The sequence below is a fragment of the Bubalus bubalis genome, chromosome X (genome assembly GCF_019923935.1).
Source record: "Bubalus bubalis isolate 160015118507 breed Murrah chromosome X, NDDB_SH_1, whole genome shotgun sequence".
Lineage (NCBI taxonomy): Eukaryota > Metazoa > Chordata > Mammalia > Artiodactyla > Bovidae > Bubalus > Bubalus bubalis.
In genome coordinates, this window is record NC_059181.1 from 29515803 (window position 1) to 29587891 (window position 72089).

Consider the following 72089-nt stretch of genomic DNA (forward strand, 5'->3'; position numbering starts at 1 on the left):
ACTTATCTGTTGAGTATGTGTGTGAGTGTCTTTGTTCTAAGAGCTAATAACTGTAGGCAAGGATTGTATGAGATGTTTCTGTGTCATCATCTTCATCATCATCACCAGCTAAGTATTCATCATGAAGAATTTGCATGCAAGACTTGTACTGAAATGGATAGCCTACCATTGCATAGGCAGAAGTTGAGTGATATTTAATATAAAATTAATGTTTCATTTTATTATTGTTTTATAACTTTAGTTTCAAAGATTTGTATTATTGCACACTGTCCCAGCTCTCTCTTGTCAATGGATAAACTGCCTATCAGCCTGTCATCACAGGTAAGTGTTTTCTCTTAAAGTAACAATGTTTTCAGTACTGTATTTTAAGTATTGCCAAAATAGTGTATGCTATAAAAAGTTTTAGCTATTCATTCATTACTGTATATGCTCCGCTACCATGAAGCAATCCTATCGATTACACTAGGCTACTATAAAGCAGTCATATTGCTGCTTCATTATCAAAGCTTGAGTCATTATACCTGTAAATAAATATGAATTTCTTTTCATATTATTTTTTCATGTTTGATATGTAGTGTCTCATATGTATAGTCTTTTGTGTCATATAAGACAATATAGATGACTTGGAGCCAATTTTTCTTATAAATGGATGCTGTAAACTTACAATGTTGATAAATACAGTCCTGTGAATATATTTTCTCTTATAATTTTCTTAATAACACTTTTTCTCTAGCTTACTTTATCGTAAGAATACAGTAGAAAATACTTATAGCATACAAAATATGCATTGACTGTTTATCAGTAAGGCTTCCAGTCAACAGTAGGTTATTATTAGTTATGTTTGGGCAGAGTCAAAATTATACAGGGATTTTGACTGCATGGGAGTTGGTACTTCTAAACTCCACATGGTTCAAGGGTCAATTGTACATCCAAAGGAAGTGAAGTCAGTATCTCAAAGAGACATCTTTACTCCTGTGTTCATTGCACCATTATTTACAATAGCCAAGATTTGGTAACACCCCAACATCTACCAACAGATAAATGGATAAAGAACATGTGGTAGATGCAGACGATGGGATATAATTTCACCTTAAAAAGGAAAGAAATGTTGTTATATGGGACAACATGGAGAAACCCACAGGGACATTATTCTAAATGAAATAAGCCAGTCTCAGAAGGACAAATGCTGCATGGTTTCACTTATATGAGGTATCTAAAGTTTTTAAACACATTGAAACACAGAGGGGCCACAGGAGGGAGAAATGGGCAGTTGCTTTTCACTTGATATAATGTTTCAGTTATTCACTGAATAAATTCCAGAAATCTGCTGTGCACCATTGTGCCTGTATTTAACAGTACTGTATTGTGTGCCTAAAATTTTGAGAGTAGATTTGATGTTAAATGTTTTTGCAACAACAATAATTTGACAAGTTGATTGTTTTGCTCTCTCTCTAGTAGAGAGTAAGCTGAGTAAGTGCAAGCATTTAGAAAACAGAACCCTGTTTTCTAAATAATGCTGTTAATGAGAATATAATGGGTGAAACCACTGTGGAAAACAGTATTGAGGTTTCTCAAAAAATTAAAAATCGAATTATGATATGATTCAGCAAATCCACTTCTGGGTATCTATCCAAAGGAGTTAAAATTAGACTCTCCAAGAGATATCAGCATTCCCATATTTGTTGCAACATTATTCACAATAATCAATACAGGGAAACAGCCTAAATGTCCTTTGATGAATGAATGGATAAATATATGCTATATATATATATGTAAAATGGAGTGTTGTGTGTGTGTGTCCTCAGTCACTCAGTTGTGTCTGACTCTTTTTCGACCCCATGGAAGGTAGCCTGCCAAGTTCCTCTGACCATGGGGTTTTCCAGGCAAGAATACTAGAGCGGGTTGCTATTTCCTCCTCCAGGGGATCATCCCAATCCAGGGATCGAACCTGAGTCTCCTGTGTGTCCTGCAATGGCAGGTGGATTATTTACCACTGACCTAACTGGGAAGCCCATAATGGAGTATTATTCAACCTTAAAAAGAAGGAAACTTTTTCATTTGCAATAACAGAGATGACCTAGAAGACATTGTGCTAAGTGAAATAAGCCAGACACAGAATGACAAATACATGATACCACTTAAATGAGGAATCTAAAACAGGCAAACTGATAGAAGCAGAGTAGGATGGTGATTGCCAGGGCCTGGGAGGAGGCGTAATGTGGAAGTGATTGTCAAAGGACACAGATTTTCAGTTATACACGATGAATAATTTCTAGAAATGTAATGTGTAGCATAGAGCCTATACTTAACAATTCCATATTGGATACTTAAAGTTTTGCTAAAAGGATTGTTAATTGTCCTTGCTCCTCCTCACCTCCACAAAAATAAATGAGTAAATCAATAAAGAGCATAGGAGGAAACTTTTGGAGGTAATGGACATGTTTATGGCATAGATTGTAGCGGTGGTTTGGAAGTGTATCAGATCAGATCAGATCAGATCAGTTCAGTCGCTCAGTCCTGTCTGACTCTTTGCAACCCCATGAATTGCAGCACGCCAGGCCTCCCTGTCTATCACCAACTCCCGGAGTTCACTAAGACTCACGTCCATCGAGTCAGTGATGCCATCCAGCCATTTCATCCTCAGAAGTGTATATTTATTTCCAAACATCGAGTTGTATACATTAAATGAGTGCAGTTTTTTTTATTTGATAATCATATCTCAATAAAGTGTTTTTTTTAAAAAAACAGCAGATATTTGGTCTTATTTGGGGTTGTAGTCTGAGCATAATGCAAAGTGTGCTGCTGCTGCTGCTAAGTCGCTTCAGTCGTGTCCGACTCTGTGCCACCCCATGGACGGCGGCCCAGCAGGCTCCCCGTCCCTGGGATTCTCCAGGCAAGAACACTGGAGTGGGTTGCCATTTCCTTCTCCAGTGCATGAAGGTGAAAAGTGAAAGTTAATTTGCTCAGTCCTGTCTGACTCTGTGCGACCCCATGGACTGTAGCCCACTAGGCTCCTCCATCCATGGGATTTTCCAGGCAAGAGTACTGGAGTGGGGTGCCATCTGTAAAGTGTACAGTAGGCACTTTATATTTAATCAATAAAAGCAGAAAGAAAGAGTATAAATAAGGAAAAGACTGTTAATTTTTGGTTTACCTAAATCCTTCTTGTGCTTTTTCTTCTAAAAATTAAAGTTACATGCTTGTATTTGCTTATACTATTTAGGAATATAAGATAAATTCTAATGGATTAGGCTGCATGCTTATTTTCTTGTTTATTTCCCAATTATTATTTGAGAAGGATCTCTTTATTTTTTCTGTTGGCTGTGAAGCATGCTGGACCATCCCCAACCAGGGATCAAACCCACCCATGCCCCCTGCATTGGGAGCAGGGAGTTGTAAACAGTGGACCAACAGAGAAGTTCTGAGAATGAACTTTTTGGTAGGCTTACTAGTACTGTGGATGCTTTTTAAAAAACTGGAACAACAGCAACCTCCAAAACAAGATCCTGTCCATTGAATTTTAGAGTCTAGGAGGTACTATTATATGAAAAGATGGTGAGATGCTCTCTATGACCAAAAGCAGGGTTCTCCAAACTTCAGGCCTCCAACCAGCACCTCCTGTGAGATCAGCAGCAGCATTTAGATTAGAAATAAAATTCACAATAAATGTAATGTGCTTGAATTATCCCAAAACCATGCCCCATTCCCAGTCTGTGGAAAAACTGTCTTCTACAAAACCAGTCCCTGGTGCCAAAAAGGTGGGGAATGCTGAAAGACCAAGTCAAAAGCAGGGGTAAGGAGGGCAGGCAGTTGGAGTTGAAAGCAAGTGTAAATGGCCTGCGGTGAGGCAGTTTGGAGCCTTGTTGTTGTTCAGTCATTAAGTCATGTCCCACTCTTTGTGACCCCATGGACTGCAGCTCACCAGGCCTCCCTGCCCTTCACTATCTCCCAGAGTTTTCTGAAACTCAAGTGCATTGTCAGTGATGCCATTGAACCATCGTGTCCTCTGCTGCCCCCTTCTCCTCCTACCCCAAATCTTTCTTTCCTAGCATCAGGGTCTTTTCCAATGAGTTGGCTCTTTGCATCAGGTGGCCAAAGTATTGGAGCTTCGACTTCAGCATCAGTCCTTCCAATGAATATTCAGGGTTGATTCCTTGAGGATGGACTGGCTTGATCTCCTTGCTGTCCAAGGGACTCTCAAGAGTCTTCTCCAAGACCACAGTCAGAAAGCATCAATTCTTCGATGCAGCTTTCTTTATAGGCCAACTCTCACATTTGTACATGACTACTGGAAAAACCATAGATATAGGTACCTTTGTCGGCAAAATGATGTCTCTATTAATTCAATGTCTAGGTTTGGAGCCTTAGGAAAATGCAGAGCCTTCAGTGAGAAGTCATATTAAGTGAAGTTGTCTCGTGGGCTAGAGAGACAGTGGGAGTGGTGGGCATAGCCAGATTCTCAGATGGAGGGCCTCAGAGAGTCCAGAGACTCCTGCACTGGTGACATTCACCCTGGGTTGAGGGAGCCAGAGACGTTTCCATTAAGAAGGTACTCGATTATTTTTATCTTGTGTGTAACTGGGCAAATTCTAGGCAAGTTCTAGATTTTTTGTTGGTACTTAGATACATGGAAATATTGGTAATTTAGATGAAAGGGGAGCTAGGAGGGAAGATACTGGTCAATGACAAAAATTCTAAGAACTTTGAGTTGTTTGCAACTGGGAAAGATTCGACCTCAAGCACATTCTATGTTAGATCCTCTGCTGTGATTATTACATGATTGTCCTTGCTAGGCAACATTTTAATTCACTGTGATGTTCTTTGTCTTGGAGTTTGGTTAATGTGCTGGAGTTCAGAAGGCTAGTGAATCAGCATGTGAAACAATTGACCAGCTTAAACTGCTTTTGCCTCCTCAAAGAGATGGTGGATTAATCACACCTTGGGTCATTTTACAAAGAAAGAACTGCATGTGTCCAAGAAGGAACCCATGACCTCAGGATGACCCTGGAGCCAAGATCCTCAATTTGGGGGAACTCAGAGAATACAAATGTTGCCCCAAGGGCCATTGCAAAATGAGAAGTCCTTCAATAAGGAAAGCCTGGCTTCCTGTATCCTGAGTAGCTGATGGACTAATTTAAAACTAGCCAATTAGCTTCCAAGTTAGAAATTCCCATGACCCCTTAGATTTCACCCAGGCTGCTGGATTGAAGAGAGATTTGATTCCTGCTTTGGTCGGCCTTGCAGTAAAGCTCTTTTCTCAAGAGCTCTTGCCATACATATTGGCTTCTGTGCACATCTGTCAGTGAGCCCATGTTCAGTGAGTTTGGGCAGCCTAGTTGAAATTTAGGACTTGTGACCATCTGCTTGATGCACTTAGCCCCTGGTGGTTCTCAGCACCAACCCTGAGTGGCCACCTCGACTGAGTTTGTCTAGAAAGTCAGCTCTCAGGTTCCTGTTTCCTAGCCATGGCACTCTGGGCTCCTTGGGCTTCTTTGGCTCCTTTCCTTTTAAGAAAAGGAATAGCTCCTGGATCATATATCTTTGGGGCGAGTAACCTCATTACAATGATCCCATAGCTAAATGTGCTATATGTAGTTAGAATGTGCCTGTAGTCTAATAACAGAGAAGGCAATGGCATCCCACTCCAGTACTCTTGCCTGGAAAACCCCATGGATGGAGGAACCTGATGGGCTACAGTCCATGGGGTCACTAAGAGTCAGACACGACTGAGCAACTTCACTTTCACTTTTCACTTTCATGCACTGGAGAAGGAAATGGCAACCCACTCCAGTGTTCTTGCCTGGAGAATCTCAGGGATGGCAGAGCCTGGTGGGCTGCCATCTATGGGGTCGCACAGAGTCGGACACGACTGAATCGACTTAGCAGCAGCATCAGTAGTCTAATAATCTCATCAGGACTGTGGGTTAGAGAGGACTGGACTGCTGGATGGCATCACCGACTCAATGGAAAGGAGTTTGAGCAAACCCCAGGAGATAGTGAAGGACAGGGAAGCCTGGCATGTTATAGTCCATGGGGTGGCAAAGAGTCAGACACACCTGAGCAACTGAACAATGACAACAACACTGTGGGTTAGGGTCCCGCCTAGTGGAGTTTCTTCCATCTGGATAAAATCCAGAGGCTAGGATGAGGGGTTGGTTAGGGACCCTCCTGAGGGGACAGTGCAAGAAGTTAGAGCTGCTGAGGTATTCAAGGATTGGGTTAGAGCCCCGAACACTACGTTAAGGTCCCAGGTCTTTGGATTTATTTACCTATGTTTAACTATGTCTGACTGTTATATGTGTTGCGATTGGCTAATAGGAATTTGGCTATTGGATGACTGTGACAAAATTTTATTAAACCTGTTATTAATGAGGGTCCTCTGAATCGGGAGATAAATGCCTTGCTCCTGGACTGGAAACCTTGCTTTATGGAGGTGATGGAGTTTTTTTACTCATGCTTTTGGCCACCTGATGCAAAGAGCTGACTCATTTGAAAAGACCCTGATGCTGGGAAAGATTGAGGGCAAGAGGAGAGGGGACGACAGAGGATGAGATGGTTGGATGGCATCATCGACTCAACGGACATGGGTTTGGGTGGACTCTGGCAGTTGGTGATGGACAGGGAGGCCTGGCGTGCTGTGGTTGATGGGGTCACAAAGAGTCGGACACGACTGAGTGACTGAACTGAACTGAAGGTGATTGCCTGTAGATATTGTTACAGATGGATATCCTTTTTCAAAAAAAAAATACATTTACTGGAGAATTATTGATTTACAATCTTGTGTTTCAGGTGCACAGCAAAGTGATTCAGTTACATATATATTCAATCTTTTCCAGATTCTTTCCCTACAGGTTATTATAGAATATTGAGTAGAGTTGCCTATGCTATGTTGGAGGTCCTTTTCGGCTATCTATTTTATATATTGCTGGTTTGTGTATGTTCATCCCAATTTCTAATGTATCCATCCCCCCCATGTTTCCCCTTTAGTAATCATAAGTCTGTTTTCAGAATGTGAGAGTCTGTTTCTGTATTTTAAATAAGTACATTTGTGTCATTTTTTAAAATTAGGTAGTACCTTTGAGTGATATAATATGGTATTTGTCTTTGTCTGACTTACTTCATTCATTATGAAAATCTCTTAAGTCCATCCGGTGCTGCAAATGACATTATTTCATTCTTTTTTATGGCTGAGTATGATTCCATTGTATTTACGTATCACATTTTTATTCATGGACCTGTAGGTAGTTTCCATGTCTTGGCTATTGTAAACAGTGCTGCAGTGACCATGGGTGTGCTTGTACCTACTCGAATTATGGTTTTCTTCAGATATATGCCCAGGTAGTCTATTTTTTAAATGTTATTGGAGTACAGTTGATTTACAATATTGTGTTAATTTCAGGTATATGGCAACGTGATTCAGTTATACATATATGTACATTCATTAATTTTCAGTTTCTTTTTTCATATAGGTTATCACAGAATATTGATTAGAGTTTCCTGTGCTACGTAGGAGGTCCTTGTTGATTATCTATTTCATATATAATGGTGTGTGTATGTTCATCCCAAGCTGCTGATTTCTCCCTCCCTCACTACATTTCCCCTTTAGTAACCATAAGTTTGTTTTCATCATCTGTCTTTCTGTTTTGTAAAAAAGTTCATTTTATCATTTTCTAAAATTAGATTGCACATATGAGGGATATATTTGTCTTTGTCTGACTGATTCGCTTAGTGTTACAATCCCTAGGGACACCCATGTTGCTGCAGATGGCATTCTTTCATTCTTTGTTATGGCTGAGTAATACTCCTTTGTATTTACAGACCACGTCTTTATCTACTCCTCTGTTGATGGACATTTAGGTTGCTTCCATGTCATAGGTATTGTAAATAATGCTGCAATGAACATTGGGTGCTGTACCTGTTTCGAATTATGATTTTCTCTGGATATATTCCCGGGAGTGGGATTGCTGAATATTATGGTGGTATTATTTTTTTGTCTTATTTTCCTGGAGTATAAGTGATTTACAGTGTTGTGTTAGTTTCAGGTGTATAACAAAGTGACTCAGTTATACATACACATGTATTCCTTCATTTTCAGATTCTTTTCTCATACAGTTTATTACAGAATATTGAGTAGAGCTCTCTCTGCTATACAGTAGGTCCTTTTTGGATATCTCTAGTATATATTGTTGTGTATGTGGACTTCCCGGGTGGTGCAATGGTAAAGAATCCACCTGCCAATGGAGGAGACACAAGAGAAGCATGTTCCCTGATCGGGAAGATCCCCTAGAGTAGGAAATGGAAACTCACTCCAGTATTCTGGCCTGGAAATTCCATGGACAGAGGAGCCTGTTGGACTACAGTCCATGGAATCACAAAGAGTCCAACACGACAGTTGTATATGTTTATCTCAAGCTCCTAATGTATCCCTCCCTCAACATTTCTCCAATGGTAACCATAAGCTTGTTTTAGGTATCCAAAAGTCTTTTTCTATGTTGTAAATAAGTTCATTTGTGTCATTTTTAAAAATTGGATTCTACATATGAGTGTTGTCATATGATATTTGTGTTTCTGTGTCTTACTTAGTATGACATTCCCTAGGTCCATCCATGTTGCTGCACATGGAATTATTTCTTTTTTTATGGCTGAGTAATGTTTCATTGTACCACATCTGCATTATTCATTTCTCTGTAGATGGACATTTAAGTTACTTCCATGTCTTGGCTAATGTAAATAGTGTTATAATGAAGATTGGGTACATGTGTATTTATGAATCATAGGTTTCTCTGGATATGTGCCAGGAGTGGGATTGCTGGATCATATGGTAACTCTATTTTTAGTTTTTCATGGAACTTTCATAATGTTCTCCATAGTGACTGTTCTCTACACTCCATCATTTATTGTTTTCAGATTTGGGGATGATGACCATCCTGGCTGGTGTACTTATCATTTGCATTTCTCTGATAATTAGTGATGTTGAGCATCTTTTCATATGCTTTTTGGTCATCTGTATGTCTTCTTTGAAGGAATGTTTGTTTATACACTCTGCCTACTTTTTTATGGGATTGTTTATTTGACACAGAGGTGCATGAGCTATTTATATATTTTGGAGATTATTCGGCTGTTGTTTGCCTTGTTTGCAAATATTTCCTCTCATTCTCTGAGTTGTCTTTTTGTTTATGGTTTCTTTTGCTGTATGGAAGCTTTTGACTTCAATTAAAGGTCACCTGTTTGTTTTTGTTTTTATTTTCATTACTCCAGGAGGTGGATCAAAAACCATTTTACTAAAAGAAAAAAATACTGCTGCAACTTATGTCAAACAGTGCTCTGCCTAGGTTTTCCTCTGAGAGTTTTATAGTGTCTAGCTTTACATTTCAGTCTTTGATCATTTTTTAGTTTATTTTTATGTATGGTGTTAGAGCATATTCTAAATTCATTATTTTACATGTAACTGTCCAGTTTTCAAGGCACCATTTATTGAAGAGACTGTCTTTTTTGGTTCACTAGTATTTTGTTCAGGATTTTTCCATCTGTGGTCTTCAGTGATAGTGGCCTGTTGTATTCTTTTCTTTTCTTTTTTTGTGTGTGTGCTTATCTATCTCGATTTGCTCTCAGTGTGATGGTGGCCTCATAGAATGAGCTTGGGAGTGTTCCTTCCTCTGTAATTTTTGAGGACTACAGTGGAAAAAATTGGTCAGTAAACTGCAGAGCTCAGTTTGGGCTGAGGAGTGGCCAGGAAGACCGAAGACAGCTGACCTAATAGTAATAAATTCCATCCAGGCACCAAAACTCCAAATTTAAAGCAATAGCCTGAAAAGAGACATGTGAAGGAAACAAAGCCTCTGATAATCACCTTTCTTAAATACCAATTAATCCAACCTTGTCAATGCTTATATAACACTCCAGTCCTGTTGGTACAAAAATTTGGGACCCGGGATTATCATTTTCTACAGAATTTGAGACTCATTAACCAAATCGAGGATGATTTCCCACAAGCTTGAAGAATGTACAAAGAGAAATGGGAGGATTGAAACATAAAGCATTGACCAGTTTAAAGTGGTTTTGCCTTCTTAAAACAGGTTGTTGATTAATCAAACCTTGAGTTATTTTTAGAGGCAGCACTATGCATGTGCCAAAAAGGAGCCTATGTTTCCAGGATGACTGCAGAACCAAGAGGGTTCAGTCTGTGGAACTCTCAGAGTAGGAATGTTGCCAGGGGAGAACTGTATGAAGTCCTTCAATGCAGAAAATCGGGCTTCTAGCAGCATGAATAGCTTACATGAACTAATTCAAGACTAGCCAATTAGCTTCTAAGTTTGCAGTTCCCCTAACCCCTTTCATTTTACCTCAAACTCTGGATTGAGGAGACAGATTTGAGAGCCCAACTTCCTGTCTTTTTGCTACTCCAACTTGGATTAAAGTTTTTCTCTCAAAACCCAGTCCATAGTATTAGCTTCTAGGTGCATCAGGCAGTGAGCCCTTGCTGGGGAACACTAGTGACTGATAGGCCAGGGATTAGATTCCTCTCTGAATTCCTCTAGATCTGACGCTGTTATACTCCTCTTGCTCTAAAGCAGAGCTTGTGTTCCTTAACACTCAAATGTATCCTGGGATAAAAGTAAGGACTCTGGATATATTCCAATACACTTCTTCAGGCACAAAGCCTTGAAGGCTACATCAATAAATGACATGAATAAAGAAGAGAAACAGATGATAGGGACAGTAAGTTCGTCTCTCTGTGCAGTGTCCAATAACCTCAATCAGAATAGCACAAAACCATCTTGGATCACTTTTTTCCTTTAGAATTGTACTCATATCTCAGATATGGTGACTTGGGTTCTAGATCACTGCAGTAAAGTGAAAATGGCAATAGAGTAAATCAGTAGGAATTTGGGGGATTCCCAGTGCTTATAAAAGTTGTTAATCCTATTGTACACTTACTAGAAGATGTCTAAAAAATGCACATAGCTTAATTTACAAATGTGTTACAATAGTAACAAAGACAACTGATCAGAGCACCATAAGAAATAAAATAAGGAAAGAGATTAAAATATTTGAAGAATTAACAATATGTGGAACAGGGACCCCAAGTGAATACATGATGTTGGGAAATGATGCCATAGACATGTTCAATGCATGGTTACCATAAACTTTCAGTTTGTAACGAAACACAGTATTTGTGATGCATGATTACATGCAGTACAATGTTTCAAATGTATGCCTGTCAATCAATTAAAACAAGTCATGAGTAGAGACTGACTCTGGCTTTTGAAAAGGATGGAGCAGCATTTGTCTGTGGGAGCACACCCCATTCTGCCCCCTGCCTTCTGTGTTATTTTCCCCATCTCAGGTCAAGTCTGGGACATGAAACTGTAAGGTTTGCATTAGGGACACTGCTCAAGAGTTTGCTGGCATGTGGTGTTCCCCAGGAATCTTTTAATCCAAGAGCTAGACAAAATTTGGGCCCCAATAAGTGGGACAATCCCAAAGAAAGGCAAATGCCAAAGAATGCTCAAACGACCGCACAATTGCACTCATCTCACACGCTAGTAAAGTAATGCTCAAAATTCTCCAAGCCAGGCTTCAGCAATATGTGAACCGTGAACTTCCTGATGTTCAAGCTGGTTTTAGAAAAGGCAGAGGAAGCAGAGATCAAATTGCCAACATCCGCTGGATCATGGAAAAAGCAAGAGAGTTCCAGAAAAGCATCTATTTCTGCTTTGTTGACTATGCCAAAGCCTTTGACTGTGTGGATCACAATAAACTGTGGAAAATTCTTCAAGAGATGGGAATACCAGACCACCTGATCTGCCTCTTGAGAAATTTGTATGCAGGTCAGGAAGCAACAGTTAGAACTGGACATGGAACAACAGACTGGTTCCAAATAGGAAAAGAAGTTTGTCAAGGCTGTATATTGTCACCCTATTTATTTAACTTCTATGCAGAGTACATCATGAGAAATGCTGGACTGGAAGAAACACAAGCTGGAATCAAGATTGCCAGGAGAAATATCAATAACCTCAGATATGCAGATGACACCACCCTTATGGCAGAAAGTGAAGAGGAACTAAAAAGCCTCTTGATGAAAGTGAAAGTAGAGAGTGAAAAAGTTGGCTTAAAGCTCAACATTCAGAAAACGAAGATCATGGCATCCGGTCCCATCACTTCATGGGAAGTAGATGGGGAAACAATGGAAACAGTGTCAGACTTTATTTTTCTGGGCTCCAAAATCACTGCAGATGGTGACTGCAGCCATGAAATTAAAAAACGCTTACTCCTTGGAAGGAAAGTTATGACCAACCTAGATAGCATATTCAAAAGCAGGGACATTACTTGCCAACAAAGGTCTGTCTAGTCAAGGCTATGGTTTTTCCTGTGGTCATGTATGGATGTGAGAGTTGGACTGTGAAGAAGGCTGAGAGTGGAAGAATTGATGCTTTTGAACTGTGGTGTTGGAGAAGACTCTTGAGAGTCCTTTGGACTGCAAGGAGATCCAACCAGTCCATTCTGAAGGAGATAAGCCCTGGGATTTCTTTGGAAGGAATGATGCTAAAGCTGAAACTCCAGTACTTTGGCCACCTCATGCGAAGAGTTGACTCATTGGAAAAGACTCTGATGCTGGGAGGGATTGGGGGCAAGAGGAGAAGGGGACGACAGAGGATGAGATGGCTGGATGGCATCACTGACTCAATGGACATGAGTCTGAGTGAACTCCGGGAGTTGGAGATGGACAGGGAGGCCTGGCGTGCTGCGATTCATGGGGTCACAAAGAGTCGGACACGACTGAGCGACTGATCTGATCTGAAGTGGGGACTGGAGAGACAACCATCGTAAAATACAGGTCACTGAGAGACCTGCCCAAACTTGCTCTCAGGCCTAGAATGCCCAGACAGGACATTCCCTCTTATAAGCCTTGTAGTTCTCTGTGAGGTCAAAGTCTCAGTCTAAGAAGAATGGCCTCAGTTCAGTAGAGGGAGAATCTCAGGTTGGAGGGTCAGGTCCCAGGACTGGCCAGGACCATGGTGAGGTCCCTGAGTGAAGAAAGAAGTATCACTAGACCCACAAATGAGGAGGCTTTACACACCCCTGCCCCTATTCCTAACCCCAGAGGCTCCAGGCAGAGTTATAAGGATGAGAAGCCTCTTTATTTCTGTGTGGTCTCAGTGAGGGAAGGGCTTTTTCTCTCAGGATCAAACCTCAGTTCTGCAGAGGCGGGCGTCTTGGCCATCACCACAGTGAGGGTGAGGCCCATGGGTGCTAATGAGAGGGTCTCTCCCACCAAGGAGGAAGGCTCACAGAATGGCACTGCCACTGTCAAGGAGAGATGCTCAGAGACACGCCCTGACTCCCCACTAGGGATTTGGGGAGGCTAAGGCTTTGTTTGGGGGCAGGAGGACTCAAGTCCATGGAGTAAGGGGACTCGGGCTCGGACAGACGGTGCAGGGAGGACCCTAGGGGATGACCCAGGGACCGCTGAACACTGAACGATGGAGTCCCCACAAAGCCCCACCCCTGCCATCATCCCTCAGAGATCCCGCACAGGGTAGCCATCACCAGAATTGGCTCCCTCCAACTTCCGTGCTGGTGGCAATGAGCTCTGATTGTTGTTCAGGGTGTTCGTTTAAACCAGAGTGGATTCCCAGGACTGACCTGAAGGCAAGGTGAGGACCTGATGTGGACTCATGGGACCGTTGCCCCTCCTGTAACAAAGCAAAACCCACCAAGTCTCACCTCTATGGTCTGCAGGGGATGGTTCCCTCAACACTGTTAGGCTGAATTATCAGTAAATCTTGATCTAAGAGATTGTGTAAGATGAAAGAGATTACTTGATTCTATAATAGAAACCTAGGCCCCAACTCCAGCCATGGGGAGAGGCCCGAGTGCTAACTCAGCACTGGCAATAAAGATGGTGACACAAAGCAGCACCCATGCGCTCAATTCCCTGACTTCTCCTCTGCTGAACTCTAGGAGGTGAAGCTCTGTTGGAGGCTTGTGGACAGAGTTCAGGTAAGGGAGGAGTGTCAGACTCTAATAGACATGAAGATGGAGACTCCGAATGAGGACCATAGGACACCCTCCCACGGCTTTCCCCCACCCCACCCCCCGCGTGCCCCCGCCCTCCCCGTGCCCCCGCGTCCCCGAGCTATATGACACCCTGTGCACCATGGCCAGAAATGAGTCATCCTGACTTCCGTTTTACAGTTTCCTGGGAGTAAGGACTTCTATCCGGCAATCAGGCCTCTGGCTGGCGGAAGGTGGATTCCCAGCGCTGGTCCAGAGTTGTGAAAACTGAGTTGGGACTGAGGCAGGGGCCACTCAGCCCATAACCAAGAGGGCCACACTAAGTTTCATTGCAGCTGTGAGCCTTGGGAAGCTCTGGCAGAGCCATCAAACTGAGTTCTGCCTGGGGAAGGCTCAGGGATGGGAGGGCTTTGGTCAGGAGTAGCCCCTGCTTGCAGATAGAGGATACCTCTGTCCTAACTGCAGTGAATTGAGCACCCTAAGTACTGATTGGGGGGCCTTCCCCATTTGGGGGTGGTATCACAAAGCAGAGCGCCTACGTATCTAGGGGGCTCCAGTGAAGGGTACTCATCTATGTCTTATCCTGACTTTGCCCCTCCAGGAACTCGGGGAATTCAGGACTTTGCTCTGAGGCTGAATTACCCAGGTTATCAGTGGGAGGAGTCCTGAGTTCTACCCAGACCGGAACGAGGTCTAAGGTGAACACCAACTCTAAATGTAAGTTGTCATAAATTTTGGCTCTTTTCCAAGTGGAAACCTAGCGTATCTGTGAAGCTGAATGAGTCTTCTCACTTTTGTCTGGAGAGTTCAGAGATATGAGGATGTTGGAATATGTGAATGGCCTCAATTCTGCCAAGGGAGGAGGCCCAGGGCTTCAGAGGAGTCAGCATGAGGACCCTGAAAGAACAATGTTGATTGCTCTCACCCTAGAACAGGGAAAACAATAGAGAGCACCATCCCCCACCCCCACCCACCGCACAGCACTGAGAAGCCCAGGCATGGAAGTCAGGTGTATGTGAACCCTCCTTTCTTTTTGATGGTATGGGATTGGTGAGAGCCTTTGTCTGACAGGAGGTACACCAGAGCAGCAGACACCAGTGTCCCAGGCTCTACCTAGAGCCAAGGAAAGACCCTGAAAGAGGACGGAAAACCCCAGTGAGCCCAGGACAGAGTTCCCTAGAGCTGACTGCTGTGGGTGCCCCCTGCCAGGGACACTGGGCTGAGGTACCTCTTCAGTTCTTCAGGTATCACAGGAAGATGAGGACCAGCCTCTGGGGTATAAGCTTAGAGCCGCACAGAGGAGGGGGCCCTGCGCCTGCCGAAAGTTGATACGATTGTCCTGAATATGAACCGAGAGGACCCCCACCCTCCAGAATAGAGGGGGTTATCCTCAAGGACTGGCCCACTGCTCCTCAGCCCCAGGAAGCAGGCGGCAGGGCTGGCAGGCTGCAGCCTGAGTCTCAATTATTTTGACAGAGTTCTCAAGAGGACAGGGTGATCAGATCAGGAGTCCTCTGGGTTTGTAGAGCAGTGCCCACATGGAAACCTGCAGAGTGGGCCTTCTTAAAGGCCGAGTGGTGCCTCCCTGCCGCGGGCACTCACATCCTCTCATCCTCTCTCCTCTCTGCCCAGATCACGTGCTGTTCTACCTGCACTCCTGCCTGTTGTCCTGACCACAGTCACCATGCCTCGGGGTAAGAAGGCTAAGCTCCACACCTGTGAGAAACGCCGCCAGGCTCAGCATGGCACCCAGGATCTGAGGGGTGCTCAGGTCACTGCCACCACCATGGAAGCACTCTCATCTTCCTCCAGTCCTGGTCCTGGGGTTGATGCTAAGGGAAAGTCCAGTGCTAGGTCTTGTAACCATCTCAAGAGTCCTCAGGGGCCCTTGGCCACCACCACTGTGCCTGCAGGTGTTTCTCCCACAAGATCATCCAAAAGAGCCCTTGGGAAAATTGGAAAAAAGCGAAATTCCTCTCAACCCCCTCTCTCCAATGTGCGGTCTGGAAAACACTCACTAACCAGGCAGACAAGTCTGTTGGTGCAGTTCCTGTTACGCATGTATAAGATGAAAAAGCCCATTAAGAAAGCAAATATGCTGAAGATCATTGATAAAAAGTACCAAAATTGATTCCTCAGGATCCTCAAAAGTGCTTCTGACAGGATGGAGGTGGTATTTGGTATTGACGTGAAGAAAGACAACACTGCCAAGCATTCTTATGTCCTTGTCCACAAGATGAATCTCCCTGGCAACAGGATCGTGCACCATGGCAGGGGTTTTTCCAAGACCGGTCTCCTGATGAATCTCCTGGGTGTGATCTTAATTAAGGGCAACTGCGCCACAGAGGAAGACATCTGGGATTTCGTGGGTAAGATGAATATCTATGCCGGGAAGAGGCACTCCATATTTGGGGAGCCCAAGAAGCTCATCACCCAAGATTTGGTGCAGCTGAAGCATTTGGAACATCAGCAAGCACCCGGCAGTGATCCAGCATGCTATGCGCTCCTGTGGGGTCCGAGAGCACACCCTGAAGCGAGCAAGATGAGAGTCCTGGAGTTCCTGGCCAGGATTAACCATTTGGATCCCAGTGCCTTCCACTTTGGGTATGAAGAGGCTTTGAAAGATGAGGAAGAGAGGGCCCAAGCTAGCGGATGTCCCAGTGTTCCCCCAGCAGTTCCTTCCACACCTAGTTAAGCTGAGGCAAATTCTTCACTTTGTGGCTCAAGAGAGTAGTCAGTGTTCCAAGTAGTATAGGACTGGACGTCACTGAGGATTCATAGTGTAAAATACCTTGGTGTTCCTGTTCTGTATGGGGAATTTAGAAATAAACTTGTGTTTTTAAGGTCTCTACTTTTCTAATGCTGCTCATAAATGAAAGCTTACCTAGCTTATAATCTAAGTGTATGAATGACATCAGTCACACTTTTATTGGTCTTAAGGATAAGAGTTTTTCTGTTGTGTAAAGCAAATGGGGAAGCTTCCATCTTATTTAGTAAGCCAGCTCAAGACAAAATGGCATTGCAATATGTTATTTCCTTGAAAATATGAAAAAGTTAAGCAGTAAAATATGTGGGATCAAGAAACATAGGAAAAGTAAGATGGTATTTGGATTCCTCATGCCTTGTACTCTGTGTTTTACAAAATTATAAACAACAGTATATACTTGGTTAATTCAAAATGTAGAATTAAATTCTAATAATTTCAACCTCATGCTCACAGGCTCATTTATTCCCTAAACATGAACTGAGCCTCTGCTCATAGAAGACTCCATGCTAGTACTTGGAGAGCTGAGAAAAAGATCTAGTCACTCACCATAAAATTACAGAGTCGAGAAGCAGCTGTCATGTAAAGGAAATGGTGACATGACAGCAGCCAAATGTGAATTCCCTGATGCAAGGTAGTGGTGGGCCTTGGGAAAATATAAGTCCTTAAGTGGGAAGTAATTATAAGTTGTGTGCATGGCTGGCTGGATGAGGCTGTGGTAATCGTGACCAGGGACCAGGTTCTCACATGGTGGGCCGCATAGTTTAAAGACAAAGCCTGGGATGGGAAACTGCCATTAACAGTTACAGGCACACTTCACTCTGTTGCACGTTGCTTTATTGTATTTCACAGGTACTGCTTTTCTTTTCTTTGTTCTTTTTCTTTACCAAATTGAAAGTTTGTGTCAGTCAACCTTGCTTCCAGCAAGTCTTTCGGCTCCATGTTTCCAACACCGTTTGCTCACTTCATGTCTGTGTGTCACGTTTTGATACCTCTTGCAGTGTTCACACCCTCAGCAGCAAAAAAGATGGACTCAGTGAAGGCTCACATAATGGTTAGCATCTTTTTTCTTTTAGCAAAGAGGTGTTTTTATTTAAGATATCTATATTGTTCTGAGGCATAATGTTATTGCCCACTTAATAGCCTACAATATAGTGTAAACATAAGTTTTATGAAAGCACTGGGAAACCAAAAATTTGTTGTGACTCAATTGTGATATTGACTGTCCTTCAGGGGTTGGGAACCAAACTTGCAGTATTTTCTGGGTCTCCCTGTGCTTTGGGATTGTGAGTAAATCAGACAGAAATCGCATGAACCTGGCGTGGAATGTATCCTGTAGCTCTTTTTCCGGTGCAGGCAAGCAATGTGCGGATTAGATGTTTTATTCACGTTGCCTTCTATCCACAGAGTTTCTGAGAAATCAGGGTGAGGTCTCCACGGCGGCTGCAGCCCTAGAGCGCCCAACGTGCACGCACGCAATCCGCCGCCGATCGCACCTCTACCCTGGCCTCGCGCCCCTGTCGCCCTTTGTGGACGCCGGCTTGGCCGGTGCAGTCGGATGCGCCGCGGCAGCCCTGGGCCCCGGCTCAGAGGCTCCCGGAGGAGAGGAGGCGGCCCGCCCAGCCAGGGACCCTGCGCGAGGCCGCGGCCGGCGGAGGGGTTGCGTAGGCCCCGCCCGGCCAGGCCCAGCCGGGCCCTGGACAGAGACAGGGCAGGGCATTGTTCATGCACTGACCGACCTCAGCAGCCCTGGCATGACCTCAGGGAACAGAAACTCTGCCTCCAGCATCACCGGCACTGCCCCCAAGAATGGTGGGACACTCGTCTCTGCTGGTGGGGAATCTCAAGAAGTATGCACAGGGGTTCTTGCCTGAGAAACTTCTGCAGCAGGACCATACCACCACCACTGACTCAGAGATGGAGGAGCCCTATCTGCAAGAATCCAAAGAGGAGGGTACTCCCCTCAAACTCAAGTGCGAGCTCTGTGGCCGGGTGGACTTTGCCTACAAGTTCAAGCGTTCCAAGCACATCTGTTCCATGGCTTGTGCAAAAAGGTACAACGTGGGGTGCACCAAACGAGTGGGGCTTTTCCACTCAGACCGGAGCAAGGTGCAGAAGGTGGGAGCCATGACCTACAACCACCGTCAGGCCAGCAAAGCCAGTCTGCCGACACTTACCAAGGATACCAAGAAGCAGCCAACAGGCACCATACCCCTTTCAGTTACCGCTGCCCTGCAGCTAACACACAGCCAGGAAGACTCCAGCCATTGCTCAGATAACTCAAGCTATGAGGAACCCTTGTCCCCCATCTCAGCCAGCTCGTCCACCTCCCGCCCGCGACAAGGCCCGCGGGACCTGGAGCTCCCTGACATGCACATGCAGGACCTGGCGGGCATGGGACACCACTTCCTGTCAAGTGAGCCCACCAAGTGGAATGTGGACAATGTCTACGAATTCATCCGCTCTCTGCCAGGCTGCCAGGAAATCGCAGAGGAGTTCCGTGCCCAGGAGATCGATGGGCAAGCTCTGCTGCTGCTCAAGGAGGACCACCTGATGAGTGCCATAAACATCAAGCTGGGGCCCGCCCTCAAGATCTACGTGCATCAGCATGCTCAAGGAGCAGGGCCGGTCGAGGGAAGGGCCCTCGCTGTGGGGTGTGGCTGGGGAGGAGGTCTCAGGACCTCCTTGGTGGCTCTCAGGGGCCTTTCTTTCTGTGGGAGGGGCAGAGAGGTAGGTGGCACAGAAGCTGGGGCTTTATGCTTGTAAATATTTGATAGCACTGGCTTCCTCCAAAGTCCCACGACTCTAGCCCCGCTTCTCTTCCCCTCTTTCTGTCCCCCATTTTCCAGGGGGTATGTGGTCAGGGCTCCCAACCTGAGTTGGGTCACTTCCCAGGGCAGCCGTAGGGCCTGGAGAGAGGCCTTGGAAGCCCTCGCCTGCCTTCTTCCTCTTCTTTCTTGGGGCCCAGCTTGCTCTTCCGTTGCCAGCTTCTCCCACTTCAGCCTGTTACTGAAGCCGCCAGAAGGGTTCTCCCCCCTCACCCCTGCAGGTAGAGGGAGAGAAGCTGGGCCTGCTGTGGCCACACCTGCTAGTACAGCAGCCTTAACGCTATGTGTGTGACTGTGTGGGAGCCTGGACTGACTGACGGGCCGAGAGCCCCCCTGGCATCTCCAGGTGTTTTGTAACAAACAGCCACTTAGTGCTTTGTCCTGGACTCCACTCAGCCTTGGGATGGGGAATAGGAAAAAGGGCTGCCCCGGTGCAGAGGCAGGATCAGAAAGCTATGCAGGTTAGCAGGAGATTTTCCTTTCCAGATTGTCGTGGTGTCTCTGCAGCCCTTTCCTGCACTGTGACACCCCCCACCCCGACTGCCCTGCTGTGTCACAGACGGCATTAAGGAAGCTGCCAGTGGGCTGGGCCAAGCTGAGCCTCCTGGTCTTGCCGGTCCACCCACCCTGAGAGCCCAGTGGTGGGGCCCAGAGAACGTCCAAGGGTGGAAGAGCTGGAGTGACCGCCGAGGTGAAGAAGGCAGCCTTCGGCCTCGGCTCCCACACTTCTTTGCCTCTGGAACTTGCTGGCAGCAGTGTGAGCTGCCCATGGAGGAGGCGGGGCAAGAAGGGCAAGGGCCGGCCTCTGACCTGCCCTGCACACTGCAGGCTCCCGGGGAAGAATTGGACTCTCCCCAGGGGAGGGTGGGTGCCCTTCTCAGTTCGTTCTATTCCCCACTCACACCCCCAGGCAGGGTTGGAAATGAAGGACTTTTTAAACCTTTTTTTGTTTTTAAAAAACAAATACGTAAAATCCATTCCTTCTGTGCCTTTCTCCCCTGGGGATGCCTTTCTGTGATCCTGAAGAGCTACTTTTCACCGGCAGGGAGAGGGTAGGTCCCTGGGCTGGTAGGGGGACGACCACCTTAACTGGACAGCATATCCTCCATGCTTTGCCGTGTCATTTGAGGGCACACTCAGCCCCGGTTCATATCCCACCTGTTCTTCACGGGTATTCCTTGGGAGTGCAAGGGTCCAGGGCCCCTTCAACTCTGAGCCTCCCCGACCCACCACTGCCGCTGTGGAGACAGGACGCTGTTCGTCAGGAATACCTGGCCCACCGGAGGCAGAGCCCAGAGCTCCCCACCCTCACAGGTGCGTGTGGCTCCGTGTCCAGCACTGCCCTTGGGGTAACTCTGCCTCACTCAACAGCTGAGCATTCTTTGGATGCTGGAATAGCAAACTGTTAGGAGAGGCTCTGCCTCAGGAGGCAATTTCCTGAGCCTCGAATAAAGAAGGGGCCTTCCAAACACAGGCTGCTTGTGCACTCAATTAGTCTGTAACAGAGGGGCCCAGGGAGACTGATTAGCAGGGACCTTTTAAGAACTAATACCCGCATCTTGATGACAACTGCGGAAAACCTTTAAGATGTAACTACTTCCTGGAGGAAGAGGAGAAGCAAACAACTGACTAGTTGACCACCCACAGGATGGAGCTAGGACTTGGGAAGTCTGGTCTACAGAAGGTCGGGAATGGCTAGCCAGACAGGGGCCAGCATGGGACCCTGGGCTGAGGGGGCGTGGGGAGGGTCCCCCAGGAAGACCCCCATATTGCCCACCCCACTCCAGGGCAGGGGAGTGGGCCACTGTGGCCCATGCAGCTTGGCGAGTCCATGCTGGACCTTGACTTTCGCTTTCTGGAGGACAAAGCCAGGCCCAGCCAGAGTCTGTCTTTGTATGTGAGGTGGGAGAGGGAGCTGAAACTCCTGAAAGAGGATAGGGTGGATCTGCAGGGCTGACTGACACAGGTAAATACACCCCTGCTGTCTCTTCACTCTGGGTGGAAGGCCTCAGTCTGAAGGGTGCTTCCTTCAACATATATTGGCTCCTGATGTTCATGTCTTACATAGAATTTTGCAAAACTTTTGATCGTGACTGACAGTTTGTTCCCCACCCTCATATATGTACTGAGATGTATGTAACTGAAGCAAAACAGAATAATACCTACCCTGATGTATTAAAAAAAAAAAAAGAAATCAGGGTGACAGTCCTCTGACGTGGGATGATGCCCAGAATCTGCTAGAATGGCACACTCTTTCCTCGCTGAGCATAACTGTCAGCTTTTAGGTTGTGAATATTTTTTAAATCTACAGTTCCTTCTTATTCACCCTCCCATAGCCCCTGGCAACCACCACTCTACTGTCTGTTTCTTTGACTTAGACCATTTTAGATTCCTCATGTAAAGGACATGCAGTATTTGTCCTTCTGTGTCTGGCTTATTTCACTGTACCATAATGTCCTCTAGATTTATCCACGCTGTCATGACTAGAGAGGTTAGCTTCTTTTTAAGGCTGAATGATATTCCATTGTATGTATATTTTACTTATTTATCCATTCATCTGTCACTGGACAGGTAGGCAACTTCCCTGTCATGACTATTGTGAGTAGTGCTGCAATGAACATGGGAGTGCAGAGCTCTCTTCGAGGTCCTGATTTCAGTTCCTGTGGATAGTAGTGGAATTGCGGAAAGTATTATGTGTTATTTCTGATTTTTTGAGGAACCCCTATACTGTTTTCCATACTGGCTGTACCAATTTACATTCCTACCAGCAGTGTTGAATGTGTATAGTTTACTAAGAAACTTGCAAACTGTCTTCCAAAGTGGCTCTACCATTTTGCATCACCACCACCAAGGAATGAGAGTTCTTTGATTCACATCTTTACCAGCATTTGGTGTTTTCAGTCCTTTGGATGTTTGCCATTCTGAAAGGCATGTCGTGGTATCTGCTTGTTTTTTTAATTTGCAGTTCCATGATGGTATATAATGTGGAGCATCTTTTCATATGCTTGTTTGACATCTGTGTTTCTTCCTTGGTGAGGTATCTGTTCATATCTTTTGTCCATTTTTTATTAGATGTTTTCTTCTTATGAATTTTAAGAATTCTTTGTATATTTTAGATTAGAGCTTTCATCAGATATATCTTTTGCAAATATTTTCTCCCAGACTATGGCTCATCTTGTTCTCTTGATGGTGTATTTTTACAGAGCAGAAGTTTAAAGAGAATGGAATCTAGCTTATCAGTTATTTCTTTCATGGATCCCCATCACTTTTTTCTTTGATGATCTTTTGTTGATCGATTGATTTGCTATGCGGCACATGGGATCTTAATTCCCCATCCAGGGTTTGAACTGACACCCCTTGCACTGGAAGCACAGTTTGTGTGTGTGTGTGTGTGTGTGTTGAGGAATAGCAAATTAACAATATTGTGACAGTTTCAGGTGGACAGTGAAAGGACTCAGCCATACATATACACATATCCACTCTCCCCCAAACTCCCCTCCCATCAATACTGCCACATAACACATAACCAAAATAATTAAGAGTGATAAATAAAGGAGACAAATAGATAATGCTCAGTAACCATATGATAATCTGCATGTGCAAAATCAGACACCCTCAAGTGATCAAGGGCTTACAAGATTATCTGGTGCTATCCTTCTATGTAGAAAGTAAATATTTTATTGTTTGTACTAAAAATATTTTTTTCAATTTATTTTTTGGCTGTGCTGGGTCTTAGCTGTGACACTCAGGACCTTTGCTGCCATGTCTGCAGGCTCTTTAGTTGTGGCATGTGAGATTTTTAGTTGTGGCACATGAACTCTTGGTTGTGACATGTGGGATCCAGTTACCTGACCAGGGATTGAACCCAGGCCCCCTGCATTGGGAGCACAGAGTCTTAACCACTCAACCAACAACAGGAGGGTACTGAAAGTAAAGATTTTTAAACTACCCTAAATCTGGTGGCTCAGATGGTAAAGAATCTGCCTGCAATGCGGGAGACCTGAGTTCAGTCACTGGGTTGGGGAGATCCCCTGGAGGAGGGCAACCCACTCCAGTATTCTTGCCTGGGGAATCCCCATGGACACAGGAGCCTGGCAGGCTGCAGTCCATGGTGTTGTGAAGTGTCAGATATGACTGAGCAAATAAGCAGACACCCTAATCTGGCTGAAGAGAAGGAATATATCAGCTCTTTTTCTCTGACAGCATAACATCTTTCCCGAGTTCCTTGATTTCTACTGCATGTTCCTAATCTTAGATTACTTTTGGGACCAAGACCTGTTTTCTCCAACATTTGCTAGAGGTTAACTGTTCAATGTCTGTAGGAATATGCATTTCCCAAGAAGCCTTTAATCAAGTGACAGATGCTGATATGGGAACCTCCATGAAGGAGGGCTGAGGAGACAATCACCACTGAATATAGTGGTCATCCAAAGACTAAGAAGAGGAATGTTAGATGAGTAGAAGGCAGAGACCCAGGTTGTAGTAGATGTAGTATGTTGAGCAAAAGGAATCCGAAAGGACTAGAGTTGCATCCCCACTGTCTGTTCTCAGAGGCCCTGATGGACTACGATCACATGAGGATCACCCTGACTTCCCACTTGGAATTCTCAGGAGACTAGGACCTTGACGTAGGACAAGCAGCTTCATAAAGCAGAGAGTGGAGTTACAGGATTCGTCATGAGTCAATGTGAGGACCTGAAAGTGAACTCATGGTAGCACACACTATAAAAGGAGGCCCTGGAAAATCACTGATGCTGTGGTCCCCAGGAAGCGCTGGGCACAGATGTCAGGTTGATTTCAGTCTGGAAAGTCTCAGCGAGGTGAGGCCTTTGTCTAATAGGATCAGCCTGTTTCGCAGAGGGACGGACCTGAACCCAAGGAGGACGTCACATGCGATGCTGAGTGTTAGACAGGACCCCTGGAGAGGGATCCAAACACATTTCTGTAAATTCTTAGCCCTGAGAGACCCAGAAGAGCTACTTCTGAGCGGTCCCCTCATTCAACCTGTGTGATCTTAGGGAGGACAGGGCCTCCTCTAGCAGAATCGGACCCCAGATCTGCAGAGGGGGGCATCTTGACCATAACCGGACTTAAGGTGAGGACCATCAGTGCTAGTGAGAGGGTCTCTCCCCCTACGAGGGAGGCTCACTGAGTGGCGCCCCCTCCTGACAAGCAGAGATGCTCAGAGCAGCACCCTGACTCCCGACACTAGGGACTTGGGAAGGCGAGGGCTTCGTTTGGGAGCTGGAGGACTCGGGTTCATAGAAGGAGGTGTCCTGGGCTCTGATACACTGCACAAGGAGGACCCAGGGACGGATGAATATTGAGCTACCGGGTTTCCGTAGCACCCCGCCCCTGCCCCCTGCCCCTGCCCCGCCCTAGGAGACCCCACGTACGAATGTATGCAGGACTCCTCTTTTCCGCTTCCGAGGCGAGGAGCCCGACTGCTGGCTGCAGCGTCTGTTCAGCGGAGATTGTGTACTGGACTCGTCCGGAGCCAAGGTGAGGACCTGAATGTAGCTGAAGTGAATTTCCCAACCCCTCCCTGTAAGAAAAGTGACCCAACCGCATCCCACCCCTGCAATCTGTAGTGTAACATGCCCTGTCCTATGTTGCGGGCTGAGGGGCCATCTTGTTGCCACGTGGAGGGTCAGTGGCGGCTTGGGCGGCTTTGTTGAAAGAGGATGGACTCTTTATGCGTTGGAAGTGGTATTTGCCCTCAACAGGTGAAAAGATGGGGCTTTCAGCGCTCACAGGGCTATCTCCTTCCAAACTGGTGGCTGCACAGAAGCCATTCCTGCCACCAATGCTGCAGTGCCGCGCAGTAGTGGCCCCCAATCTTTTTGGCACCGGGGGACCAGTTTCTTGGAAGACAGTTTTTGCATGGGGTGGGGTGCAGTGTGGGATGGGGTGTGATGCGGTGGACAAAGGAGGGTGGGGTGGCATGAGGGTAGAGTGGGTAGGCTAAAGGGATGGTTTCAGGATGCTTCAAGCTCATTACATTGTTTACTTTATTTCTGTTGTTATTACATCCCCTCCCGCTCAGATCATTAGGCATTAGAATGGGAAGGTTTGCACCCCTACCATAGGGGTCCAAATTACCATAGAGTAATTCAGGCTGAGAGAACCCTTCATTTTTGCATGGTGTGCGGGGGCTGGCGGGGGTTGGGGATAAGGAGCGTTCAGGTAGAGAAAGGCTTTTATATAAAAGGATATGGACCTAGAGGGTATTATGTATGTTAAGTGAAATGAGTCAGAGAAAACGAAATGCTATATGATTTCACTTCTGTGAGGAATCTGAAAAACAGCAACAATTGTAGAAGCAAGAGAGAAAAAACAGGTGGTTGATGGGGGTTAGGTTTAGGGGTGTGGGGGAGAAGAGAAAGAGGTGAGAAAGGTTAAGATGTAACTACCAGTTACATAATAAAAAGCAATGGGTTTGAAAGGTAAATAAATAAAGACATAGAATGATAGATAAGGTAACCCCATGAGGCATAGGGAGGAGTCTCAGCCTTAGAAGGAGTCAAGCTAGGACCTTCAGTGCTAGTCAGCAGGCCTGGCATCCAAGCGGATTGCTGCACTGAGGAGCAGCCCCGCTCTCAAATCTGGGCATCCCCAAACAAGGTAGCTGGATATGGAGCCCCCAGCATCTCCTCTAGCCACTCAGGGAGGTGAGAGCTTTGGTCTGGGGCATGCAGACTCGGGTCAGCAGAGGGAAGACCCCAAACCCTACCCAAACTGGAGGCCAGAATCCTGAGTGAGGACTGAGGGAGCCCCTGACTCCAGAACTGGGGCAGGGGGTGGGGGTCGAGAGTGCTGCCCTTGTGGTTAGCAGCATAGCCCCAAATAATTTTTGGCGAAATGTGGCTCACTCTGTCAGCTTGGGTCCGGGAAAGGTGAAGACTTTTCACAGGGTCTTGGGCTCAGGTCTGCAGAAGGCAGAGTCCCAGGAAGGATGCGGAGTCCAGGGGAAGATCCATACACGGTAGAGAGAGCCACATCTGATGCCGCCTCAGCTGTCAGCCCTGGGGGTCCCAGGGAAGAGCTGGCCAGTTCTGGTGCCCCTGACTCTTGCTGTGGGGTCTGAGGGAGATGAGGGCCTTGGTTTCAGGTCCGCCTGCCCAGGTTAGGAGAAAACGAGGAGTCCTAGGCCATGAGAGATGTTGAAGCACCAATTCTATGTGAGGAAGGAGACAACTGACTCCCCCAGAACAGAGGAGCCCACACAGAGTGCCACCTCTGCCGTCGCCCTGGGAAGCCAGGTTAGAGCTCTCAGGCAGAGATGCCCTCTCATTTTCTCCAAGGATGGTTTCAGGGACATTCAGGTTTGACTCTGATGGGTGAGGCCTCATTCAACATAGGGAGGAAGCCCGGTTCCTAAAAGGAGTGACAGTGGTAACACTGAATGAACATGTGAGAACCCCACCCAGAAGGGAGTGAACCACATAGTCGCATCACTCCTCTCAGACCTGGGAGACCCAGGCATGGGGACCAGATGGCCCCCACTTGCTTCTGCCCAGAGCCTCGCAGGGAGGTGAGGAACCTCGATGATGGGGGTATGGGTTCAGGTCCGCCACTGGAGCATTTGCAGCTAGTACCAGGAGCCCAGAAGAGGACCTAAGAATTGAGGGACCATCCAGCTACCCTGCGACAACAGAGGGCAGTGCAGAATCTCTTCCTGACTGTCTGCATCAGGAGTCCACACACAGCTGTAGCTAGAGATCGGGAAAATGTCACTGCTTTCTAGTGGGTCTCAGGGAGATGGGGGCCTTAGTAGGAGGGGAGAGATCTCAAGTCGAGACAGAGATTTCCTGGTCTTGCCAGGAGTCACAGAGTCATGATAAGGACCCAGAGAGATGACTTAGATGAGCACCTACCCAAAGCAGTGGGGGCCTGCAAAGTCCCAGTCCCTGTCTGCCCTGGGGCACCTCAGGCAGAGATTGCCAGATGTCACCCCTCACTTTCAGCCCCAGGAACTCAGGGAGATGTGGGCCTTGATCTGAGGCCAGAAAACTCAGGGTGGACTAAGGGAGGAACATAAATCACATCCAAGTGAGGACGAAAGGGGCCAGTGATGACAGAAGAGTGAAGTCCCACAGAGTCCAACTCCTGCTGCCATCCCAGAGATGTCAGGGACAGGGGTGACTAGAGGTGGCTCACACTTTCTTTCACCTTGGGAACCTCAGCGTGCTCAGGTCAGCAGAGGGAGAATTTCTAACATTTGCCAGGACTCACAGAGAAGATGCTGAGGACTGTGGGAAACTCCCAGAATTCCTCTCACTGTCACTCCTTGGTGCCCCCAGGCATACATGGCCGGCAGAAGTGTGCCTCACTCACAGCTAACAGGGAAGTGAGCACCTTAGTCTAATGGGTCAGCAGAGGAAGGAATCTTAGACTCTGCCCTGAGTAAAATCTGGGGACCTTGCATGAGTAGCACCCATTACAGGGCCTCAACCCCCTGCTGCAGCTCTTCAGGCCCCAGAGACCATGGGCGGTAGGGCCAGGTAAGGCCACCCTGGCTTTCCCCATTCGATCTCAGGGAGCTGTTGGCCTTGCTGTGAAGAAAGGTCCTCAAGCCAGGAGAGAAAGGAGCCCCCAGATCCTCCCAGGAGTCAAAGTGGGGACTGCGAATGAGGACTGAAGGTAGCATGCCCCCCCTTCCAGCTAATCAAACGAACACTAGAGTCTTGCCTGATCCTCCGCTGAGGCCCCTCATTTCTTTGTGTCATTTCTAAGGGAGATGAGGTTCTTCACCTGAAGGGGCAGCACCAGAGGCAGGAGGGAGGGGCCCACACCCTTTGTGTTGACAAGATGAGGACCCTGAATGGTGGAAACTGAGTTCAGGACAGAGCAGGCCCCCAGAACTGCCAGTGCCATCCACCCCTACAGTGTCCACGACTCATCTCCTTCTCATGGGTCCCAGGGAGCTTTGAGGTGTCACCTTTCAAGCAGCACATGGCAGGGGTCCCGGCCCCACTAAGAGCTGATGTGACAGTTGTGTGTGTGAACGAAGGGACCCAGAAAGGGCCCCAGTCCCAGGATCTTCTGTCACTGGAGGCAGCCACAGGCAGGCTGTGGCCTGAGGCTGGCACGCGCTCACTTCTTACACAGGGTTCTCAGGGGATGGGCTGACCAAGAACAAGAGGCCAGCAGTTCCTGGAGTAGGGCTCTCAAGGAAACGGGCAGAGCAGCCTTATTCCCTCCATGCTGAAGGAGCTCATTCACTCATCTTCCCTTCTCCAGGTTCCAGCATCACCTACTTCCTGCCTGCTCCCCTGCCCGCTGTGCCTGCTGATAGTCATGCCTCGGGGGCAGAAGAGCAAGCGCCATGGGCGTGAGAAACGCCGCCAGGCACGCATGGAGGCCAAGGATCTCGGGAATGCTCAGGCTGCTGCCACCCCCACCCCTACTTCTGGGAGTACGCCCCTGGGCTCCCCACCTGCTGGTGCAGGCCAGAAGCCTCAGGGAGCTGCAGCCACTAGCTCTCCTGTTGCAGGGACTTCACGCCCAAGATCTAAAGCACGTGGCAGGCGCCAAGTTGAGGAACGTAAAAATTCTTCCCAGGCCTCAACCTCTGCTACGACCGCTCCTCTAGGTCTTCTGACCAAGAAGGCAGGAGTGTTGATGTACTTCATGCTACAGAAGTTTAAGATGAAACAGCCCATTAGGAAGATAGATATGCTGAAGATTGTCCACAAAGTGTTCAAGGCACAGTTCCCTGAAATCCTCAAGAAAGCCACTGATCGCATAGAGCTGGTGTTTGGCCTTGAATTGAAGGAAATCAAGCCGAATGGTTACTCCTATACCCTGGTCAGGAAGGAGCACCTCGCCAAAGATGGGGTGCTGGGCAGTACCTTGGAGGTGCCGAAGAATGGGCTTCTGATGCCTCTGCTGGGTGTGATCTTCCTGAATGGCAGTTGCGCCTCTGAGGCAGAGATCTGGGACTTCCTGAATGCTCTGGGCATCTATGATGGAAAGATGCACATACTCTTTGGGGAGCCCAGGAAGTTCATCACTGAAGAGTTGGTGCAGGAGAAGTACCTGGTGTATCGTCAGATTCCTGGCAGCGATCCCCTGAGCTATGAGTTCCTGTGGGGCTCAAGAGCCTACGCTGAAATCAGCAAGATGAAGGTGCTGGAGTTCTTGGCCAAGATCAAGAGTACCGTCCCCAGTGCTTTCCCGTTGCATTATGCTGTAGCTTTGGGAGAAGAGAAGAGATCCCGAGGCAGATCTCTAGTTAGGTCTCGTGGTGCTGCCAGGGCCACTGCCTGCTCCAGGGTCCCACCCAGAGATCCGTCCAGTGCCCAGTGAGTTCTCAGGTGGCAGCTTCACTTTCTTGGACGAATACTGCCAACCTTTTAAGAAGTGAGAGGCTAATGTAGGGCTGGAAATGTCAATACGTATCTTCTTTGTGTTCCTGTTTTACACTATTACCTTTCAAATGTTGTTTCATTTCCTAGAATGTTTGTTTAGATTCAGAATCCAAGTTTACGAATGACATGGATCACAGATTTGTTGTTGTCTGTCAGATCTAAGAGTAAGAGTTTTGGTACTGTGTAGTGTAATTCAGAAAATCCTTCATCTTTTGGGGATCCAGAACAAGATAACACAGCTTTGGAATAGTAATTTTCTTGGAAATGTGAAAGAATGTTGTAGTTTTAAAACAGATGAAAATCAAGTAAGCTGTAGTCAAGTTTTGATTTATGTTATTCACCTTTGTCTCTCTATAACATTCAGTAGTACCCTTAGCGATATATTTAGATGTTGTTAGCTTATTCAAGAATGCCGATAAAAACAATGAGAAACTACATTCCTTGCTTGGTGGCTCCTTTATTCCCATCTTTACTTGAGCATCTGCTCTTCAGAAGGTTCTGTGCTGTAGGGGGTGATGCAAAGACAAAGGAGACCCTGTACCTGCCTGTAGATGTCTTGAGTATATGAGCAGTGATTCCTTAAGGAAGGTGGTGTGATGATCTAAGACAAGTGACAAAAAGCAGGGAGGATGCTGGGGAGGGAGTTGGGATGGGAGCAGTGAGGTATAAATTCTCAGCCTTTATTCTCTTAAACCAAAACTTTGAGGTTTGGTATTTTGGCCAAGGTCAATGGTAACATCCCCAGTGCCTTCCCACCCGATTATGAAAAGGCTCTGAGAGAGGATGACGAGAGAGCCCGAGCTGCAGTCAGGGTATATAGTCCTGCCAAGGCCAGTGTGTGCTCCAAAGTCACGTCTAGCAGTCCCTCCAGCCCCTAGTCAGGTCTGAGGCAACTATTTCACTGCGTTCGACCAACACTCCCAACCTTTTAAGTTGTGAGAGGCTAAGGTGGGGCTGGAAAGCTAATCATAATATACATCTTCTCTGTCTTCCTGTTCCTTCGTGGGAGGTCATTTTAAGTTGGCTGCGTGGTGGGCTGGATGAACCTGTGATAATGGTGAGCCGGGCCCAGATCCCCAGATGGTGGCCCTCAAAGTTGGGAGGCTGAGACTGAAATGCGAAGCTTCCCTGAACAGTTACCCTGAGATTGTGAGTCAACCAGAGGGAATCTCCACCTGGGGGAAAGAACAGAAGGTATCCAGTGCTCCTGCCCCAGTGCAGGTGAACACAGTCCACAAACCAGGTGTTTGATGCATATTACTGTCTCCTTTGTGATGGGATGTTGAGACGTCACTGTGCTGGCACTCTGGGCCCTGAACAGAAGGAGCCCCAGCACACTCCAAACATGAGGGTATCTCGAGTGTAATCTAGTAGACCTCCTGAGCGGGGCTAGATTTTAGTGGTGGTGAAATACATGAAAATCGGGGTGTTATGTCGGGAGGGCTTTGGGAGGCAGGGGAATTACTGGTCCTTGACACAAATTCTATAAGGTTTTGCGTTGCATCCTGGTAAAACACTTGCCTCTAAATTCAACAACATATTCTCAGATAGAGAAAATTTACTTAGGGTTACTTGTTTAGTTGCTAAGTTGTGTCTGACTCTCTGTCGCCCCATGGTCTGTAGTCCACCAGGCTCCTCTGTCCATGGAACTTTCCAGGCAAGAATACTAGAGTGGATTGCCAATTCCTTCTCCAGGGGATCTTCACAACCCAGGGATTGAACCCGCATCTCCTGCTTGGCAGCTGGATTCTTCACCACTGAGCCACCTGGGGAAGCCCAATGATTACTTGCTAAGCAGCAGTTTGATTGACTCAGCTTTCTTTGTTTAGAAGACTGCATAGTCTCTAGCTTCTGCTGGATAAAGAAAAATTTCCATAGATGAGGGTAGTTTCTTATGCAATGAAAATAATCATCATCATAACTACCAGGCATGAAATACCTAAACATTGCCAGCCGCAGTGCCACATGCTTTATATGTTCCATATGTTCTGATACTTCTGTAAGACAAGGCTTATCAAACTCCCTTAGGACACAACTTGCAGTTTTCTCAAGGCTGATAAAGTGACAGAACTGAGTGTAGAGTCTGGTCTGAATTGCTCTAGAGTCCATACTGTTTCAGTCCTCCCAGTCTGAGGCTGACTTTGTGTCTATTCATTTCTCTTCACACTGCTCCATGGTGTCTCTCAGGCAATAGGAAAGAGGAACTTATAGCCAGAGTACTAAAAGCAGCCTGAAGGTGAAAATGAGAATGAAACCCCATTTAGGGGTTGTCTGGGGGCTTGTTTCCCTGGGATCCTTCCGCCCCTCACCCCAGGGATCTTGGAGAACTGACCACCTGGGTCACAGCACGGGTGTCCGGTCCCAGTCTGTTCCCAGTGACAGCGCCCTTCCCTGGGTCTTCCCTGGTGAGCCCTGTGCCCTTGTCTCCAGACTGGAACCTCACTTCTGGCCAGCTGTTCTCTGCATCCTCCTCTGGACGGTGGGCTCTGCTTGCAGAGGAACAGACCAGTCAGATGCCCCACCCTGCCTGACTCAGAGCGTCCCGACTCTCCGCAGGTTCCTCACCCAAAACACCAGGACCACAGCTGCCCTTTCCCCATGAGGGGTCACTTCCGGCAGAGAGGTTCGGACACCTCCTCATCCCCACTGGCTGCCCCCACCTGAAAACCAGCAGTTTTCCAATCTGCTGGTGACTAGGGTCTGATTTAGCACAGAAACTACTGGTCGTTGGGCTTCCCCAGTGGCTCAGCTGAAAGTGCATCTATTATTACATCACTATTTTTTTTTTACACCCAGGTGGCTCAGATAGTAAAGAATCCACCTGCAATGCAGGAGACCCTGGTTCGATCCCTGGGTTGGGAAGATTCCCTGGAGAAGGAAATGGCAACCCACTGCAGTATTCTTGCCTGGAGAATTCCATGGACAGAGGAGCCTGGCATGATCCAGTCCATAGGGTCACAAAGAGTCAGACACAAGTGAGCAACTAACTCTAACATTTACTAGTGGTGTGATCCTGGGTAACCTCCTTAACCCCTTTGTGCCTCTTACCTGTAAAATTTCCATTAATAATACCTAACTATAAGATATTTTGAGAATTGCATGTAAGGTAGTCAGTGTAGTGCCCGTGAATTCATAAACATTTTATGTATGTGTTAACTATTATTTTATTATCAAAGCATTCCATTGAGATTTCATTTTGCATGTTGAAGAATTAATTGACATTTAATACAGCAAGAATGTGGGCCCTATAGATAACCTTAACACTTAAAATGTAGAAATAATAACCTTCTGAGAGGGAATTTGTCACATTGGTAGTCCCTAAAGCACTATAGGATGATTAATATTAATTAAGTCAATAAAAAGTGTTAATGTTTAAATATTAGCCATGGTTATCAGAAAACTTTATTAGCCTTAACACTTCATTCCCCATTTGTATAGGATGTGCTTAAATGCTCAGTCGTGTCCAACTCTTTGCAACCCCATGAGTTGTAGCCCTCCAGGCTCCTCTGTCTATGGGATTCCCCAGGCAAGAATACTGGAGTGGAGTGCCGTTTCCTCCTCCAGGAGATCTTCCTGACCCAGGGATCAAACAAACCCATGTCTCTAATGTCTCCTGCACCGACAGGTGGATTCTTTACCACTGGTGCCAGCTGAGAAGCACCTCGTATGGGATAAATGAGGTAATTAAACAGATTTTATTTTGTGTCATTAGTAAATAACTAAGCTGTGATGGACTGAGGAACTCAGCTTTGACTACATCTTGGACTAAGTGAAATTTAAGGATTGTTTGATATCAAAAAGTGAAAGTCACTCAGTTGTGCCCCACTCTTTGTGACCCCATGGACTATACAGTCCATGGAATTCTCCAGGCCAGAACACTGGAATAGGTAGCTTTTCCCTTCTCCAGTGGATCTTCCCAACCCAGGAATCGAACCCAGGTCTCCCACACTGCAGGTGAATTCTTTACCAGCTGAGCTACAAGGGAAGCCCAAGAACACTGGAGTGGGTAGCCTATCCCTTCTCCAGCAGATCTTCCCAACCCAGGAATCGAACTGGGGTCTCCTGCATCGTGGGAAGATTATTTACCAACTGAGCTATCAGGGAAGCCCTTGGTATCAAAAGATACCTCTTAATATAATTTTTATAAATTTGAGAAGAAAAGAGATTGTGATGACCTCTTTCAAGAGTAATGTGGAAGAAGGACTGGAATACATTGGAAATGCTGCATAATCATAGCATTGTTTTCATGTATACTTTATAGTTTTTAAGTGATTTTTAGAAATAATTATTTATTTACTTTATTTATTTATTTGACTGCACTTCTTAGTTGTAGCATGCGGGATCTAGTTCCCTGATCAGGAATCGAACCCAGGCCCTCTACATTGGGAGCACTGAGTCTTAGACACTGGATCACCAGAGAAATTCCTTTAAGTGGTTTTTAAACTCAATTTTTTCTAGCTGAAACATTTTATGTGATAATAACTAGCTTCATAACAAATTAAATTTTTATTTATACAGATATTTAGAATTTATGATTAGATGTGTGCACTTGAACCAGATGGACTTACTCTATTTTACATCAATAAATAGTTTTGGAATTTGGTACTTTTGGATATGCATTATCTTTTTTCAAGTATTGGGTTGGCCAAAAATTTCATTCAGGTTTTTCCGTAATTGTATAATTATATTGTAACTGTGTGGAAAAACCCGAATGAATATTTTTGGCCAACCCAGTATGCTGTATATCTGACACAGCTTCCTGTTTGACTCTATTGTTGTATATTATGTAAAATGACATTTAGTTTGCTTCCCATTGATTAGAATCAATGACATAAGTCATAATTATGTCCTGGAATCATATGTATTTCTAGTCTGCCCATATTTTAAGTTAAATAGGCAATGAGAACTAGCCTAGAAAGGTAAATATCCTCTATCATTTATTTCCACTTAAGAAAGGGCACCCAGAACTCTAAAATCAACTTCATAACCATATACATATAAACAAAATAAAAGTTGTTTGTAAGTTGGGGTCTCTTGTACTAAGGGGAGATATTAAGATAACCTTGGGGAACACATGTATACCTGTGGCGGATTCATTTTGATATTTGGCAAAACTAATACAATTATGTAAAGTTTAAAAATAAAATAAAATTAAAAATAAAAAAAAGAAAAATATAGAGAACTAAGGCAAGGATAATTCAATCAGGATTTATAACATCACCTCAAGCTATCAAGCCAAACTACAAGAATAGTACACTGTAATGTATATATGTGTTGTGATGCCAATTCCAATTTAAATTAATTGTACATTTTATTGATCTGATGAGTGCATTTGTTAGCTAAAGCTAAAGAAAATGCAGATTTTCTGTTTGACAGTTATGATTGAGATACCCCCTAAATTGTTTGGATTTACTGGTTTAATAATTCCACATTTGGGAAACTGTGGGAAGGTCTCTTTTTTGAACACTGATGCATACGAAACTGTTGTGACTATTCTCTCCTTAGTAAAATATTCCACAGCCTTGGCTTCTGCATTAGTCAGGATAATCTAGATTATGCTGTTGTTCAGTCATTAAGTCATGTCTGACTCTTTGTAACCCCATGGACTGCAGGATGCCAGGCTTCCCTGTCCTTCACTATCTCCTGGAGTTTGCTCAAACTCGTGTCCATTGAGTCAGTGATTCTGTCTAATCATTTTGTCATCTGTTACCCGCTTCTCCTCCTCCTCTCAGTCTTTCCCAGAATCAGGATCTTTTCCAATGAGTTGGCTCTTTGCATTAGGTGTCCAAAGTATTGGAGCTTCAGCTTTTATTGGAGAAGCAAAAGGCAAACCACTTCAGTATTCTTTCCTCAAGAACCTGATGGACAGTATTAAAAGGTTATGTTGGAGTGTCAAATTAGTCCTGAAATCTCAGTGTTTTACCTCAACAAAGCTTTATTTCCCAACAACACTACATGTTCACTGGACATGGGGTAGGGAGGGGCATTTGGAGATTTTCTCTGAGACTTCCCTATTCATTGAAGCAGAGGAGAGTGGCCAGGGAGTCTTTAAAGGGCTTTTCTCTGACTCAGCAAAACCCATCACTTTTCTCCCATTTCATTGGCTAGTCATATATCCTTGGTTAGCAAGGGGTCTGAAAATTGTGGCTTTCCATGTGCCTAAGAAGAAAGAGTATAGGATTGGGTTTGGTGAGCATAGCACTGTCTCTGCTACAGTTTTTAAGACACTGAACTATCCTGGTTCTTCTACCTCTCAATCTATTGTTTTCTACAACTCCTCAATGGACTTATCCTTTTCCATGTCATCTCTTGGGAAACTAGTGTTCCCCAAGTTACCATATCTAGCCCACTATTTTTTTTCTCCCTACAACTATCCCCAGGTAACTTCCTCTAATCCTCCAGTTCTATGAACTATCTGCTGCTAACTTGCAGATCTTTTATCCCAAGTTCTGACCTACCCACAAAGCCTGAAACAGAAATCCAGCTCTGATTGATTCAAGGGTATTTCCAACTCAATGTGAAAAAGTATAAACACATGATTGTTTTCCAAACCTCATTCCTCTTCCTGTTTCCTTTGTCCCAGTTAGTGGCAGCATCATATTTCCAAGTCTAGATTCCTCCCTATCATTCCCACCTTTTAATTTTGTATGCCATTTAGCTAGGCTAGGGTGCTCAGTTGTTTAGTCAAGTATCAGTCTAGTTATCCACTGTGAAGATCTTTCATAGATGTGACTGATTAATAGTTAAATCTGTAGGCAGATTACCATCCATAGTGACTGGGCCCCATGCAATCAGTTGAGGGCTCCAAGAACAAGAACTGAGTTTCCTGAAGGAATTTATAAAAATTATACATGTGTATATATATATATATATATATATATATATATATACACACACACACGTATAATTGTGTTTATATATAATTGTGTGTGTATATATATACGTATGTATAATTGACTATACACACACATGTGTGTGTGTCTGTGCATGTGTGTGTATAGTCTATTGGTCTATTTCTTTGGAGAACCCTAACTAATATACTACCATCAGTTCAGTTCAGTCACTCAATCATGTCCGACTTTTTGCGACCCCATGGACTGCAGCATGCCAGGCTTCCCTGTCCATCACCAACTTCTGAAGCCTACTCAAACTCATGTCCATCACGTTGGTGATGCCACCCAACCATCTCATTCTCTGTCATCCCCTTCCCCTCCCACCTTCAGTCTTTTCCAGAATCAGGGTCTTTTCAAATGTACCACCATACATAAATGGAAAAGTCCCACCAAATATGCTTCCTAAATATTTCTTCATCCTGTCCCTACCTATTGCCAATGCTCTTATTTGGAGCTCTTGCCATTTCCATCCTAATTAACTGAGCTAACAGTTCTGATATTAACCAGCAACAGTATCTTGAAATTATTCATTATTTTCATGGTAGTCATAGTTTCTTTGTCCCCTCATTTATTGTTTAGCTTTATGTTTCTCACAGTTATATCCATTCCTTCCTGTTTGCTGCTTCTAATGCCCTTCTTTTCTAAGTGATCAGCCAATATTTTTTAGATATCTAGTTTTTTTAAGAAGCATATTGAGTTAAAATCAAGAGTTTTCTTGTGAATGACCTGAATGGTTGTCCTGTGAGTTGAGTGCATTTGTTTCAATACAGGGTCACTGGCTGCTCAAAAGCCATGCCTAATTACCTGCTCTACTGAGACATTCCAGCTGGAATGTTTGGGATGCTGTTACATTTACTCTTGATCGTGCCACCAAATTTTTAAAGTTTGTCTTTGACCGGCAAGCTGAGTTACCTTAAATCGGTAGTCTACAACTTCTTCATTTTTACTTCTCAACACATCTGTTGATCTTTCTTACTTCTCTACTGAAACACCTTTCACTATCATCACTAGGTATCTCCTGGGTAATAAATTCATCGAGCACTTTAAAATATAGTGTTTATTTTTTCAGCTTTATTAAGGTATAATTGACACATAGGAATTGTATATATTTAAGATGTACAATGATGTTTTGATAGAGTATAGACTGAAATAATAATCACAATAAATCTAATTAACATATCTACCACCTCACATAGTTACCATTTTCTATTTTTAACACAAGTGTTATGTGTCCACTACAGTACAGTCGACATTTTTTAAAAGTTTGATACAGATACTGAACTATCACCTATAATTCCATCCTGTAAAGATAACAATGAACAGTTCAATTGAATCATTGTTAATAATATGATGCATTTTCTTTCAGAAATACATACATTTATGACAATAATATATATTACAGAATTGCAATAAAGTGCCATAAAGCAGATAGGTATCTTTCTTTTTTAAAAGTAATACTTTTAAAATCATAATACATGTATTACCATGTATTATTTTTCTAGTATCAATGAATACTCTGTACATTGAATTATGCATTTTATAGATAACTTTATGAGTAAAGCTATTTCTCTACCTTAATCAAAATTTTTACATCTATGAGAACCTCTTTATTTATATGTCTGTTATTACAGTAATATAGTACTGTTTTAATGATTAAATATTTAAAATACATTTCAAAATGCAGTAGGTAAAGTTCCTTCTAAATGCCCTTCTTTTCAATGTTTTTCAGCTATTTGCTAAATTTATTCTTTCAGGTGGCTTTTAAAATTGCTTTGGCAAATTCCAAGTGAAAATTCAGTTGGATTTAGAGTGGGTTTAAGTTAATCCTACATACTTAAAAATAGCTTCTTTATGCTATTTAAAAGTGTTTTTAACTCCAAGAACATTTTGAGATTTATCCTACTTTAGAGCATTTGACATGGTTGGCTATTCGTCTGTGCCTGAAATATTCTTCCAGGTTGCTTTTGGAATTTTATTCATCATCAGTTTTATTCTCATCTTTTTGGATCTTTCTTCTCATTCTTCTTGTGGTCTTCCATTTTGGAGTCTCATCCTTAAGCATTAATGTCTTTTATCTCTCCTCTGTTTTCATCATATAAACACTCCTGGAAGATCTAATTCTTTCCTATGGCTTCAGCCACTATCTGGATGCTAATATCTCTTAACTCAAAATTTCCAGACTTTCTAGACTTCATGTCCTGTCAACTAGTCCTGTAATACTGGGACCTTGGCTGCTTAAATGCCTTGCATAATTACCTCCTCAACTGAGATGTTCTAGGTAGAATCCTATAAGACATATTGACTTAGATGTCTGTCAGATACTTAAAATGGAATCTGTCCCCAAGTCTAGACTCACAGTCTTATCTTCACCAACCAGTTCTTCCTCTTCTCTTTTCTTTTACCTATGAAAATCCCACCACCACACTATGTTACCCGTTCCAGAAAGCTGGCAATCACCAGTAAGTCCATCTCCTTCAGACTTTTAGTCTTTCACTGAGATCTAACATATCTATAAATATAGATGTCTTAGTAATCTACCACCAAACTAATGCTGCACAGTATACCACCTCAAAATGTATTGGCATCCAACAATAAACATATTCTCGGAAGCACAGGTCTGTGGGGTTTGGGGACAACTCTGCTTCAGGCTGGGGTCTGCAGATTTGATTGAGGTCTTCCCCAGTGTGTTCATTCTGAGGTCCAGGATAAAGGGACAGCAACACCCCACAGATAGTTTTTCTCATGGCAGATCACTGGAGCCCAGGAGGGTCAAGCCAAAAGAAGCAAGTATTGAATTGGCAAAAAAGTTTATTTGGGTTTTTCATAACATCTTACAGAAAAACCTGAGCAAACTTTTTGGCCAGTCCAATCTATATCAAGGCTCTGCTCACATAATATCCACTAATATTATATTGGCCAAAGCCACCAACCCTAATGTCAAAGTGGCACCTAAGTACACAGTGCCCAACACAAAGCCATAGGATGGATGTATATATGTAGTTATTTGGGGGAAGTAGAGAATTAAGGGCTTCCCAGATGGCTCAGTGGTAAACAATATGCCTGCCAAGTAGAAGATGCAAGTTTGATCCCTGGGTTGGGAAGATCCCCTGGAGATGGAAATAGCAATCTACTCCAGTATTCTTGCCTGGAGAATCCCATGGACAGAGGAGCCTGGCGGGCTACAGTCCATGGGGTCACCAAAGAGTCGGACACGACTTAGTGACTAAACAACAACAAAAGAATTGAGATCAATTATTCAACCTACCACAACCTGATTATAATGGCCAAATTCATCCCATCCTCCACATTCCACTGCTAATGCTTTAATTTGTATCTCTTAATTTCTCCCCCACATTAGTGAATACTTTCAACTATTATCTATGATTCCATCTTTGCCTCCATTCAATGAATATTTCAGACACATGTCAGAATCATCTTTATACAGCACAAGTTAGATTGTGACTCTAACGCTTAAAATCACTGTGAATCAGGACAATGTATATGTTCCTTTGCATGTCATGTAAGACCGCTGTTCTCCTGACCCTAGGCTAGTCTCCTTTCCACAACTCTGAACCCACACACCATCTGGTTATAATGAACTACTTACCATTCACTAAACAAATTCGAGAGACAATTCTGCACTTGGAAGATCATACTGCCAGTGGCCCAAAATGTCTGACATAAAATTGATGCTAAAAATAAATGTTTGATAAAATAATAATTGTAAAAGACAACGTCCTGACAACATCATTTTCTCACTTACTAGACTTTGTTAGCCTAATTAATTAAGTAACAAACTGACCAACTTGGCCTCTGAGCTCTTTCTGAAACCCTGACAAAATAGCATTTTTTCTTTTGTGGCCTTTGCTGTCTGTATGTCACATCTCTTCTCATTTAGTTATCTTAATTCTAATATCTTGCATCATTTATATTCAGCTTATTATCCTGAAAATCTCATCTCAGATGACCTGTTAAATTAGAACAAATTCAAAGGGAATGAAAATGGATGTTTCTATCATCACATAGTAATGAACATACATACTTTGGGGGAGTAAGGGTTTAAAAACCCCAAAGTAGCATTGGGAGCCAACTATCCATTAGGGAATTTATGGAAATAAAACACTACCGTGTTTATCTGTGGCTCTACATGGTAGAATGGAAAGCACATCATCTCTGGAGACAGTCTGGAATCTGTACCAGCTTTGGCACTTTCATTCATCTAATAAATAGTGTGGAGTTACCTCCTAAATGCCAGTCAGTATACTAGTGGATACCAAGGTGAACAAAACATACATACTCTTATAATCCAATGGGAAAATTGAATATGATAGATTTGCCAGTATTCATTTTCTCTGTGCTGTGTGCTCAGTTGCTTCAGTCATGTCTGACTCTTTGCGATCTCATGGACTGTAGCCCACCCGGCTCCTCTGTCCATGGGGATTCTCAAGGCAAGAATACTGGAGTGGGTTGTGATGCCCTCCTCCAGGGGATCTTCCCAACCAGGATCAAATTGGCATCTCTTATGTTTCCTGTTCATTTTCTCTACCTTATGCAAATAGAAAAAGTTCAGTTTCCTTCTCCTTTCGAAGTTAGATTTTGCCCTGTGACTTGCTTTGTTCAGATGAAATATGGGTATGTGTCACCTACATGGAGAGGCATTTAGTTGTCCGTGCTCAAGTCTCAAGCCATAACTTCCCTCAGTGTAGCAATCCTAGAAATACATATTGATTGAGAAAGCAACAGTATTGGAACTGCTGTCAGCAGGAATCCATCAGTAATTCCCATGAGCAGTACCTTCTTGCTACTTTGCTTTGAATACATATAGTGTAAGGGAAAAAAAAATCAGTTTAAAGCCTCTACTATTTGGGGAATGTTTGTTACAACACTGTAACAGATACTAACCTGACAGATACAGAAAGTCAGTCAGTTCAGTCACTCAGTCCTGTCCAACTCTTTGTGACCCCATGGACTGCAGCACACCAGGCTTCCCTATCCATCACCAAATCCCGGAGCTTACTCAAACTCATGTCCATAGAGTTGGTGATAGCAACAACTTAATAAATACTAGTTTCTTTTTCTCATAATCTCCTAATTGGTTTCTGACAAACTATTTCTTTGGCATTTCCCAGAAAGTTCCTAGATGTCTGTCCATCCTTCTCAATCTCTTCCAGCGGCCACCCTTAGCCTTGGGTCAGAAGATGATGCATTGTCTTTTCAATGAGCTACAGGAAAATAATTCACTTCTACCCATTGCTGAAAACTGACCTTAAATAATTTTAAACTGATCATTTTTAAGATCTTTTAGACAAACTTTCAAAGAATAGTCTCCTCGAATCACTGCAGGTTCTTGAAACCCAATTATGTCAAAACAACTTATGGGCTCCCCCCCAAACCAGAGTGTCCTTCAGATTCATTTCAGTAAGTAGCCCTACTGTCTACCCTGTAGCTAATGTCACTAACATAGGCATCATCCCTCTTCCTCATTGTTCCCCAAACTATAACCAAGAATCAACATCTGTTGATTCTTTTGTTAAATATTATTTAAAATCTTCCCAGTTCTCTGAAATTTCACTAAACTGTCCTCACCATCATCTCTCTCTGATTTCTTCATTAGTCTTGTGGTTAATGATTTCCCTGTATTTGCTTTTATGCACCCTTTCCAATCTTTTCTTCCTCAGTTTTTTAAAATATTTATGTATTGATTTATTTATGACTACACTGGGTCTTCACTACTGAGCATGGGCTTTTCTCTAGTTGTGGTGAAAGAGGGCTGCTCTTTGTTGCAGCGTGCAAGCTTCTCATTGCAGTGGCTTCTCTTGTTGCAGGGCACAGGTTCTAGGTGTACAGCTTCAGTAGTTGTGGTGCGTTGTTTCTAGAGTGCAGGTCAGTAGTGGCACACAGGCTTAGTTGTCCTGCAGCATATGGGATCCTCCCAGACCAGGGATTGAACCCCTGTCCTCTACATTGTCAGGCGGATTCTCAACCACTAGAACACCAGGGAAGCCCCTTTCTTAACTTTTGAGGCTTGTATTACAGCACTAACATTTTTATTCAATTTTGAGTTTTGATTTCATGAATTTTAAATGGGACAGAGGTAAGATGGCATCATCAACTTGATGGACATGAATCTGAGCAAGTTTCAGGAGTTGGTGATGGACAGGGAAGCCTGGCGTGCTACAGTCCATGGGGTTGCAAAGTGTGACACGACTGAGCGACTGAACTGAAAAACTGAAAATTACATAGTCCTTGAGATATTTTCCAATGATCCCATTCTGATTTTTGCTCTAGCACTTTGGATTCTTGGGATTAGTGTAAGAATCTTCCACAGTCCTACTTAGAGCATCCTGGAGTAGATTCAATGTCTGGAGGATTTGGGTAGAAAAGGAAAACAGCAGCATCATTTCTCAGTCTTACACAGCCAGGTGGCAGTGTTGCTTCTTGGAAGATAGTCATCAGAGGTTTGTAGGTCTGTAGGTTTAGGGCTTGAGCCTTAGCATTTATTTTATTATTCTGTTGAATCCGATCTACTGGCTCCTTATTCCTTCCCAGTCATGTTGCTGGAGCAGCAACACGAGCCTGGTTCCTTAACTTTTTCAAATAGCTTTATTTTGTTTAACACCTCTGATAGCCTCAATGAAAAATATTTCTCTGAAAGAAAGATTGTAGAAGGAAGAATTAAAATATAGTTCCTGACTGTTCTTCCTATGGAAAGGCTCATTTTCAGGGAAGCAATTGCAGTGTCATTACAGAAGATTCTGCGAAAACTGCAGCACAAGATACTTTAAACATTTCAGTCCATTCCACGTGACTGCAGGGCAATTAATGAAATCCAGATTAATCAGAAACTTGCTAGGCACCAGTGTGATTTGACTAACAGCCTGGGAAGGTACAAAATAACTGGGTAATGAAGTGGATCCGACTATAATGTTGAAGACTGCTCCTGGGATTGTAAAGAAACCCATAGTCTAGACAGATGCTGTATCTTATGGACAAGAGATCTTTACAACTGGAAATATATTGTATCTTTCCTATCTGATTCCGTTTCATGCCCCCCGTGGACTAAAGATTGAAAGGCAGCATTAGAGACGGGAATATTTTAGGAAACTCCAGGTCCAATCTGATATCCATCATCAGAGGTGGAGGAGGTGCTCTGTGTTACTCTAGGACTTCATCACACATCATCTTATCTGACCCTCATAAAAAATAAATCCTGTCTCAAGCAGGAAGAATAGTTCTCACTCTCACTTTTTCATAGGTGATGAACTTGAAGCTCCAAAATGTGAAATGTGAGATTGGAATGTAGTTACCCACAGATGGAAAGACAAGAATTCTTGCATTAGTGATGCTCTGGGAGTCACCAGTTATCTATACCCAAGCTGCAGCTGCAAAATCCTCTCTCTAGTTTTGCTTGGGGAGAGTGGGAAATTCCATGCCCATATTATTAGGCAGATCATCAGCTTTGTGAATGATATGAGCACGTTTTTGTCCGGGTGAAGTTCTCAGAGATAAATAAGTGCAAACATCATCCACTGCTTATGAACTGTGACAAGAAGAGTTAGCCTTAAACATGAGGGAAGTCGGTGTCTACCTATGTGGCAAGATTCAGGAAGCAGTCAGATGGCTTCTTGTCCTTCTCTGATTCAAATAGATCTCTGTCCCTACCATTGTAATTTTCCCTAGAGGGACTGCATTGACAGAATTAAAGATAGATGGTATAGTCCTTTTTTTTTTTTTAAGGAGACTTAAAAAATTTTTTACCCATTTATTTGACTGCACCAGATCTCAGTTCTGGCATGACCAAGAATTGAACCCAGGCCCCCTTCATTGGCAGTGTGAAGTCATAGCCACTGAAGCACCAGGGAAGCCCCAGTAGATTAAATAGTCCTTACAGGGCGGCATGAGGATGCTAGACCAAATGAATGGCTGAGACATTTGGCAAAAGAAAAAGCATAGAGACAGAAAGCAAATTTCTAGGCTTTGAGACAAGCAAAGTTTAGTTCAACTTCCCCATGAGGAATTACCAAGTAGAAAAAAATAAAAAGCAATAGCAATAATAATAAAATGTATTCCTTAGGAATAGCAAGGCATTATACTGGGTGACGTGAGCAATAGAAATGGGAAAAAAAATAACACTCTTGTATCCTCAAGAAATTTAGAATTTACCTTGAAGGATAACACATGTGTTTGTGTAAAACCACACCTAACTGTCTGAAGTGACACACTGCAGGTGTGAAATGTCTGATGACAGAGCAGAGATGTGCTCGAGCCCAGCAATACAAGAGACTGTTGTTTGCCTTTTTCTCCTTAATGTTTATTTTGTGATTTGGGTCACATGGGCATTGTTCTGAGGTTAGAATTTAATATTTCAAAAGAGGATGGATAAAAGTTGAAAACTGTTATCTATTTCTTAACACTAAAACAAAGATATAAAGATAATGTGACTCCACTCTCATCTCTCCAATCTTAACTATAAACCATATAATGCAGTCAGGGAGAAGTGATTGAATGCCAGTCATGTGGGAGATGCCCTGTATTTGTGTAGCATTTAAGAGGTTACAAAAAACACATGCATGTTTATATTCTCTATGCATCCTCATAATTTCTCCACAAGATAAGTGGACCAGAAATTACTCTGGCAATTTATGGCGGAGACTATTAAGCATACTGCCAAACTCAAACATCAATTTAACCACACTGATGCTCAATGGATGGTTCTGCCATCAAAGGCCTTGGCCTCATAGGAGTGAAGACAAAGTCATGCATGTGAGGAGAAAAAAAGCTACAGAGAGATAATAAAAGTAAAAGGCACTAGACTATGAATCAGAACATTTTGGTTTATACCTTGATCTGAGAAAGTAACTTGATGTCCTGGGACCCTTTATTTTCATTCATAAAACTAGACAATAGCTTGCTTCAAGGAGTTACTTATATATGGATAGGCTTTAAAAACAATTATGTATTAGTCACTCAGTCATGTCCAACTCTTTGCAACCCCATGGACTGTAGCCCACCAGGCTCCTCTGTCCATGAAGTTTTGCATAAATCTATGGTATTAAAAGGAAAAAAAGAATAAAGAAGTATGAAGAGAAGTGCTAAATGAAATGCTAATCATAATAAAATATTATATATTTGTATTGTACATATATATTATGTATAAACTTATTAAAATATATAAAATTTTGATTAATTGCTACAAGAACTTTTGAAGTTGGGATTATCCCATTTTGCAGATAGGGAAAACTGAGGTTTGAAGATTTTTAATCAGTTGCTCATGTTTACATACTTGTAAATTTCAGGGCTTGGATTTGAACTAAGACATTTTTACTTACAAGTCTTTGTATTTTCTTATGCACCTATGCCTCTATTTAAAGTGAAAGAAAAGTAGTGAAAGTGTTAGTCATGTCCAACTCTTGGTGACCCCAAGGACTTAAGCCTGCCAGGCCCCTCTGTTCATGGAATTCTCTGGGCAAAAATACTAGAGTGGGTAGCCATTCCCTTCAGGGGATCTTCTCGACCCAAGGATCAAACCTGCATCTCCTGCATTGGCAGGTGAAATCTTTACCACAGTTGTGGTTGTTGTTCAGTTGCTAAGTCCTGTCTGACTCTGCGATCCCATGGACTGCAGCACGCCAGGCTTCCCTGTCCTTCACTATCTCCTGGAGTTTGCTCAAACTCATGTCCATTGAGTCAGTGATGCCATCCAACCATCTCATCTGTCATTCCCTTCTCCCCCTGCCCTCAATCTTCCCCAGCATCAGGGTCTTTTCCAGTGAATTGGCTGTTTGCATCAGGTGTCCAAAGTATTAGAGCTTCAACTTCAGCATCAGTCCTCCCAATGAATATTCAGGGTTGATTTCCTTTATGATTGACTGGTTGCATCTCCTTTCTGTTCAAGGGACTCTCAAGCACCACAGTTCAAAAGCATTAGTTTTTCGGTGCTCAGTCTTCTTTATGGTCCAACACTCACATCCATACATGATTACTGGAAAAGCCATAGCTTTGACTATATGGATCTTTGTCAGCAAAGTGATGTCTCTGCTTTTTAATATACTGTCTAGGTTTGTCATAGCTTTCCTTCCAAGGAGCAAATGTCTTTAATTTCATGGCTGCAGTCACCATGCACAGTGATTTTGGAGCCCAAGAAAATAAAATCTGTCAGTGTTTCCACATTTCCCCATCTATTTGCCATGAAGTGATGGGACAAGATGCCGTAATCTTTGTTTGTTTAATATTGCATTATAAGTCAGCTTTTTTACTCTCCTCTTTAACCCTCATCAAGAGGTTCTTCAGTTCCTCTTCATTTTCTGCCATAAGAGTGGTATCATCTGCATATCTGAGGTTATTGATATTTCTCCCAGAAACCTTGATTCCAGCTTGTGATTCCCCCATCCTGGCATTTTGCATGATGTACTCTGAATATAAGGAAAGTTTTCACTACCCTGCAGATTGGATAGTATTTATAGGCAGAAAATGAATTATTCCCATCAGAATAGATGTAAGACTGACAATGTATAGAGGAAATTATTAACCAGTCACACTGGACAAAAAGATGTAAGATAACAGGAAACCCAGTTGGCAGAGGACCATTTTATGGGGAATTAAATGTCAAAATTTTGACTCCATGTGTATCTTGATGTAGAGTTTGCGTACATCTAAGGATTCTTTGTAAGAATAGCGATGATAATAGCAAATATTTGTTGAGTGCTTGCTGTATACCAAGTACTAAGCTAAACCCTTAGCATACATCCTCACTTTTCATGCTTCTTACAAGTCTACACAGCAGTACAATTATTACCTCAATTTTTGTGATGAAAAAGATAAGGATTATAGAGTTTAAGGGAACTGCTAAAGCTTATACAGATAGTATGAGACAGGGATAGGATATGAACTCTGTTCATTTCAGGAAATGCCCTTATTTCTATATATGCCCACATTTATTCTCTCATCCAATATCTGCATTTTCCTGTTATGCTTGCTTAAATCATAGGCATTCCTCAGCATATTTATTTCTAAAATAGTAACAATTTAGCATTTTTTTTAATTTCTTGAGCCAAGCACAGTCCTGTGGCAATTGGTGGCAACATGAATTGGAGTTTGGGATCAATATCTTTAAACTGCCCCCCACATGAACCTCTGGCAGGGTCACCACCAGCCACTGCCTACCATTTGCAATGGACAGTACGCTACTGTGCTCTCCCCGGTTCTCCGAACTTCTCTATCTAAAACCAAAGAAGAGATGATTTTCCTGGTTTAAAAAATTATAGAATATTTAGGGTATAATTTTATGATTCTCTATCTTTGATAATGGTCATCTGAGTTAAATTCACCCATTCCAGTCCATTTCAGTTCGCTGATTCCTAGAATGTCGACATTCACTCTTGCCATCTCTTGTTTGACCACTTCCAATTTGCCTTGATTCATGGACCTGACATTCCAGGTTCCTATGCAATATTGTTCTTTACAGCATCGGACCTTGCTTCTATCACCAGTCACATCCACAGCTGGGTATTCTTTTTGCTTTGTCTCCATCCCTTCATTCTTTCTGGAGTTATTTCTCCACTGATCTCCAGTAGCATATTGGGCACCTACTGACCTGGGGAGTTTCTCTTTCAGTATCCTATCATTTTGCCTTTTCATACTGTTCATGGGGTTCTCAAGGCAAGAATACTGAAGTGGTTTGCCATTCCCTTCTCCAGTGGACCACATTCTGTCAGATCTCTCCACCATGACCCGCCCGTCTTGGGTTGCCCCACGGGCATGGCTTAGTTTCATTGAGTTAGACAAGGCTGTGGTCCTAGTGATCAAGAGACCAATGTGTCTTTTCCTGAGTGTTAGTGATAACCCACAGAATCAAGAAGATGGCCATATTTAGGGGCTATGATAAAGTTATAAAACATGACAAAGGAAAAAAGGAATGTAATTCAGTACAAATATTAATTCAAACATTTGTCTTCCTGGAAAAGGAACTTTGATTCCATTTCAAAGAGAGAAAAAGCTTTTATAAAAGGATGCTGTTTAATTTCACAATGGTAGGGTAATATATGAAGAAGTTTCAAATAAATGTGATAATCATAATGAGGCTTAAATTATTTTTCCCTATAGTGATATTAGCTTAAGGAAGTTAGATATTTAAGAGTAGGCCATACTTTATATGTCATAATATTTTTGGATTATGAATATCAATTAATTATTAATGACATGTTATATACATTAAAAAATTTTTTTCTCTCTACTACCCACTTGTGGAGAGATGATAATGTAAATTGATGGTTTGAAATCATTCTATTCTACCTTTAAGTATATCTGATACTGAAAGAGGGGAAAAATAACTACACATTGGAGCAATTTGCAAAAAAATAAATCTATGCCCTTATGATAAGCAGTATTATGGAATCCACTGTGGCAATGAAATAATGTGCTTCAGTAGCTGAATTCCTTTCTGTCAGTTACATTTAGTTCCCATAGAAATACTGAAGTGAAGGAATTAATTTTAGCCATTTATGCTGAAGACGGTTACAATTAAAAATGTACTTTATTTTTGAGGTCAGGCTCTGGCTTTTTATTTAGAAGTTTAAATTTCTCTTAGAAATGTTAGCTTTAAAAATCCAGCTTCTGTCACCAAAGTAGGTTAGGTAAAAACTACAAAAATCTAGTGTCTCATCCTTGAACTTTAGGGTATACATTCTTTGAAATTTCTGTGAGATTTATAGCCCCTATGCCCCATCAACACATTCCTCTCTGTTCATCACCTCTCATGGCTTCTAGCCAGTTTCAACCTGGCTTCTGCTTGGATTGCTATACACAGAAATTTAACTTTTGCCTTTTGACATGAGCCCCGCACCTTCAGAATGTTCTTCTCCCACTTTCTGAGGTCTCCTGTCACATGGCCCCTTCATCCTCCCTCATGGCTCTTCCCCCATAGCTTATGCCTAATCTCAACCACTTTTGTGAGCCTTTAATTTTGGAGTTGACAAATTCCATTTGTTTCCTGGTTTTACCACAAATGTTTCTGTTATTGTCTTGTGTGATTTCAAGGAAAAAAAATAGAAGATGTGGAAGTATGGTACTGTGGGTTTTGATTGAAGATACCTAATTAGTTATTTCATGTGGAATGTGGTTGAATAGACTGATTATTATGAAAAAATTATTAATAAAAATAATGTGATAAATATAATTAAATTTTAGCCCTACAAAACCTGATATTTTTTGAAATAATATTATATTGCTAATAAGAAATGGATTAGCTAGAACATGTTGAGAAAATACTGTATTAAGGCAGATGTTTATAACTAAAAATAATCAGGTAGTTTCTTGAATGAGTTGGATTTAATGGGGTGAAATTATGAAATAACTTCATTTTTCCCATGTATGAGTCATTCACATACCCTGTATTATATCATTTTTGCTTGAATTTCAGGGGTTTTCCCACTTGAGCACATCTAAAAGGTTTTTTTTAGTTACTCTTAGTTATGAACAGTCTCAAGTTCAGGCATTAAAAGTCCGCTCCAATCTAAAATAAAAACCTGAGCCTCTCAGTTTATAGGTTCTTTTGTTCTCCAGGTTGGGCTAAAAAGAGAAGCAGGGGGAGATGGGGGGAAGGAAGGAGGAGTGGGGAGGGGGAGGGAGGCAAAGTAACAGTATCAGAACCACCAGTAGCAGCATGTCAGGGGTCTTGATGCCTAGGCTTGAAACTGACACACTGTCACTTACACTGCATTCTCTTGGCGAATAATTAGGCCAGCTGTATTCAAGGGTTGAGGAAGTCAATGCTTCTCTATTGCAGCAATACTATTTGCAAATGGCTTGGATACATGGAGGATAAAGAATTGGGGACATGATTGCAATCAATCGACTACAATTGCTTTTGCTCCTTCTTTGTAGACCACTCTCCCAAATCCACTGCCATATTTCTTATGGGAGACATCCCTTCCAGCTGGCAGTTTACCACTGTCTCCTCAACTCTTGCCTCTAGTAGTATCTTGTACTTAGCCATAGCAGCCAGACCCGTGAGGCACACACCTTTCAGAATATCTCAAGTTCAGCTCAGTGTTGTGCATCTCTTCTAGTCCATGGGACACTTTGCCTTTTTGCATCACCATCAGTGGAAATATAGTTTTAATCCCTGGAGTTCTCTCTCCCCAACCAGAAACAGATACGTTCAGTCTCTGCCTGAGAGCAGAAACCACTGAAGCCCATGTGCCCTAGAGCCTGTATTCCAAAACAAGAGAAGCCACTGCAGTGAGAAGCCTACACACTGCAATTAGAGAGTACACCCTGCTCACCATAACTAGAAAAAGCCCACACACAACAATGTAGACCCAGTGCAACCAAAAGTAAATAAATAAATAAAATTAAAATAAATCTATAGCATCCTGTACTCTCACTAAACTATATAATGTATTGTGTTATTCTCTCATTGTTTCATATATATCATCAGTGCATGAAGGTGGGGTGGGTAAGATTCATGGATCATCCTGAGAATTAAAGTATAAGAAAAACCTAGATGTTCTACGTCAGCATACATCATTTCAGCATTTTTTAAGAATTTTTAATTTAATAGGAACACATTTTCTCTCTGACTGAGCATTCAAAGAACTGGGAGCCATTTCCAGGCAGAGATTTGATCTAGAGATTCAATGAGACAAGTGCCAGCACTGAATTATGCAGTCATTCATCTTCTTGGTGGAGTTTTGCTTCTGATGTCTCCTAAGCAGCGACTCTCATTACAGAGCAGGTATCTCAGAGTGAATGAAGTGAAACATTTTCCTTCAGTACCGAATTCTGTGTATTTACTCTTCCTGGGTAACTCAGGTCCCCAGGATTCTGCATCTCAGTGCTCACAGTTGTCATATATCCACCATGTTTGCATAAGTCGCTCCAGTCGTGTCTGACTCTTTGCAACCCTATAGACTGTCACCCACCAGGCTCCTCTGTCCATGAGATTTTCCAGGTAAGAATACTGAAATGGGTTACCATTTCCTCCTCCAGAGGAAGTTCCCAATCCAGGGATCAAGGCATCTCTGACATTTCCTGCATTTACAGGCATATTCTTTACCACTGAGCCACTTGGGAAGCTTGATCTCTATTGATGATGGTCTATTAATTATTGATATTTGTTGGACTCTTACTTTTATCTAATTCTTTGTGATCTTTTTTTTTCTTTAGTGCTTTTTGCCCATCTCTGTTTTCACAGAGTTTATTTTCAGCTCATGGTTTATTGGATTTCTCTTTTCATATGTCTTTCAAAATTTGTTCTTAGGCTTCACAGAATCCTTACACCAAATTCAATCATTGTCATGTTTCTTGAAACTTGTCAACCTTTAAGTAAATAAATATCCAAGAACTTATATAAATTGTTTGATTAAGTTAATATACTAAATTATACTCAATCCATATGAATAATAGCCACATCTCATTTATAAAGGTCATTATTTTATGTGATCATTATATGATTAGCTGGAGTGTGCCCCTGAAAACTAACCCTAGCTGCACCTGGGGGAAGACTCTAGGGTTTTATATAAGGTTACCAAGATGGTTCTTTTTTTAAATTAATTTATTTATTTTAATTGGAGGATAATTACTTTACAATATTGTGATTTTTGCTGTACAAAGAGTTGACTCATTGGAAAAGACTCTGATGCTGGGAGGGATTGGGAGCAGGAGGAGAAGGGGACGACAGAGGATGATATGGCTGGATGGCATCACTGACTCCATGGACGTGAGTCTCAGTGAACTCCGGGAGTTGGTGATGGACAGGGAGGCCTGGCGTGCTGCAATTCATGGAGTCGCAAAGAGTCGGACATGACTGAGCAACTGAACTGACTGACTGACATGAATCAGCCATGGGTTCTTTTGAGATAATAATCTTTTCTGCACATTTTTTTCTTCCTTCATTTCAAACAATTGGTCAGGTTTTCTCAATTGTATATTTTATTTATTTTTTTATTTTACTTTACAATATTGTATTGGTTTTATAATTTCCTGATAGATGTTTACAGAACACATAGAGATTGTTTGGTTAAAATCATTGGTTCTGCCTTCCCTTTGTGTTTGGGGATTTAAAAAATATTTATTTATTTGGCTGCACCAGGTCTTCATTGTGGCATGCAGGATCTTTAGTTGTGGCATGTGGGGTCTAGTTCCCTGACCAGGGATCGAATCTGGGCCCCCTGCATTGGGAGCATGGAGTCTTAGCCACTGGACCACCAGGGAAGTCCCCTCCCCACCCCCTTGCCTGCCTTTCCTTTGTTAAATGATAATTTTGTCTGTCCTCCCACAATGCACATGAAAGAGAGAGAGTTGACTTTTGAAGGGAGGAGAAGAAGAAAGAGAAAGTTTGAGATTGGGACTGACGTTGGACAAAGACAAGACATTGAGGGTCCTGGTGAGAGCAGGGACATGACAGCCCTTTGAGGGATGGCTTGTAATGGGTTCAGGGAGTCTGGGCCTCCTGCAGAGGGGCTCTCAGACTCACCAAGTGAGTCACAAATGGGACTGGAAGCAGCAGAACTGCCAGACCTGATAAGACTGTGTAGAAGCCTTAATAAAAGTTAAAATTGCATTTTCCAACAGCCTGGTGGGATGGAGCTTGGATTCAGGTTTAATTTTATTTAAATAAGATAGCAAATGAATATTTCTTACACATCTGAGTTGAATGAATTCCTACCTACTACACAAGGAGACTCATCTGAAACTGCTAAGAACCCTCATGTTGAATACAACTTCATCCTGGACTGACTATAATCTCCAACTTTCAAAAGTGGCTTCCAAGACAACTGTGCTCATCTGCATCAAGCTGGCAGAGGAGGAAAGGCTTGAAGGACCTCAAGATACCATTTTTGTATGTATCAGCCTGGAAGTGGCATGTATCACTTCTATTCACATCTCATTGGCTAGAACTCCAGCTATATCCACACCTAACTATAAGGTGAGAAGAAATATTCAAGGACTTCTCTGGTGATCCAGTGGCTAAGACTCCATGTTCCCAATGTAGGGGGCCTGGGTTCGACCCCTGATCAGGGAGCTAAGATCCCATTTGCTGCAACCTAGCATAGCCTGGCATAGCCAAATAAATTCATTAAATAAATAAAAAGAATTCATTTATAAACAAAGTCATTAAATAAATAAAAAGAATTTATTTATAGATAAATAAAAAGAATTTATTTAAATGTATTTATTTATAAATAAAAGAATTTATAAATAAATTTTAAGATTTTATTTATAAATAAAAAGAATTTATAAACAAATAAGATTTTATTTATAAATAAATAAAATTATTTAAATTTATTTATAAACAAAAAATTTATTTAAATATATTTATAATTTATAAATAAATGTATTTATTTATTATAAATAAAAAGAATTCTCAGTTTCTTACTGTCTGTATGACCTCACAGTAGTTCTTCTGAGCCCTCCTTTTTTGTTGTTGTTTTGATTGAGGTAACGTCGGTTTATAACATACGTTCCATGGGTACAACATTCAGTTCAGTTCAGTCACTCAGTCGTGTCCGACTCTTTTCGACCCCATGAATTGCAGCACGCCAGGCCTCCCTATCCATCACCAACTCCTGGAGTTCACTCAGACTCACGTCCATTGAGTCAGTGATGCCATCCAGCCATCTCATCCTCTGTCGCCCCCTTCTCCTCCTGCCCCCAATCCCTCCCAGCATCAGAGTCTTTTCCAATGAGTCAACTCTTCGCATGAGGTGGCCAAAGTACTGGAGTTTCAGCTTCAGCATCATTCCTTCCAAAGAAATCCCAGGGCTGATCTCCTTCAGAATGGACTGGTTGGATCTCCTTGCAGTCCAAGGGACTCTCAAGAGTCTTCTTCAACACCACAGTTCAAAAGCATCAATTCTTCGGCGCTCATTCTTCTTCACAGTCCAACTCTCACATCCATACATGACCACAGGAAAAACCATAGCCTTGACTAGACAGACCTTTGTTGGCAAAGTAATGTCTCTGCTTTTGAATATGCTATCTAGGTTGGTCATAACTTTCCTTCCAAGGAGTAAGCGTCTTTTAATTTCATGGCTGCAGTCACCATCTGCAGTGATTTTGGAGCCCAAAAAAATAAAGTCTGACACTGTTTCCACTGTTTCCCCATCTATTTCCCATGAAGTGATGGGACCAGATGCCATGATCTTCGTTTTCTGAATGTTGAGCTTTAAGCCAACTTTTTCACTCTCCTCTTTCACTTTCATCAAGAGGCTTTTTAGTTCCTCTTCACTTTCTGCCATAAGGGTGGTGTCATCTGCATATCTGAGGTTATTGATATCTCTCCTGGCAATCTTGATTCCAGCTTGTGTTTCTTCCAGCCCAGCATTTCTCATGATGTACTCTGCATATAAGTTAAATAAGCAGGGTGACAATATACAGCCTTGATGTATTCCTTTTCCTATTTGGAACCAGTCTGTTGTTCCATGTCCAGTTCTAACTGTTGCTTCCTGACCTGCACACAGGTTTCTCAAGAGGCAGGTCAGGTGGTCTGGTATTCCCATCTCTTGAAGAATTTTCCACAGTTTATTGTGATCCACACAGTCAAAGGCTTTGGCATAGTCAATAAAGCAGAAATAGATGTTTTTCTGGAACTCGCTTGCTTTTTCCATGATCCAGCGGATATTGGCAATTTGATCTCTGGTTCCTCTGCCTTTTCTAAAACATTACATTCTACTAATGTATACACTGAGTGCTTACCACAAAGAATTTAGTTTCCGTCCATCACCATACCGTTGAGCCCCTCTACCCATTTGGCACCTCCCGCTCCCACCCCTTCCCCTCTGGTAACCATTACTACTCTGATCTCTTAATCTACGTGTTTGTTTTTGTTGGGTTTGGCTTGTTCATTTATTTTTGCTGTTATTGTTTAAACCTTCCTTTAAAAAAAAATCTATATAATGGAGATAATAATACTTACCTTTAAGGGTTAAATTTGATAGTTTGTTGAGAACCCTGCACATGTGCTATATGGGTAGCTATTATTTAATCAACTAATTTTGGATGGCAAATTACCAGCTCATTACCAGCTAAGAAGGTAAACCACAAGATGGGGTTATAAACCAAAGTCAAGTACAACTGAAGCAGGCTGCAACTTCAGATGTGCCATAAGGATCATTCACTAGTGGAGGCCCATAATCATATGTGTGACTTCTGAGCAGTCAGCTCACCAAAATGTCAGCATGTAGAAAATTCTAGCTATCTTCAGTGTGGGCTGAGATGGGAGAGTTGAATCTTCTTTCTTGGTCTCTATTCCCTATAGCTTTAACAGTTGGGAGCTTCTTGCCACATTGGGTGTGGATCTAGTATTTGATAAAAGCTTCCTTTTTTGGAAACATGAACCTGAAGCAAGGGAAAACTGTTTAATCTGGATCTCACCTAAGAAAGAGCAATGTAGTCCAATACTACAGGACAAACTAGTGTTGGACTGACTCCCTGTAGGGACAGCAAGATCGTGATGATCTCCAAAGAGGTGCCTCCCCTCAGAAATCTTCAAGAGGAATATTTGCTAGAGTTAATTTTCATTCTATGGGCTCATGTTGTGATGTTACCATACTCTTAATATGGTTCGTTTATTTACTTATGTATCCTGCTCATTTAGGCCCTTCATTTTCTTGAAAGAGCCAAGAAACTTCAGTCATAAAACACATGTGCCATGTATAGAAAAGCACACTGTCATTCCAACTTCTACATGATAAAGTACATTAATAAGTGAATCTGTTCCCAAATTGTTAACTTATGTGTTTTTTTCACCTATAAAAGTTTGAAAGGAAATTATCTTTTTACACTACTACAAATTTTCCAACTAATGGCATAAATTTTATATGGAACAAATTGTTTTGGCCTTCTATTCAGTGTATGTTTGACTCTCTCCCTGGTTACACTAGTGTTTATTACTGCAAGCAATCTTATCTAAAAGGGGAAAGGAAGAATTCATGTTTTCATCATTTAGTTTGTTTATGCCTGAGGTTTAGAACCACTCCAAAAAACTGTTTGTCAGATCTCTTTGAAATGAACAAAGTATTTTCAAATGCTGCAGATTTTTTTTTCTCTGAAGTCTACAAAGCAAGCAGATTCCCTTATACACTCAATGTTGATATATTTGGTGCTTAATCTTATTACATTGTCAGGCAAACTACAGATCAGGTAATAAGAGCTTAATATGTTTGAGATACCAGTGTTCATTCTTTGGCTTAGTTTTCTGAGTTAGCCCATTATATAATGAAGTTTCTTTGGTTTTAAGCAACCAAAATAATTCCATGTTGCTGAAGTTAAACAGTTTAATGTGGAAAACTTATCAGGGGCTAGGTTTTCAAATGGGCCAGAACCAGGGCTGTCTTTAAGGCTGCCAAGCAGGAATCGGCAGTTGGGACAGCCAGAATACCCCTGCCCCCATCTCCCACACCAGGGAGGAATGAAATTAAAAGCATTGCTTTTTGTTTCTTTGTTTTTGTCCAGGCCTCATAGCATGTTGGATCTTAGTTCCCCGACCAGGGATCAAACCCACAGCCCTTCATTGAAAGTATGGAGCCTTAACCACTGGATGGCCAAGGAAGTCACCACAACCACTGTTGATCTTTATTTCTCTGCTCAAGATTTACACTGGTTTGGAGTGAGTCATGTGCCCACCCCTTAGCTGGGGGAGGACAGAGCCATTGTTCATAGCCCACCAGACTATATTCAATAAAGAAGAAGTAATTCCTCAAAATAACTATTGGATGCTTTTAGGGAGAGGGAATTGATTCAGGCCTACCAAATTCAATACTCTTTGCAATGCTAGGGACTGTAGCCTGTCAAGCTCCTCTGTCCCTGGAATTTTCCAGGCGAGAATACTGAAGTGGGTTTCCATGCCCTACTCCAGGGGATCTTCTCAAACTAGGGACTGAACCCACGTCTCCTGCATTGGCAGGAGGATTCTTTACCACTGAGCCACCTGGAAAGCCCTATATGCAGAGTACATCATGCAAAATGCCAGGCTGAGTGAATCACAAGCTGGAATTGAGATTTCTGGGAGAAATATCAACAACCTCAGATATGTAGATGCTGCTGCTGCTAAGTTGCTTCAGTCATGTCCAACTCTGTGCAACCCCATAGACGGCAGCCCACCAGGTTTCTCTGTCCCTGGGATTCTCCAGGCAAGAATACTGGAGTGGGTTGCCATTTCCTGCTCCAATGCATGAAAGTGAAAAGTGAAAGTGAAGTTGCTCAGTCGTATCCAACTCTTCGAGACCCCATGGACTGTAGCCTACTAGGCCCCTCCATCCATGGGATTTTCCAGGCAAGAGTACTGGAGTGGGGTGCCATGTCCTTCTCCAGATATGCAGATGATATCACTCTAATGGCAGAAAGTGAAGAGAAACTAAAAAGCCTCTTGATGAAGGTGAGAGAGGAGAGTGGCTTCAAGTTGGCTTGAAGCTCATCATTCAAAACAACTAATACCATGACATTTGATCCCATCACTTCATGGCAAATAGAAGGGGGAAAAGTGGAAACAGTAACAGATTTTATTTTCTTGGGCTCCAAAATCACTGCAGATGGTGACTGCAGCCATGAAATTAAAAGATAATTGCTGCTTGAAAGGAAAGCTATGACAAACCTAGACAATGTGTTAAAAAGCAGAGACATCTCTTTGCCGACAAAGGTCCATATAATCAAAGCTGTGGTTTTTCTGGTAGTTATGTGCAGATATGAGAATTGGACCAGAAAGAAGGCTGAGCATTGAAGAATTGATGCTTTTCAAACTGTGGTGCTGGAGAAGACTCTTGAGAGTCCCTTGGACAGAAAGGAGATCCAACCAGTCAATCATAAAGGAAATCAACCCTGAGTATTCATTGGAAGGACTGTTGCTAAAGCTGAAGCTCCAATAATTTGACCACCTGATGGGAAGAGCCAACTCATTGGAAAAGACCCTGATGCTGGGAAAGATTGAAGGCAAAAGGAGAAGGGAACAGCAGAGGATGAGATGGTTGGATGGCATCACCGACTCAATGGATATGAACTTGAGCAAACTCCGGGAGGTAGTGGAGGACAGAGGAGCCTGGCATGCTACAGTCCATGGGGTCTCAAAGAGTTGGATATGACTTAGCAACTGAACAACTATCCTCAGCATATGTCTACATGAAAAATCTAGTATTGACTACAGGCACTGTTCTGTAGAGAAGACCTCCAGAACTAATTCACCTTGCCTAACTGAAACTTTACACCAATTAAATGACAAGTCTCTATTACCTCCTCCCTACCGGCTCCTGGTAACTACTGTTCTACTCCATTCTTATGAGTTTAATTATATCCGATACCTCATACAAGTGGAACCTCCTGCAGTATTTGCCCTTTTGTGACTGGCTTATTTCACTTACCATTCTGTCCTTCAGGTTCATTCACATTGTCCCAAATGGCAGGATTACCTTCTTTTTTGAAGCTGAATAATATTCAATTGTATGCATTTCTTCATCCATTCATCTGTTAATGGACAGTTGCCTGGCTAGCTCTGTAGATAAAGCATGAGACTCTTGTTTTTTTAATAAGTGGGTTTAGATATCCCCAAAGTGAAGTGAAGTGAAAGTCAGTCAGTCGTGTCTGACTCTTTGTGACCCCATGGACTATATAGTCCATGGAGTTCTCTAGGCCAGAATACTGGAGTGAGTAGACTTTTCCTTCTCCAGGGGATCTTCCCAGCCCAGGGATCGAACCCAGGTCTCCTGCATTGCAGGCAGATTCTTTACCAGCTGAGCCACAAGGGAAGCCCAAAAATGAGGCCAAATTATATCTGATGATCTGAATTGGTCACTTGTACTTTTCCAGGGTAACAGAAGAGACCTTAAAGCCTTGCCATTCCCAAAGTCTTTAAAAACTACTTTAAATCCTCTAATTTATAGTTTAATTTGTTAAATGAAATGAATACCTCTGGAATAATGTGGAGGCAGTGCGGGTGCCTCCAGGAAAGAATTTCACTTAACCTTTCACACATCTGTATCTTGAAGGAAAGAGGTATTAATCAGTGAAAGGCCTCTCGTAGGATTTTTCATCCTAAGATTTGTGCAAATAATCTAGCCTTGAGAATACTGTTGTGTGGCATATACATGCTAAGTAAGTGTTTGTTAAGTAAATAAATGTCCTCTACAAAGATGGAGCTGATGGAACTTCCCTGGTGCTCCAGTAGTTAAGACTCTTTGCTCCCAGTGTCAGGGGCCTGGGTTCGATCCCTGGTTGGAAAACTAAGATTCCACATGCTGCACAGAATGGCCAAAATGTTTTTTTAGAGTAAAAGAATTTTCATAAGGAGCTGATGGTGGTAAAAATGCCATCAACACAGCATGATCAAAATTATTCAATCTAAATGGCCTAGCACTTGGGTTTACATCTTTCACCAATTACCAGTTCGTTGTTGACAAAGAGCATTAACTGGTGAAACAAAAATGGGAGTAAGAAAAGTATCTGAATATTTGCAAATGAACAAACTTTGAAATATATGTTTTTTCAGAATTATTGAACTTCCTGTTCTACTTTTCCCTTGACTAGAGTAAAATCATTGATAAAAATTGGAGGTGCACAGCAAAGGGAAAAATAAGGCAAGTCTAAAGGAAAATAGATTGGGGAACAGTGGAAACAGTGGCTGACTTTATTTTTCTCGGCTCCAAAATGCAGCCATGAAATTAAAAGGCTCTTACTCCTTGGAAGGAAAGTTATGACCAACCTAGACAGCATATTAAAAAGCAGAGACATTATTTTGCCAACAAAGGTCCATCTAGTCAAGGCTATGGTTTTTCCAGTGGTCATGTATGGATGTGAGAGTTGGACTATAAAGAAAGCTGAGCACCAAAGAATTGATGCTTTTGAACTGTGGTATTGGAGAAGACTCTTGAGAGTCCTTTGGACTGCAAGGAGATCCAACCAGTCCATTCTAAAGGAGATCAGTCCTGGGTGTTCATTGGAAGGACTGATGCTGAAGCTGAAACTTCAATACTTTGGCCACCTGATGTGAAGGGCTGACTCATTGGAAAAGACCCTGATGCTGGGAAAGATTGAGGGCAGGATGAGAAGGGGACGACAGAGGATGAGATGGTTGGATAGCATCACCAACTCAATGGACATGGGTTTGGGTGGACTCCAGGAGTTGGGGATGGACAGGGAGGCCTGGCGTGCTGCAGTTCATGGGGCCGCAAAGAGTCGGACATGACTAAGAGACTGAACTGAACTGAACTGAAAGGAAAATAATTTATTTATAGCCCAATGACTCAAAATGCAGTAGTTGTGGGTTATTGTGTAGGTGTAAAGCGTCAATAGTGAAATACTTCAAGATGAACTATTTGTCTGCCCATCAAATACTAATCTTTTTAAAAAATGATTTTATTGATATATTTTTGGCTGTGCTGGGTCTTCATTGCTGCTCGGGCTTTTCTCTAATTGCAGTGCATGGACTTCCCATTGTGATAGCTTCTCTTGTTGTGGAAAAAAGGCTCTAGGTGTGTGGGCTCAGTAGTTGTGGCTCCCGGGTGTAGAGCACAGGCTCAATAGTGTGGCACATGGGCTTAGTTGCCCTGCGGCATGTGGGATCTTCCAAAATTAGAGATTGAACCCACGTCTCCTGTATTGGCAAGCAGATGTTTAACCACTGGACCACCGTAGATTTCCCAAATATTAATCTTCTTGAGAGCACAGTAGGTTGCACATGATAGAGAATCAGTATATATTATTTGGATTGAGTTGAACTCTGATGTTACTTGCTTTCATTACTTGCTGACCTTAAAGCCCTTGCCTGAGCTCACAAAACCCCTACCATTTTGAAGTTGGAAATACCTGGTATACATGGCCACCTTAATATGGACAGCAGTTTTACCATTTGTTAAAATTTGTTTATATCGGTGATCCGATTAATGGAAGTTTTCTAGTCAAGTCTTCATATGAACTGTCAGCAGATGATTTACAGTGCTGTCTTACATGCATCCTTGTATTGTACACTCAACTTATATCCAGGCCCCAATCAATCCTCCCCCAAAATTATAAGAGGACTTTCCTGTAGAGGGAGGTTCAAGTTTCCTAGCACCATCTTAATTTGTATCTTTACCTTTCTTTGACATCCACATCTTGATGAAATTAAAGACTAAGGTTTTTCATAATTTAACTTGCCATCAGCATGCATTGAAATCAGAGCAGAAAAACAAATACACAGTGGCATCAGAGCAGGAAGCCTTGTGCATAACTCAGAGGAATTCAAGCAAAGAGAATGTAATTGCATGCTGAAATCAAAATGCTTATTGATCTGAAAATCCTTACACATATACAAAGAGGAAAAAAATGTTTTTTTTTTTTTTAGAACAAAGGACACCCAATCCACCCAGTTGTAACTTCCTGGCATTGTGTTGGCTAAATGATGACTGAGGGAAAGGTCCTGCCTACATGGTTTTCTATGTATTTTGTGTGCATCCTTGGAGACTGACTTTTCTTCAAGTCATTGCTCAGCGTAACTTCAGATATCTTAGGCTGAAAATCCATGGTTCTGGTTTTCAGCTTTCTCCTTATGAGAAAGTCGCCTTTTAGGATTCATTAAAGTCTATTGATATTAAATAATATAAAGAAGCAGGCCTCAATTCATGCACACAGAATTGAAACTTGGCACACAATAGATCATGCTTCAATTTATATTTTCTAGAACACTCTGTTAACTTGCCTATAACGATTTTTGGTGCATCTTAGGGAATCAAATTTTCTAGACCTTAGTTGCTCATTATATATGTGTGGTTCTAGGGAGGAAGCAGAAACAGCACCAGTAATTTGAATAGGGAATATTAGCATAACAAATTAATCATGAATACAAAGGAGTTAAACCCTAAATGGGGTAAAAGAAGACTCTCAAAAGGGTCTTGGGATAGCAAGTTTTGAAACCAATGATTACAATATCTAGAGTGAGAAGAGTTGAGAATATAAGAACAGTAATTTAGCAGAAGGCCCTCCCAAGACTGAGGTTCAGATCTCCTGGAAGAAGGCAGGAACAGGCATCCTCCATGGTCAAAGAAACTTGCCAGAGGGCACATAGCACAGCTAGTGGGCCACTGAGTGGGGAGAGTGTGGCTTGAGAGTGAAGCTGACTGGAGCTGATCTGTGAGAGTCCCTAGGCTCCAGTGATCAATAATAAAGTGCCAGAGCTGGAAGGAAAATGCCCTCCACCTGCTGTTGCTTCGCAGGGTCCCTTAAGCTTTTTCTACTGTTGAAATAAACATTGTGTCACTGGCCAAAAAGAAATATTTAGAGAGTGTGCCTCTTATATCACAAACCAAGGCAAGGAAGTTGGGGTTGTGTCAAGAAGTGATTAACTGGCACACTCACATATATGATGAATCTAATTTAGGTGTCCAACTGTTTATTTTTAATATAATGGCCAATATAATATGTATATGCTTTCTGTCATCCTCTCACTCGAGTAATACTTTCCAAAATCTTAGACGCCCAGAAATAACCCACATGAAGAAAATAGGAACACTTTAAGACAATAGGCTTCCCTGGTAGGTCAGATGGTAAATAATCTGCCTGCAATGCAGGAGACCCAGGTTCAATCCCTGGGTAGGGAAGATCCCCTGGAGAAGGAAATGGCAACTCACTCCAGTGTCCTTGCCCAGAGAATCCAATGGACAGAGGATCCTGGTGGGCTACAGTCCTTGGGATCACAAAGAGTCAGACACAATTGAGCAATTAGCACTAACACAAACTAATAAGATAATAAGTAGTTGCGTGAATTATGGTAAAGCAAAGAGAATATGCCTTACCTCCTAAAAGAGATCCAATTCATATAAATGTAAGTATTTGTAGTCTGCATACAGACCCCATCAGTTCAGTTCAGTTCAGTCACTCAGTCGTGTCTGACTCTTTGCGACCCCATGAATTGCAGCACGCCAGGCCTCCCTGTCCATCACCAACTTCCAGAGTTCACTCAAACTCACGTCCATCAAGTCAGTGATGCCATCCAGCCATCTCATCCTCTGTCGTCCCCTTCTCCTCCTGCCCCCAATCCCTCCCAGCATCAGGGTCTTTTCCAATGAGTCAACTCTTAGCATGAGGTAGCCAAAGTACTGGAATTTCAGCTTTAGCATCCTTTCTTCCAAAGAACACCCAGGACTGATCTCCTTTAGAATGGACTGGTTGGATCTCCTTGCAGTCCAAGGGACTCTCAAGAGTCTTCTCCAACACCACAGTTCAAAAGCATCAATTCTTCTGTGCTCAGCTTTCTTCACAGTTCAACTCTCACATCCATACATGACCACTGGAAAAACCATAGCCTTGACTATACAGACCTTTGTTGGCAAAGTACTGTGTTAATATTTATAAAAGTAGTTAAACTGTCTACAAACCAGTGGATTTATTTTCACTTTGTTATTTTTTGGTGGGCTTCCTTGGTGGCTGAGATGATAAAGAATTGACCTGCAATGTGGGAGACCCAGGTTCAATCCCTGGGTTAGGAAGATCCTCTGGAGAAGGGAATGACAACCCACTCCAGTATTCTTGCCTGGAGAATTCCATGAACAGAGAAACCTGGTGGGCTACAGCCCATAGGGTCACAAAGAATCAGACACGACTGAGCAACTAACACTTTCACTTTTGGTGTTTTGGGTATGAACAGTGAAAAATGCCATTCTCTAATTATGAAACCACAGATTCAATCAGTCCTCCAATTGATTAGAAGGATTTATCTATCATTCATCTACTGTTTAAATGTCTCCTCTATGATGCCCAAATAAATAATTTCTAGTATTTAACCAGATATATGTATGAGTGGCTTAGGGACTAATTAAAAATAATCATTTTTATTTTGTATCAGGAAGAAAGGAAGCCAAGGAAGTAAGTTTCCTTGTATTTCATATTCTATAGGTTATGCCTAATTTGAATTAGGATTCATTTTCCACAGTGGCAATTCCCTTGTTTATAATTTAAAAAGCAATGATAATAGTAGCATCAGACTCTATTACAATTGCATCATGGAGGTAAGAAAGCAATAACCACTTAAAGCACTGTAATTACATCAATGTTATTAAAACCTCTATGTGTGTTTTTAAATGTCAAAATCCTAACATTAATTACCTTTCTGCACTGAAGCGTGAAATAGCTTCAAAGTCCTTAGCTAAACAAAGATTGTGACTAAATTAGGAAAGGTAAAGTCTGGTCCTGAGAGCATCAAAAAGATTTGGCTATAAAGGAAAAAAGTATGTGTTACAGAACCATATGTTTGGTATTTTCCAAATGGACCATATTTAATGTGATTTTATTTTTCTTTTCAATTAAGGTGACTTGTCAAATACAGACTTAAATGTACTTTACATTTTATATCTTCATAAGATTTTTCATATAAACATGTGTACCAACTGACAACTCTCTATCATACCTCTGGTCCCAATTTCTGGTTTGGAAAAATGGGTCCATTAGTAACTGTACAATGACAACATAGGAACCAGCAGATTTAGCCACAGCCAAAAAACAAAAGTAGTCTTAGATACCTGAATTTTAAAATAAGGTGTATTAGCTGTATTCTATAAAGTGTCGCAGATATATTTACTACCATTGAGCTTCTTCAGCTAAATTGGAGACAGTGTGGTATGATGGTAGAAATTCAGATATGGTCATCATACAGGACTTATTTCTTTCAAGTTCCAGCCATGCTTTATGCTGGTGATGGGGGCCTGGGAAAGATACCCAATCACTGAGGCTCAGCTTAACTCATTTGGGAAGATAGTATGGATTGAGCTTGTAGAGCTATTTATTGTAAGGACTGAAAGATCTACTCCTCAAAAAGCACTCAAAACAGAGCTTGATGTGATAAGTATTAGCTGTTTTACTTGAAATATGCTACAGTCCAGGTTCGATGCAGGATACAGGATGCTTGCAGCTGGTGCACTGGGATGACCCAGAGGGATGGTACGGGGAGGGAGGTGGGAGGGGGGTTCAGGATGGAGAACATGTGTACACCCCTGGCAGATTCATGTTGATGTATGGCAAAACCAATACAATATTGTAAAGTAATTAGCCTCCAATTAAAATAAATAAATTTATACTTAAAAAAAGAACTATGCTATAGTTTTTTGTATCCATGCATGAGGAGTAAAACAATTTAATATTAGGTTGGTACAAAAGCAATTGCAGTTTTGGACCATGAATTTTAAATCATTATAACTAGGCTCAAATACATCTTTATTCATCAAAATAGGAACCATTACAATCAACACATTTTTGCCAATGAGAAATAAGTTTATTCCTGCAGCATAAATATCCGTGCTTCAGGATTCAAAAAACTCTTGAAAGCATTTTCTGCCTCCTGCTGGTTCTAGGCAAAAACTTTGTCGAGATGGTTGAAGAAGTGGTAGTTGGTTGGCAAGAGGTCAGGTGAATATGGAGGATGAGGTAAAACTTTGTAGCCCAATTTGTTCAACTTTTGAAGCATTCATTATGTGACATGTGGTGTGGCATTGTTGTAGAGAAGAATTGGGCCCTTTCTGTTGACCAATGCTGGCTGCAGGCATTGCAGTTCTTGGTGCATCTCTTCTGCTGAACATACTTCTCAGATGTAATGGTTTTGTCAGGATTCAAAAAGCTGTATTGGATCAGACTGGCAGCAGACCGCCAGTGACTGTGACTTTTTTTGGTGGAACTTTGGCTTTGGGAAGTGCTTTGGAGCTTCTTCTCACTCCAACCGCTGAGCTGGTGGTTGCTGGTTGTCTATAAAATCCACTCTTCTTCACATGTCAGATTCTGATCGAGAAATGGTTCATTGTTGTTGTATAGAATAAGAAAAGACGACACTTCAAAATGACGATTTTTTTTGATTTGTGGTCAGCTCATGAGGCACCCACTTATTGAGCTTTTTCACCTTTCCAGTTTGCTTCAGATGCTGAATGACCATAGAATGGTCGACATTGAGTTCTTTGGCAACTTCTCATGTAGTTGTAAGAGGATCAGCTTCGATTAAGGCTCTAAATTGTCATTGTCAATTTCCAATGCCCGGTCACTGCATTTCTCATCTTCAAGGCTCTCCTCTGCTTTGCAAAACTTCTTGAACCACCACTGCACTATAGGTTCATTAACAGTTCCCACACCAAATGCATTGTTGATGATGCAAGTTGTCTCTGCTTCTTTACAACCCATTTTGAACTCGAATAAGAAAATTGCTCAAATTTCCTTTTTGTCTAATATCATTTCTGTAGTTTAAAATACACTTAAACAGCAAGTAATAAGTCATTAGGAAAAAAACATAAAGCGTGAAATGTGTATTAAAATGATATATGACATAACCACAATTATTTAGAATGTATTCCAATATCAAATGGCAAAGTTCAACAATGCAAAACAGCAATTACTTTTGTTCAAACTTAGTAATAAAGAATAGTTTAGGTAAATCTGACATTTTATATTATGAATTTATTCCCCGCCTCTTTCCTGCCTATTTTGTCTCCCACCCTCTGCTATTGGTTACCTTCCTATTTCTGTTCTCTTTATTTATACATTTTATTTCCTGTAGCCCCTCTTGTATCTTTGTCTAATGACTTAAAGCACTCTTAAAATATCTCCCAGAACATTTGGTCTTCTCCCCCAAAATTGGGCATATGAAAAAAATTTGGACATATGGTTTGATCAGAAATTCTGACCTAAAACATTAGGTTCAGGGTTAGACTTCATCGATTACTTATAAAGACCAGAAGAGAATAGAAAAAAGCTGAATTCAGCACTATTCATCAGTAAGACTTCCAGAAAAAGAAATGAACAACCCTACCCAATTCTCAGATACTGTTACTTTAAAACATTAAATGGTAGCTTCTTAAATCCATACACATAACTTAGTAACTGATGTTACAATGCATGAGTTTACAGTTCTAAGGAATTTGGAGATGACTCTGTTTATTGATATATTTCTCTTTGGAGCAGTATCTCATTCACCTTCACTTTAGTGGCCATATTTCATCATACCTTATCTAACTGCAAGATGAAGATAAGTCAAAATGAAAAGAAATTACAGCACTACAGGGGACACCATCAACCAATGTAAGAAAAAAAGGGCAACAAAAGAATGAGGTCACTGCAGCCCCTCAGACAGAATTTCTAAGTAGGCATTCAGGTTCTGACAGCTTCTATCCAAGGACCTTCTTCTACCTATTGTCAGGCCTTCTCACTTGCCCCCCACCCCAATTATTCTACTAACCTCATATCCAGATCTAAATTATCTAAAAAAAATTAATCTGAAAGGTCTGTTGTTTTTCAGTAGAGACAAACTGTCATTTACTAAATGCACCTCTTCTTAGTGATTAGTAATATCTGGAACAGAGGAATGAAGGGAGGAAGGAAGGAGAAACGAAAGAAGGAAGAAAATCTAGTTTAATTCTAAGGTGTGAACTTCTGGTATTAGTAATTTAGAAGAAGAATATTATAAACCAAACTAATCTTTACAGATGGTATCAGCACCTCAGTGAAATATACACTTGAACCTCAGAACTACCTTTCTTGTTCTGAATGTGGACCTTCATCCATCCTCTGATGAGAGAACATTTGCAACTTCCCCATGACAGTGTTGCTTGCCAACCAACACTTGCATTTCTAACCTTTTGCCGTCTTAGTGCCCCCATCACAGTGTTTGTGAAGTATCTAAAGAGTTTCTTCCACTTTGCCCTTATTCTTTTATAAAAATGAATTTTAAAATAGGAAAACGAAAAGGAAGAAGATGAGGGTCAAATTTACTACAATTGAGACAAAGATTGAAATCATGTGTACCAAGAAAAGGCTCTCATTGGACTGACTTACATGCAGATCATAAATTCAGCTGTTTAGGAAAAGAACTTTAATGGATGCACATTACTAACTGGATGTTAAGATATGAATCTGTGGCAAGTTTCTGCTGAGGAACAAAGAAAGTCACTCAGCTCAGTCACTCAGTCATGTCCAACTCTTTGCGACCCCATGGACTACAGCATGCCAGGCTTCCCTGTCCATCACCAATTCCCGAAGTTTACTCAAACTCATGTCCATTGAGTCAGTGATGCAATCCAACCATCTCATCTTCCCTTCAGTCTTTCCCAGCATCAGGGTCTTTTTGAATGAGTCAGTTCTTCTTATCAGGTGGCCAAAATATTGGAGTTTCAGCTTCAGCAATGAATACTCAGGATTGATCTCCTTTAGGATGGACTGGTTGAATCTCCTTGCAGACCAAGGGACTCTCAAGAGTCTTCTTCAGCACCACAGTTCAAAAGCATCAATTCTTCGACACTCAGTTTTCTTAATAGTCCAACTCTCACATCCATACGTGACCACTGGAAAAACAATAGCTTTGACTAGACGGACCATTGTTGGCAAAGTAATGTCTATGCTTTTTAATATGCTGTCTCGGTTGGCCATAGCTTCTCTTCCAAGGAGCAAGCATCTTTTAATTTCATGGCTGCAGTCACCATCTGCAGTGATTTCGGAGCCCAAGAAAATAAAGTCTGTCACTGTTTCCATTGTTTCCCCATCTATTTGTCATGAAGTGATGGGACTAAATGCCGTGATCTTAGTTTTCTGAATGTTGAGTTTTAAGCCAATATTTTCACTCTCCTCTTTCACTTTCATCAAGAGGCTCTTTAGTTCTTTGTTTTCTTCCATAAGTGTGGTGTCATCTGCATATCTGAGGTTATTGATATTTCTCCCGGCAATCTTGCTTCCAGTTTGTGCTTCATCCAGCCCAGAATTTTGCATGATGTATTCTGCATATAAGTTAAATAAGCAGGGTGACAATATACAGCCTTGACGTACTCCTTTCCCGATTTGGAACCAGTCTGTTGTCCCATGTCCAGTTCTAACTGTTGCTTCTTGACCTGCATACAGGTTTCTAAAGAGGCAGGTCAGGTGGTCTGGTATTCCCATCTCTTTCAGAATTTTCCATAGTTTGTTGTGATCCATGCGGTCAAAGGCTTTGGCATAGTCAATAAAGCAGAAATAGATGTTTTTCTGGAACTGTCTTGCTTTTTCGATGATCCAGCAGATGTTGGCAATTTGATCTCTGGTTCCTCCGCCTTTTCTAAAACCAGCTTGAACATCTGGAAGTTCACAGTTCAGGTACTGTTGACGCCTGGCCTGGAGAATTTTGAGCATTACTTTGCTAGTGTGTGAGATGAGTGCAATTGTGTAGTAGTTTGAGCATTCTTTGGCATTGCCTTTGTTTAGGATTGGAATGAAAACTGACCCTTTCCAGTCCTGTGGCCACTACTAAGTTTTCCAGATTTGCTGGCATATTGAGTGCAGCACTTTCATAGCATCATCTTTTAGGTTTGAAAGAGCTCAACTAGAATTCCATCACCTCCACTAGCTTTGTTTGTAGTGACGCTTCCCTAAGGCCCACTTGACTTGCTATTCTTTGGAACTCTGCATTCAAATGAAAACAAGATGCTGAATGAGGCTTAAAGTTACCATGCAAGAACTGTAAAGTTGACCTGATTCTTAGTCCCTCACACATATCAAGTGTGTATAAAAATATGGAAATTGGAAAGGAGAAAGGAATGTTTGGGGGTTACCATTTGCATGCTGAAGGCAACGCAAAGGTAGAGTGGCAGAGGTACTGCCTTTCAACATGAGTCAACACTCTTGACTTTAAGGAGACAACTGCAGTGGCCTAGGGGACCTCCAACACAGGGTGGAATTTGCTAGAATGACTCAAATTCACTAAATTCAGCTAAAGTGTTATTTGGGGAGAAATAAAAAGAGTGGGACAAGGAATGGCAAAAGTCTGGTACCTGGGTGGCTATAAAGGTACCCATAGTATGAAGCAGCAGCTAAGTGGCTGTTCGTGGTCAGAGGTAACAGCTCCCTATGAAGTGTCGACATTATAGATGCATCCTTAGACTTTGCTCACTGCATCACCCAGGCTGCTTTGGGTCATGCAGACTACAATGAGGGAAAAAGTAGCTGCAGTCCAGGTGATGACTTGCTTGTTTTTCTCTGACCCTCCTCTGGCAGGGGGAGACGGGGCCCAAGCACAGAAGTGAGTTTGTACTTGTTCATGGCTCTAAGTGGGGGATAGGGGAGGGAGGAATGCCTAAATAAGTTCCCAGGCTTGGAACAAGGCTTTAGATAAACCAGAGGAAAAAAAGAAAGATAAAGAGCCACTCTAGCCTTTTCTTCAGCCTGTAGCTGCTACTGCAGCTCTCCCCTTCCCTCCCCTTGCACTCCAGCTGGCTTCTCCTGGCAGCTGTGATGTGAAGGGTGCAAATGGTGAATTTACTGCTAGGGCTTCGAGTAAACTTGGCATGAGAAAGAAAAGGAATTTTAAATCACAGCTTTGTATTTTGTGGCTATGGCATGTAGATGTATGATAAAAACTGATGGATACTGTTGTATGTGTTTAATTTCATAAATGCTAGAGGGATCATCTCCACCAGGGAAAAGAGCAAAGGAAAAAAAAAAGTGTTACTGGGACACAGCTCCCTTGTTATCTGCCACCCATGGGCAGGTTGGAATTGAAACTCTTAGTATTGGAATCAAGTCTCTAACTGATGTTTTTTTTGCTGTGATTTTGCCAATGGGAGTCTTTAGGGAAAGGGAAGTTTTCAGACGAAGATACGTACTTCAGATTTTAGACAGCAGTTTTTGTTTTGCTAATGAGCTCTCTAAAATCAGATTTCTGACCTCTTGAAAGTGAAAGTGAAGTCAATCAGTCGTGTCTGACTCTGCAACCCCACGGACTGTAGCCTACCAGGACCCCATGGACTGTAGCCTACCAGGCTTCTCTGTCCATGAGATTTTCCAGGCAATAGTACTGGAGTGGATTTCCATATCCTTCTCCAGGGGATCTTCCCGACCCAGGGATTGAACCCAGGTCTCCCGCATTGTAGGCAGATGCTTTACCGTCTGAGCCACCAGGTAAGTCCCCTTAGAAGCTGATAATTTTCTGCCCTGATGTGTTTATTTTTTCGTGGGTCAACTTGAACTCTAAGACTGACAGGGTGAAAAGTGCTTGGGAAAGCCTGGCTTGCCCCCTTGGACTTGGGACACAGGTGTCTGGCCCTATAGCGTCTCTGCTTTGCTACTGCTGAGAAAAACCCACTGGCAGTTTTGATATGCTAAATTCACGGGTCCTAATTGCCTGGAACTGACTCCAAGCTAAAATCTGATACCGCCCACTATGGGCTGTTTCATGGTCAGTATTGAGTTGTGTTCAGCTGAAAGCAGACACAGGCTCAATGAATAGGACTCAGACTCTGGAACTGCTAGACATTTA

General features: G+C 42.6%; 2 protein-coding genes and 1 pseudogene across 2 annotated transcripts; all 3 read left to right on the top strand.

The window, feature by feature from the left end:
- Window positions 1-15703: 15703 nt before the first annotated feature.
- LOC112582197 lies at window positions 15704-16866 on the top strand (annotated as a pseudogene).
- A 140-nt stretch (window positions 16867-17006) lies between these two features.
- Window positions 17007-22664, top strand: LOC112582103 (polyhomeotic-like protein 2). Its single transcript, XM_045164406.1, is given in 2 exon segments — window positions 17007-18596; window positions 18598-22664. Coding segments are annotated over 2 exon segments (1389 nt in total). The 5' UTR covers window positions 17007-18159; the 3' UTR covers window positions 19550-22664.
- LOC102396263 (melanoma-associated antigen B1-like) lies at window positions 22657-30421 on the top strand. The gene is made up of 2 exons (XM_045164407.1): window positions 22657-25113; window positions 28855-30421. Exon 2 carries the CDS (start codon window positions 28912-28914, stop codon window positions 29920-29922), a length of 1011 nt encoding a protein of 336 aa, XP_045020342.1. The 5' UTR covers window positions 22657-25113; window positions 28855-28911; the 3' UTR covers window positions 29923-30421.
- Window positions 30422-72089: the final 41668 nt, after the last annotated feature.

Bases quoted from the DNA above. Each gene is read 5' to 3' on its own strand.
- LOC102396263 (XM_045164407.1), top strand. From the start codon at position 28,912: ATGCCTCGGGGGCAGAAGAGCAAGCGCCATGGGCGTGAGAAACGCCGC.